This window comes from Loxodonta africana, chromosome 4, assembly GCF_030014295.1.
Source record: "Loxodonta africana isolate mLoxAfr1 chromosome 4, mLoxAfr1.hap2, whole genome shotgun sequence".
NCBI classification, from domain to species: domain Eukaryota; kingdom Metazoa; phylum Chordata; class Mammalia; order Proboscidea; family Elephantidae; genus Loxodonta; species Loxodonta africana.
In genome coordinates this window covers 153285711-153357799 of record NC_087345.1, presented here as the reverse complement: position 1 = coordinate 153357799, position 72089 = coordinate 153285711, and the positions used below count along the sequence as shown (strand labels likewise).

Sequence of the window (72089 nt, the reverse complement as noted above, 5' to 3'; positions counted from 1 at the left end):
CACAACGTGCAAATCACATAACGTCCTCTTTCACAGAACATATCATGGACATTAAATGATACATGACTGTTATTTTTCTTATGGCTAAGAACAGGATAAGAGAAATTCTGGCTTCAGGAAGTGCTTACTTGCCAAAAAAAAATTATCTAGAGCATGTGGTTCTAACTCAATTGCCTGGATCCACACACAAGTCTCGAGACGATGGGCCATAAGCTGTGCGTGTTTACATAAAACAGGTTCCTCCAAGCCTGGCAGATGTCTGCTTCCTTGCAAGAGAAGCAATCGGATCACTGGTGTAGTTACGTTGCACGCCCACTTGAGAAGGTAACTCAGGAAATTAGTACTTACAGGCATCCTCAGGAGATGTACAGGCTCATATCAGGTGTCTTTGAACCTGGCTGGAATAATTACACACTTTCATTTTATGACACAGAGAGATACCCATTCCGTAACCTTAGAGGGGGGTTGGACTGTTAAATTGTTAACAGACTTTGGTGCAAGAGAAATACTTGACAGGGAAAAGCAAACACCCTTTCGATGAGTTTTGTGGTTGGCTGGAAATTCTCCTAAAAGAAACCATAGCCTCTGATTAAAGTTATACGGTCTTCCCACTTACCTAACTATAACTATATGGAGCGATAATTAGCATCGTTTAGAGAACGGACTTCTGAATTGTGATCATAGTTCATGGTATAATTATGTAGCACTATCCAGTGTGGATAAAGAACCACATTGATACATATGAGGGATCGTAAAACGTGTTTACAGAGGCATATGAGAGGAAATACGTCAGAGCAGGTTGGAAGGGAAACAAATATTTCAAGTTTGTTTAATAGGAGCTGCAAGTATAGCCCTCCACCCGTTTTGTCAGTTTGTCATAACTTGTGTGTTGCTGTGATGCTGGAATCTATGTCACTGATATTTCAAATACCATCAGGGTCACTCATGATAAAGAGATTTAGTAGAACTTCCAGACTAAGACAGACTAGGAAGAAAGGCCTGTCGATCTACTTCCAAAATTAGCCAGTGAAAACCCTGTGAATCACAACAAACCAATATAGTGCTGGAGAATGAGCCCCCTAGTTTGGAAAACACTCAAAATTCACAGTGAGGGCAACGATGGACTTGAGCATACCAACGATAACAAAGATGATGCAGGGCCAGGCAACGTTTCATTCTGTTATACTTGGGATCATCTTGAGTCGGAGCCAACTCCGTGGTACCGTGGTAACTAACAACAACAGCAAGCATGGCGTCTTTGCTTCTGTCTGGGAAAAGAAAGCTAGCCCAAAGATGAGGTAACGCTGGGGGAGTCAGGACAGGACAGGAAGTAAAGAGAAGGTCAGCATGCAGACATTATAGGAAGTTTGGAAACCAGAGAAATGGGACATGAAAAAAAATATGAGGTGGAGTTAAAATTGTCCACTGCTGAAGAGTTTGAGAAGTAGTTGCTGTTATTACATATCATGGGCAGATTTTTAAAAAAATTGTCCAATACGCCATAGCTCATAGCTCACGGTTCACAACTACATATGAACACCCAGAAGCAATAACAAAACTAGAGTTCAAAGCAACAAATAAACACAAGACTGTTCTACCTCCTGGCCTAGATCACAAGGGCCTTTCCTGGTCCCTGCCTGGGATATTAAGAGAAATGCTGATAGTGGTCCTTCACTTTTAGTGACACCTTGTTTTTGCTCAACAGAGTCCATCTTAATTCTAATTTAGCCTTATTGTCACTTATGCCTTTTCCTGGACAGGACTTCCTTTAACATCCTGGCCTATAATTTAACCTAACTGTACAATCTATTTTTTTCCCATTATTTTTCCTGTAACTTCTTGGTGACTTTTCAGATTCTACTTGGGGTTCCCTCTACTGCACAGCACGAATTCTCTGAACCTGCGCTGTCCAATATGGTAGCCACAGGCCACATGTAGCTACTGTGCACTTGAGATGTGGCCAGTCCAACTGAGATGTGCTCTAGGTGTAAAACATGCACTGGATTTCAAAGACTTAGTCAGATATTTTGAACATTTTTTAATATTAATTACATGTTGAAATGATACAATTTGAGGTACCAGTTGCCATCAAGTTGATTCTAACTCACGGCAACCTATGTGTGTCAGAGTAGAACTGTGCTCCATAAGGGTTTCAGTGGTTGTGATCTCGTGGATCACCAGACCTTTCTTCCAAGGTGCCTCTGGGTGGATTCGAACCTCCAGATTTTCAGTGAGTAGCCAATTGCTTAATCATTTGTACCACTCAGGGATTCTACCAGTCGGGGTATATTAGGTTAAATAAAGTGTATTATTAAAAATTAGTTTCACCTTTTCCTTTTTACTTTTTTAAATGCGGTACTAGAAATTTTTTAAATTGTATCTGTGGCCCGCATTATACAGTCATGTGCCACATAACATTCATTTGGGCAACACCTGACTGCATGTAACTCTATGGTCCCATAAGGTTCGTAACTACAAGTTATTCATAAGCCAGATGTTCATAACCCAGGGGCTACCTATATATAATATGGTGTCTGCACAGTGTTCAAATTACATAACGTCCTATTTCACAGAACCTGTCGTGAATGTTAAGCGACGCATAACTGTATTTCTACTGGACAGCATTGCTCTGAGCTTTCAATACACTAATGTATATTATGAATCCCAGGAGGAGACTGTGGTGCACAGAGTTTCCAAACACAAATGGCCAGGGAACTATTTTTCACAAAACATCATGTTCTAATCTATTTTCTTTCATGGGATCCAAAAGCATAGTCAAGGCCACTGTTTCCCTTAAGCTGCTTGGAGTCCTGTTCAGTGAATTGCAGTAACTTGCCCAGAGAAGTGTCCTAAAGAATCTAATTTATTGAAACAATGCAGTTGATGTCCTGAGAGGGTGTGGCTCATCATCCTGACAACTGTGATGTGGTCACCGTTAGCAGGAGCATCTTTTATGTAGGTGTTCAATGTGCAAGTGTTTTTAGCACATTGATAAAATGAAAGTGCATTTTATCATTTCACCAGGACTCATAGAATCACAGAATTTGAGATTTGGAAGGTAGCTAATCCAAGACTGTAGGGTCACTGTAAATTAGAATCAACTCAACAGCAATGGGTTTGGTTTCGAATCCAAGACCCTGGGTCATATAGATTAAGGACCAAACATCTAACAGATAATAATGTGCCAATTATTTATTCACTGTCCACTATGTGCTGGGCACTGATTTCATATTCACCAATGAGATTACAAAGTTGGTATTATTATCAGTCCAATCTCAGAGATACTGGGAGGATCAGAGAGCTCGGATCACCTCTCTGAGGTTGCACAGCCGGAGGGAAGGGCTGGCATTCAAGCCCAAGTCTTCTCTGACTCCAGGGCTGAGGGCTTCTCCACTATGCTTTGCTGCCTCTGGGAAGTGAAGAGCCTTGCAAATATACCAGACAGAATATTCTAGCAATATAGAGTGTTTGCACTAGACAAATGACTGCTGTAACATATTCAAAAGAGTAATATCATATAATCATTTTACACTGTCTTAGAGCATTAAAGTCAAAATACAGAAACAGAGCTTCCAGAAAAACCCTTGCTTTTCCATTTACTCACACCTACAGGCGGAAGTTTGTTGTGATGTTTATTTTCGTTTACTTACATTACATACTGGAGATCTACACAGTGTCTTTCCCTAACTTTACATTTTATTTCTTTTGCAAATTTAGGTACCAGGCTTTTTGGCCAGGTCAGAGTGCACCAGGGAGAAAACGGTGTTATATTCAGGGCTGATTTCTGCACTGATGCCTAGCACCCCCACAACACTGAAGGTTTTGAAAACGTGTGGCTATTAGTCCATTTCCACCCTTTGCAGGATGTAGGGAAGGAACAAGCACAGAACTGATGAGCAACTTGCTGTCCCTGGGCCAGTTCTGACTCCAGCAAGGAGACGTATGAGTCAGAACGTTAGGTTATGCTGCCTCCCACTGGCCAGCGTGAGATTCAGCACAAAACTCAGGGATAAAAAAAAAAATGGTTATTCAGTACTTCTAGACTTGATTAATATACCCAAAAAAACAAAAACAAACACCTTGCCATCCAGTTGATTCCAACTCGTAGTGACCCTATAGGACAGAGTAGAACTGCCCTATAGGGTTTCCAAGACTGTAAATCTTTGTAGAAGCAGACTGCCACAGCTGGTGGGCTCGAATCACGGACTTTTCCGTTAGCCAAGGGCTTAACCACTAGCCCTCAGGGGTCCTTCATTAATATACAGACAGACACTTTTAAAGTTAAAAAAAAAAATCACTTTTAAATGAATCTGCAATCCTTACACTGAAAAACACCATTCTAAATCATAAAAGTTCAAATAGGAACCAAGCTTTAGATTCTAAGAGATGCTTTCTATGGAAGATACTACAAGGTATAGATGTTATCTTTGTTCTCAACATTATTTACCTTGTGAAGTTCCTGGGAGGTGCCAATGGTTAACACGCTCATCTGATAACCAAAATGGCGGAGGTCTGAGTCCACCCAGAGGCTTCGAAAGAAAGGCCTGAGATCTACTTCTGAAAAACCAGCCCTTGAAAACCCTGTGGAGCGCAGTTCTTCTCCAACACACCCACAGGTCGGAATTGACCCCACAGCAACTGGTGAGTCCCAGAAACAAACCTTGCAGGAGTGATGACTTTTTGCCAGGGCGCCTCTCTACTTAATTTTTGGTGCTATTGGAAACCCTGGTGGCGTAGTGGCTAAGTGCTACATCTGCTAACCAAAAGGTCCACAGTTCAAATCCACCAGGCGCTCCTCAGAAACTCTATGGGGCAGTTCTACCCTGTCCTATAGGGACAGTATGAGTCAGAATCCACTCAAAGGGCCGTGGGTTTGGGTTTTTTGTGTTGATAACCCCATTCTTACGGAAACACGCTCTTCCCTTAGCTTTTGTGAAACTGCACTTTTTTCTCTTCACTTTGCCCTATATACATTTCTCTATTTTTCCCCTAGAATAGAGAAGGACATCTTGGTCCTGTTCCCAGCATTCTGTTCTTTTACGTTTTCTTTTTCTGAGATCTCCTCGCCTCCGTGGCTTTGTGTTGCCTTCTCAACAAATTCTTCCCAGATCCATCCTCCAGGCAGCATCGGCAGACCCTCTCTCCTCTGGGTGACCACGTCCTTAGCTCTGTTATAGCCCTTATCATGTTGTTTCCAGATACCTGTCTCCCTCCCCGATCTCCAGCAACTTGAGGACACAAAACACATCTTATACACTTTTTAATAATATGCTTATTTCTATCACTTGAATTCGAAAATGTGCTCAGTGTTATTAAGGGAATCACCTTGAACAAGATGTTTAAATAAGAGGTTTACAGCTTAATAGACCACATACATGAACAACCGTAACACAAGGTAGAATGCGATAAATAAATGGCAGCTTACAGAAGCTGATAAAGTTCAGTACTGTGCGAACACAAAGGAAGAAGCAATTGCTTCTGGCTAGAGAAGGAGGAAATGATGTTTGAGACTGACCCCAAATGATAAGCTATATATGTGGAGTAGGCAAGGGTGGGTGTGGGGCAGGGGAGGGGGGAAGTAGGGTTGTCATATAGGGAAACTCCTCCAGGCAAAAGAAACAGAAAAAAAGTAAAATAGCATACAAACTTCTACGATACAGTATGTGGAGTATCTTCTATGAGTGAAGAGAAGCCCTGTTTTTTTTTTTTTTAAGGTACTTTCAGAGTTCCTGGGTGGTGCAAACGGGTAATGCACTCAGCTGCTAACCGAAAGGTTGGAGGTTGGAGTCCCCCCAGAGGCACCTTTGAACAAAGGCCTGGCGATCTACTTCTGAAAAATCAGTCATTGAAAACCCTAAGGGACATAATTCTACTCCTATACATAGGGAGTCACCATGAATTGGAATCGACTCAAAGGCAACTGGTTTTTTAAGATAATTTTTTAGGGGAGAGAGAGATTGAGGCTAGAGAGAAGGATGGGGCCATTTTACCAAAGGCCTTAAAAGTCATAGAAGGAGGGTAGGTAGCAGAATATGTTGAAGAGGCAGAAGCCAGGTATAGTCTGTGTGGGTCAGCTGAGCATAGAGACGCCCCTCCACCCAGCTATCTAGCCGTTTTCCACTTTTTCATGGGAGCTGTAGTCCCTCGGAGAAAAAGACTTGAACGTTATCCGCTGCTAAGGTTTGGACATGAGTGCACATATCTGATGACCTGGTGTGGGCAGCTTTGAGGGAGGGTCCGTGGAGCCACTGAGAGAGATAGCTGCTTGAAGGAAGAGTATGACTTGGCAAATCGGGCACAGCCCCAAGGCTGAGCATGAAAGGGAGTAGGGGTTCCAAGCACTTCGAGGAAACTGGTACCAGAACCTGGGCCCATCCTGGGGTAACATGTGCAACTGTGATGAAAGGCTGCACACAGGGGTCTAAAGAGCATTTTCTTTACTTCTGGAACACTCCAGGACCCAAGCAACCTTTTGGAGGGGCTCCCCTTAACTCTCTTACTCCAGATTGGGTATAGAAAGGAGGCAACAGTTTCTTCATTATATAAAAGCCAAAAAAAAAAAACCCAAACCTGCTGCCATCGAGTTGATTCCGACTCATAGCAACCCCATAGGACAGAGTAGAACTGCCCCATAGTGTTTCCAAAGAGTACCTGGTAGATTTGAACTGCCAACCTTTTGGTTAGCAGCGGTAGCTCTTAACTACTACGCCATCAGGGTTTCCATATAAGAGCAGTGCTTCCCAAATTTTAGGGTACACCAGAATCACCTGGGGGCTTGTTTAAAAAGCACAGATTACAGGGTTTCATCCCCATTGTCCGAGTGGTCTGAGCTAATAGGTCTGGGGTTATCGTTCTTACAGGCTGCTGTCGAGTCAGTTTCAATTCACGGAGACCTTATGTATAGCAGAACAAAATGTTACCTGGTTCTGTACCATCTTCATAATCATCAGTATGTTTGAGTCCATTGTTGCGCCTATTGTGTCAAGTAAAAAAAAAAAACCCATTGCCAAGACTGGAGAAACCCTGAGAGTATGACCCCTAGATACCCTTTCAGCTCAGTAATGAAATCACTCCTGAGGTCACCCTTCAGCCGAAGATTGGACAGGCCCATAAAACTAAATGAGACTAAAGGGGCACACCAGCTCTGGGAAAGGACTAGAAGGCAGGTAATAGGGAACCCAAGGTTGAGAAGGCAGAGTGTTGACCTGTGGTGGGGTTGTTAACCAACGTCATAAAACAATATGTATACCAACTGTTTAATGAGAAACTAGTTTGTTCTGTAAAGCTTCATCTAAAGTACAAAAAAAAACCCACTGCTGTCGAGTTGATTCCAACTCGTAGCTACCGTATAGGACAGACTAGGCCTACCCCATAGAGTTTCCAAGAAGTGGCTGGTGGATACGAACTGCCGACCTTTTGGTTAGCAGCTGAACACTTAACCACCGCACCACCAGGGCTCCATCGTGTCAAGCAAAACCCCCAAATTTGCATTTCAAACAAATTCCCAGGTGATACTGCTGATCCAGGGACCCACCTTTGAAAACCATTGTAGAACATCCCTGGGTGGAAAGTGCTACCTAAGAGCAGGGCTCATGCCAGCCCTGTTCATTCCTGAGTACCTAACACCTAATGGAGTACCTGAAGTAGAAAAGGCCCCCCAGAAAGATATAGGTAAGATCTGTTTCTAAACAACTGTAACAACAAACAGTATGTGACAGATAAAGGCCCATAATATATGCAACCATAGGAGGGAGAGACTGCTATCAACTTCAAACAGAAAAATACAGGCATGATAGGAAAAACACATTTTGTTTTCACATTTTGACATATTCTCTTAGATTTCTTAAAGAAATAAAATGCTTAGGTTGTTTATGTACAACCAAACACTTTATGGGATTTGGTTGCTTGGTTTGAAGGTTTAGAGTCATGGTTTCATGGGGCATCCCAGTTCACTGGCCTAATACATTTTTTAGTGCTTTTGTTCTACCTTCTAACTCACTACATAGTGCCTTGGATCTTAGAAGCATGCAAGCGCCGTCGAAGGTACAACAATTGGTCTCTATTCTCCTGGAGCAACAGAGGACGAGGGAGAGTCAGGAATAGGAGGAGGAAATGAAATGTGTGACTAATTGCCTCCATGAATGACTGCCTCCTTGGCCATGAAACCCAGAAGAATGGGAGGGTGCAGAACTACCATTACTGAAACATTTTGATCAAAGATTCTATAGAAGAATCCTGATCAAAAGAGAGGAAAATACAAAAGAGGATTTCAAATTCTCATGGAATCTAGTCTTTCTGGAACTATGGATGATGGATGAACCCCTGAAGATATTGCCTGGAGATAATCTTCAAATCTTAAACTAAAGATATCCCCCTTAAGTCTTCCTTAATCCAAAAAATGGTTTAGCTTAATTAGTAAAGAATCTCTGCCTTGAACATTGTGCCCTTTTAAAGAACTATCTATATGGGATTGAGCCCTGGTGGTACAGTGGTTGAGTGCTCAGCTACTAAGCAAAAGGTTAGAGAAAGATGTGGCCAATGCTTCCATAAAGATTTACAACCTTGGAAACCCTATGGGACAGTTCCACTCTGTTCTGTAGGGTTGCTATGAGTTGGAATCACCTGGATAGCAACTGCAACTGGTTTCTATATGGAATCAAATCGATGACAGCAACTTGAAAAGTTAAATAGGAAATTTAGGGAGAAATGAGTTTACATAATCAATGTCACCAAATTGTACATGTAGAAATTGTTGAATTGGTGTGTTTTACTGTGTACATTATCAACAACAACAAAAACAAAATAAATTATTTTTAAAAAAGACAAAGAAATAAAATGCCACAGATACAATTAAAACATAGTTCCAGCCCAGGCATTCTTTCTCTCCCTCCTCGGAGGTCAGCATGTCCTGCATTTTGTGTGACTTCTTCCAATCCTTGCCTTTATACATTTATGATACATGTACATAATCAGTAAGTATGTAATAGCAGTATTTAATGTTTTTAAATGTCACGAATGGCATCGTATAATGCATTTCCTGGTGTGTTCTGTTCACTAAATATAAGATTCCTTCATGTTGATATATTGAGAGTTCTTCTATCATGTTGACTGCTGTAGAGTATTCCATGATATGAACGTGCCAGTTTTATTTTTCCATTCCGTGTTTGATGGCAACTGAAACTATGTCCATTTTCTAGCTATTAAAAACAATACTGCGTTTTTCGGAGGCAGGGCCAAGATGGCTGACTAGGTAGAAGCTACCTTGGATCCCTCTTGCAAAAAAGACTCGGAAAAACAAGTGAATCGATCACATACATGACAGTCTACGAACCCTGACCATCAAACACAGATCTAAAGAGTTGACCTGACAGAGACTCAGCCAGCACAAGCAGGCTGCACACTGACGCAGCTAACTAGAGAACAAGCAACCACGGGGAAGCAGCGACTGTTTTCGGAGCCTGGAGCCAGCGTCCCAGTCAGAAAACCTTGGCACCGGGCTTTGGACTGGGCACAGGTGAGCTGAGCGCAGCATCCTGAGACGGCGCAAACACAGGATGCAGCCCTAGCCCCCAGAAGCGACCTCGGGGGAAGCCCAGCCAGTGCACGCAGGCAGCGCGGTGACGTGGCTGACAGGAGGAGAAGTCACTGGGAGGCAGTGACTGGTTTGGGAGCCTGGAGTGTGGATTCCCAGCTGGGGAAACTTGGCGCTGGGCTTTGGGCTGGGAGCGGAGGAACTGACCATGGCTTCTGAGACAGCACAAGCACAGGACACGGGCCTGACCCTCAGGGGCAGTCTCGACCCAGCCAACGCACACAGGCTACACACCCCTCGGGAATCTCAGATAGAACAGTCATCACCAAGCAAGAAAAGTAACTTTGTCTATATGCCTGGGTGCTACTCTCTCCTATCTATCTGATCCCTCCCCTCCCCTTCCCAGGTGGCTTCATTAACATTGGAATTTCCTGGGCCAGAGAGTGAAGAGCTCTGTGGATTTTGTTTGTATGTTTGTTTTTGTCTTTTCCTAGCCCATTCTCCTGGCCTGAGAGAAGCAGCTACAAAAAACCCAGGGACCAAAAATCCTTCCCTGACTTCCAAAAATTGGACTAAAAATACAGAACCAGCTCCAGCCAAGCATATGAGATCCAGAGTCTTGGGCTTTCATCCCTACAGGGAACAAGGTGGCTATTATAATGCAAAGGCAATTCTGATAGTGATCTGACTGTAATTGTTTTAGCACATTACTGGAAAGACAAGTTTCCCAGGTCTGATATCTCTACCTATTAAACAGAGCCCTCACTGACCCACAATGGGGAACTGAGGGCTGAAGCTCCACCCAAACCACCTAGCCTCCGGCCATAGGGGTCTGAGGATAGTGACACCCACCAATCTGTAGAGGTACATGCATTGGGTGCCTAAGGTACAGCTGCAGAGCCCACCCACCAAAGTGCTTTAGGAATAGAGACACACCTACCTCACTGGCACTTGGAGGAAGCCTGTCAGCATCCTGCCCCCTGTGGAGTGTGACCCCTTGCTGCTACTAGAATCTCGTGCACACAACTATCACCACTACTCCTCTAAGTGAATAGGTGACAGTCCACACCACACACTTGGTGACCCAAAATAGGATTCTACTCGAGAATAGTGAATGGACTCTTAGGCTTATATATCTGGTAACAGCCCAAACCAGCTGGTAATAGGACATAAGTGATTCAAAGGCTACAACAATCAAGACAGCACAATCTAGTAGCCCATCTACATATATTGAAAGAAAACAAAACAAGAGAAGACTCAGTGAGCAAATATAAAATAAATCATTACAATATCTTATAGATGGCTCAGAGACAGTAGTCGATACCCAACCACATAAAGAAGCAGACCATGATTGCTTCTACAACTCCCCAAATTAAAGAATCAAAATCTTTCCCAAACGAAGATACAATTCTGGACTTGCCAGATGCAGAATATAAAAAACTAATTTACAGAATGCTTCAAGACATCAGGGATGACCTCAGAAATGAAATAAGGCAATCTACAGAAAAAGCCAAGGAACACACTGATAAAGCAGTTGAAGAACTCAAAAAGATTATTCAAGATCATAGTGGAAAAATTAATAAGCTGCAAGAATCCATAGAGAGACAGCATTCAGAAATCCAGAAGATTAATAGTAAAATTACAGAATTATACAACTCAAAAGGAAGTCAGACGAGCAGAATCTAGCAATTGGAATGCAGAGTGGGGGAGATGGAGGATATAGCAATTAACACCAATATAAACGAAGAAAAATCTGATAAAAGAATTAAAAAAAAAAAATGAAGAAAAACTAAGAATCATGTGGGACTCTATCAAGAAGAATAACTTGCATGTGATTGGAGTCCCAGAACAGGGAGGGATATCAGAAAACACAGAGAGAATAGTTGAAGATCTTTTGTCAGAAAACTTCCCTGACATCATGAAAGGTGAAAGGATATCTATCCAAGATGCTCATCGAACCCCATTTAAGATTGATCCAAAAAGAAAATCACCAAGACATATTATCATCAAACCTGCCAAAAACAAAGATAAAGAGAAAATTTTAAAAGCAGCCAGGGATAAAAGAAAGGTCTCCTACAAAGAAGAATCAATAAGAATAAGTTCAGACTACTCAGCAGAAACCACGCAGGCAAGAAGGCAATGGGATGACGTATACAGAGCACTGAAGGAGAAAAACTGCCAGCCAAGGATCATATATCCAGCAAAACTCTCTCTGAAATATGAAGGTGAAATTAAAACATTTACAGATAAACACAAGCTTAGAGAATTTGCAAAAACCAAACCAAAGCTACAAGAAATACTAAAGGAAATTGTTTGGTGAGAAAACCAATAATATCAGATACCAGCACAACACAAGGTCACAGAACAGAACATCCTAATATCAACTCAAATAGGGAAATCACAAAAACAAATTAAGATTAATTTTAAAAAGAAAAAAATGCTCAAAACAGGGAATCATTGAAGTCATTATGTAAAAGATCACAAAAATCAAACAGAGGGACTAAATACAGGAGGCATAGAACTGCCATAGGGAGAGGAAAACAAGGTGATGTAGGTCGATACAAGTTACGTTTTTACTTAAAAAAATAGGGATAAATATTAAGGTAACGACAAAGAGGGCTAACAATTCCATAACTCAAAATAAAAACCAAGAAAAACATAACGACTCAGCAAACATAAATTCAACTACTATGAAAATGAGGAACACACAATTTACAAAGAAAAACGTCTCAGCACAAAAAAGTAAGTGGAAAAATGAAATTGCAACAACACACACAAAAAGGAATCGAAATGACAGAGTAAACACACACTTATCTATAATTATGCTGAATGTAAATGGACTAAACGCACCAATACAGAGACGGAGAGTCTCAGACTGGATAAAGAAATACGGTCCATCTATATGCTGCCTACAAGAGACACACCTTAGACTTAGAGACACAAACTAAAACTCAAAGGATGGAAAAAAATATATCAAGCAAACAAGCAAAAAAGAGCAGGAGTAGCAATATTAATTTCTGACAAAATAGACTTTAAAGTTAAATCCACCACAAAGGATAAAGAAGGACACTACGTAATGATAAAAGGGACAATTGACCAGGAAGATATAACCATATTAAATATTTATGCACACAATGACAGGGCTGCAAGACATATAAAACAAACTTTAACAGAACTGAAAAGTGAGATAGACACCTCCAGAATTATAGTAGACTTCCACACACCACTTTCGGAGAAGGATAGGACTTCCAGTAAGAAGCTCAATAGAGACACGGAAGCCCTAATTGCTACAATCAACCAACTTGACCTCATAGACTTATACAGAACACTCCACCCAACAGCTGCAAAGTATACTTTTTTTTCTAGTGCACATGGAACATTCTCTAGAATAGATCACATATTAGGTCATAAAACAAACCTTCACAGAATCCAAAACATCGAAATGTTACAAAGCATCTTCTCAGACCACAAGGTCATAAAAGTGGAAATCAATAACAGAAAAATCAGGGAAAAGAAATCAAATACTTGGAAACTGAACAATACCCTACTCAAAAAAGACTGGGTTATAGAAGACATCAAGGAGGGAATAAAGAAATTCATAGAATGCAACAGGAACGAAAACACTTCCTATCAAAACCTCTGGGACACAGTGAAAGCAGTGCTCAGAGGTCAATTTATATCAATAAATGCACACATCCAAAAATAAGAAAAGGCCAAAATCAGAGAACTGTCCCTACAACTTGAACAAATAGAAAGTAAGCAACAAAAGAATCCATCAGGCACCAGAAGAAAACAAATAATAAAAATTAGAGCTGAACTAAATGAATTAGAGAACAGAAAAACAATTGAAAGAATTAACAAAGCCAAAAGCTGGTTCTTTGAAAAAATTAACAAAATTGATAAACCATTGGCCAGACCGACTAAAGAAATACAGGAAAGGAAACAAACTACCCGAATAAGAAACGAGATGGGCCATGTCACAACAGACCCAACTGAAATTAAAAGAATCATGTCAGATTATTACGAAAGATTGTACTCTAACAAATTTGCAAACCTAGAAGAAATGGATGAATTCCTAGAAAAACACTACCTACCTAAACTAACACAATCAGAAGTAGAACAACTAAATAAACCCATAACAAAAAAAGAGATTGAAAAGGTAATCAAAAAATTCCCAACAAAAAAAAGCCCTGGCCCAGACGGCTTCACTGTGGAGTTCTACCAAACTTTCAGAGAAGAGTTAACACCACTACTACTAAAGGTATTTCAAAGCATAGAAAATGACGGAATACTGCCTAACTCATTCTATGAAGCCACCATATCCCTGATACCAAAAACAGGTAAAGACATAACAAAAAAAAGAAAATTACAGACCTATATCCCTCATGAACATAGATGCAAAAATCCTCAACAAAATTCTAGCCAATAGAATTCAACTACATATCAAAAAAATAATCTACCACGACCAAGTGGGATTAATACCAGGTATGCAAAAAAATTTTTAAAAAAGGTTGTTATAATATTAGAAAAACCATTAATGTAATCCACCATATAAATAAAACAAAAGACAAAAACCACATGATCTTATCAATTGATGCAGAAAAGGCATTTAACAAAGTCCAGCACCCATTCATGATAAAAACTCTCAGCAAAATAGGAATCGAAGGAAAAATCCTCAACATAACAAAGGGCATCTATACAAAGCCAACAGCCAACATCACTCTAAATGGAGAGAGCCTGAAAGCATTTCCCTTGAGAACAGGAACCAGACAAGGATGCCCTTTATCACCGCTCTTACTCAACATTGTGCTAGAAGTCCTAGCCAGAGCAATTAGGCTAGACAAAGAAATAAAGGGCATTCGGACTGGCAAGGAAGAAGCAAAATTATCTCTATTTGCAGATGACATGACCTTATACACAGAAAACCCTAAGGAATCCTCCAGAAAACTTCTGAAACTAATAGAAGGGTTCAGCAGAGTCTCGAGTTATAAGATAAACATACAAAAATCACTTGGACTTCTCTACATCAACAAAAAGAACATTGAAGAGGAAATCACCAAATCAATACCATTCATAGTAGCCCCCAAGAAGATAAAATACTTAGGAATAAATCTTACCAAAGATGTAAAAGACCTATACAAAGAAAACTACAAAGTACTAGTGCAAGAAACTAAAAGGGACCTACATAAGTAGAAAAACATATCTTGCTCATGGATAGGAAGACTTAACATAGTAAAAATGTCTATTCTACCAAAAGCCATGTATACATACAGTGCACTTCCGATCCAAATTCCAATGACATTTTTTAATGTGATGGAGAAACAAATCACCAACTTCATATGGAAGGGAAAGAAGCCCCAGATAAGTAAAGCATTACTGAAAAAGAAGAAGAAAGTGGGAGGCCTCACTCTACTTGATTTTAGAACCTATTATACAGCCACAATAGTCAAAACAGCCTGGTACTGGTACAACAACAGGCACATAGACCAATGGAACAGAATTGAGAACCCAGATATAAATCCATCTACATATAAGCAGCTGATATTTGACAAAGGCCCAGTGTCGGTTAATTGGGGGAAAGATAGTCTTTTTAACAAATGGTGCTGGCATAACTGGATTTCCATTTGCAAAAAAATGAAACAGGACCCATACCTCACACCATGCACAAAAACTAACTCCAAGTGGATCAAAGACCTAAACATAAAGACTAAAATGATAAAGATCATGGAAGAAAAAATAGGGACAACCTTAGGAGCCCTAATACAACGCATAAACAGAATACAAAACATTACTAAAAATGATGAAGAGAAACCAGATAACTGGGAGCTCCAAAAAAATCAAACACGTATGCTGTCTAAAGACTTCACCAAAAGAGTAAAAAGACCACCTACAGATTGGGAAAAAATTTTCAGCTATGACATCTCTGACCAGCTCCTGATCTCTAAAATCTATATGATTCTGTTAAAACTCAACCACAAAACGACAAACAACCCAATCAAAAAGTGGGCAAAGGATATGAACACACACTTCACTAAAGAAGATATTCAGGCAGCTAACAGATACGTGAGAAAATGCTCTCGATCATTAGCCATTAGAGAAATGCAAATTAAACCTATGATGAGATTCCATCTCACTCCAACAAGGCTGGCATTAATCCAAAAAACACAAAATAATAAATGTTGGAGAGGCTGCGGAGAGATTGGAACTCTTATACACTGCTGGTGGGAATGTAAAATGGTACAACCACTTTGGAAATTTATCTGGCATTATCTTAAACAGTTAGAAATAGAACTACCATACAACCCAGAAATCCCACTCCTCGGAATATACCCTAGAGAAATAAGAGCCTTCACACAAACAGATATATGCACACCCATGTTTATTGCAGCACTGTTTACAATAGCAAAAAGCTGGAAGCAACCAAGGTGTCCATTAATGGATGAATGGTTAAATAAATTATGGTATATTCACACAATGGAAAACTATGCATTGATAAAGAACAGTGATGAATCTGTGAAACATTTCATAACATGAAGGAACCTGGAAGGCATTATGCTGAGTGAAATCAATCAGATGCAAAAGCACAAATATTGTATAAGACCGCTATTATAAGATCTTGAGAAATGTATAAACTGAGAAGAATACATTCTTTTGTGGTTACGAGACGGGGGAGGGAGGGAGGGTGGGAGAGGGTTATTTACTGATTAGTTAGTAGATAAGAACTACTTTAGGTGAAGGGAAGGACAATACTCAATGCATGGAAGGTCAGGTCAATTGGACTGGACCAAAAGCGAAGAACTTTCCGGGATAAACTGAATGCTTCAAAGGTCAGCGCGCAAGGGCGGGGGTTTGGGGACTATGGCTTAAGGGGACATCTAAGTCAATTGGCAAAATAAATTCTATTGTGAAAACATTCTGCACCCCACTTTGAAGTGTGGTGTCTGGGGTCTTAAATGTTAACAAGCGGCCATCTAAGATGCATCAATTGGTCTCAACCCACCTGGATCAAAGGAGAATGAAGAACACCAAGGTCACAAGATAACTATGAGCCCAAGAGACAGAAAGGGCCACATGAACTAGAGACCTACATCATCCTGAGGCCAGAAGAACTAGCTGGTGCCCGGCCACAACCGATGACTGCCCTGACAGGAAGCACAACAGAGAACCCCTGATGGAGCAGGAGAACAGTGGGATGCAGACCCCAAATTCTCATAAAAAGACCAGACTTAATGGTCTGACTGAGAGTAGAAGAATCCTGGCAGTCATGGTCCCCAAACCTTCTATTGGCCCAGGACGGGAATCATTCCCGAAGACAACTCATCAGACATAGAAGGGACTGGACAATGGGTTGGAGAGAGATGCTGATGAAGAGTGAGCTACTTGTATCAGGTGGACACTTGAGACTGTGTTGGCATCTCCTGTCTAGAGGGGAGATGGGAGGGTAGAGAGGGTTAGAAATTGGCAAAACGGTCACAAAAGGAGAGACTGGAAGGAGGGAGCGTGCTGACTCATTAGGGGGAGAGTAAATGAGAGTATGTAGTAAGGTGTATATAAGCTTATATGTGACAGACTGACTTGATTTGTAAACTTTCACTTAAAGCACAATAAAAATTATTAAAAAAAAAAAACAATGCTGCAAGGAACAATCCCGTAAAAGTCTGTTTATGCAAACTCCCACCTAGAAACAGAATTAATGACTTAGAAGATGCATGTGTTTCAACTTTTCTAGATAGCACGCAATTGCTCAGTGTGAATGCACTAGTTTACATTTCCTTCATCAGAGTAAGGAGGCTCTAATTTCCCTGTATTCCTGACATTGGCTCTCACTGGACTTTTAATTTTTTCCAACCCAGTGGGTATAAAATTGTGTCTCATTTTAATTTGTGTTCTCCTGATTACCGGTGAGGCTGAGTATCTTTTCATGTATTTATTGGCATATCTGTGCCATTTTTCTATCAGATTTTTTTTTCTTATTGATTTGTGGGAGCTCTTTACATATTTTGGATTTTTTTTTCTTGATTTTATGAGTTACAAATGTCTATGCCCTGTCTCAATGGCACTGGGTTGGGGTCAGCAGTTTGTCTTTTAACTTGGTTTAAGTATCTTTTTATTATTCAGAAATTTAATATTTTAATAGAGACCAACTTATCAATATTTTCCTTTATGAATTGTGCTTTTTGTGTCTTGTTTAAGAAATCCTTCTTGTCCTGAGATCATATAGTCTCTTATACTTCCTTTCAGAAATGCAAAGATTTACTTTTATAATACCTCTTCTTATAGCTAGCAAAATTGTATTGCATTGATTTTTTTGGTGAATGTATATGAACAGCATTAATTTATTTAACATAAGTATTTTAAATATACCACCCTGTTTGTAATTTTTGGCATTTTAAATTTTTTAATGTACTAGGAAGCTCTAAAAATGGAAGAGGTTCTGGCTATTCTTGACTTCCATGGGTTTCTGGTGTTCGCCTTTCATATTTCAGGAGTTGGGACAAGACTATCTGGCATTTTAAATAGCCATTCAATGAGCCATCGTGTGAGCCATAACTGGGATTGATTTTCAGAACATGTAAGCACCTTGGGCAGTCCCAAGAATTTTGGAGAGAGGGCATGGAAAAGACTGGACTTCCTTTCCTCAGCCAGGTAGGATACTGGAGCCTTAACATTTGGGTGTTAATAACAGGGCTAATGGTTCGAGGTTCGATTCCACCCAGAGGCGTCTTCTGAAAAATCTGCTTCCAAAAAATCAGCCATTGGAAATCCTGTGGAGCACAGTTCTACTCTGGCACACATACTGCTGCCAAGAGTTGGAATTGATTGGACAGTAACTGGTAATGTGAACTTCACCACTGGTCAAAAGTGGTTACTTGACTTAAAAGATGTGGGACTTAACTTTGTAGGCTGGGGGTGGGGGATGGGGAGGAGGGTGTTGAGGGAGGGGGCAAGGACACAGGGAGCCATCCAGATTTTCAGGCGAGGTCATGGTATTCTCTGAACTGTACTTCAAGATATGTAATTTGGTGATGTGTAAGATGGTTGAGAAGGAGCCCTGGTGGCGCAATGGTTAAGTGCTCGGCTGCTAACAGAAAGGTCAGTGGTTTGAATCCATCAGCTGCTCTGCAGAAGAAAAGACCTGGTGAGCTTCTCCCATAAAGATTAAAAAAACTAACCAAACTCACTGCCATTGAGTTGATTTTGACTTAGAGCAACTCCTATAGGACAGAGTAGAACTGCCCCATAATGTTTCCAAGCCTTTAAATCTTTGCGAAAGCAGACTGCCAAATCTTTCTCCCACAGAGCAGCTGGTGGATTCCAACCACTGACCTTTTAGTTAGCAGCTGATTGCTTTAACCACTGTACTACCAGAGCTCCTCTCATAAAGATTACAGCCTAGGAATCCCCCTATGGGGCAGTTCTATTCTGTTATATTAGGTCATTTTGAGTCGGAATGGACTCGACAGCACACAATAGCAACAAGATGGTTGGGACATTGTATGAAAGTAGAGACATCAGGTAAGAGACTAATGCAAATAATCCAGGCAAATGAAATGTGAATTAAGGCAGAATCAGCAGAGAAGGAAAAAAATGGATGGATTGAATATTCAGAAAAGTAGAATCAATAGGAAGCCAGGACAGAACAAAGGAAACCACCACCAACAAATTGTTCAAGGCACACCTCCCCTACCCCAAAAGCATCCCAGAATCTCCAGGCTGATCTTAATGCTCATCCAGTACAACGCCCTTCTGCTGCTTGGATCCCTTAGGAAACAGCCCTGCCAAGCAGCAAAGAAGGAAACATTGCTCCTCATTCTCTGAAGAAAGCAGAGTAGCAAGAAAGACAGAGAAGGATTGGCTTTGCTCACAAAAAAGTGCACCAAGCCAGCCATACTAGAATGACATCTAAAACCAGAAATGGTCCCTATGATGGTTGAGGTAATGTTGCAACTTGGCTAGGCCATGATTCTCAGTGGTTTGGCAGATATTATCTAACCATCCTCCATTTTGTGATCTGATGTGAGCAGCCAATCAGCTGAAAGGAGAGTGTTCTTGGGGGTGTGTACTGCATCCAATATATATGGGTGTTCACGCAAAGCTCATCCTCTCTCGATCCTGCATCTGACTTATGATCCCTTGACCTCCAGTTCTTGGAATGTGAGCCAGTAGCCTTCTGCCTGACCTGCCAATTTTGGGTTCATCAGCTCCTGCAACCACCTGAGTCAGGAGAAGCCTCCAGCCTGATGCCTGGCCCACGGATTTGGGACTTTCCAGCCTCCACAACTATGTGAGCCATTTCTTTGAAATAAATCTCTCTCTATATATATTTTCTATATACTCTTCACTAATTTTGCTCCTCTAGAGAGCCCAGCCCAAGACATTTAGTACCAAGAGTGGTGGAAATCGTTTTAGAATTGGGTAATGCGTACAGACTGGAAGAGTTTTAAGGTGCCTAATAGTGAAAACCTAGATTGCCTCGAAGAGATCATTGGTAGAATTATGGGCATCAAAAGTAATTCTGGTGAGGGCTCAGAAGGAAGTGAGGAGAACCATAGAGAAAGTCTGTATCATCTTAGAGAACACATACGGCACCAGCAACAGAATGTTGCTAGAAATGTGAATGTTAGATGTGCTTCCAGTGAAGTTTTAAAAGAAAATAATGAACGTGTGATTGGACAATGGAGGAAGGGCAACGTGTCTTAAGCAATGGGAAAGAACTTGTCTGAATTACATTCTAATGTTTGGTGGAAGGGAGAACATGTAAGAGATGAACTTGGATATCTTGCTGATGAGATTTCTAAGGAAGATCTTAAAGGGGCTGCATTGTTTCTCCTTGCTGCTTATAGTAAAATGCAAGAGTAAAGAGATGAACTTAAAAACGAACTATGCAAAATGAAAACAGAACTTAAAGATTTGGAAAATTCTGTTGTACAATCTAAAGACATGTGTCCTAGAATGTTGACCAAGGACATGGCTACACAATCTTTTGTTTTTGTTAAAGAGATTAAGCCTGTGACTGATGGATCTAACCAACTACCACAGCAGAAAACTCATCAGCTTAGACTGATGGGGACAGAGAAAGAATGAAAGGAAAGGACACTGTCTGCCTCTTAGAATTCTACAGGCAGGAAACAGGCCAAATGAGGTACATCTGTGGTACATCCAAGAAAAGGAAAGAACCATCCCTGGAGCAGCTCAGAGATTAGCAGAACCGTTGGAAAGAGCACAGGAAGCAGGGCCTCCTTGGTTTCAAAGGGTGGGGCCAGGGTTTCCTGGATCTCAAAGTATGGGGCCACAGCCTCCTAGGCTTCAAAGAGTCAGATCTTCACCAATTCAGTTGCAGAACGTGGGCTGCAGTTAAGGTGTCCCAGGGGGTTGGGGCCACTGCTCAACACTGAGAGGACAGGGCTTCCATGCCTAAGGGGCAGAAGAACAGAATCTGCTGGGGCTGAGGGGGCGGAGTTGCCATTCAGATGAACTAGGAGAATGGGGCTGCCTCAATGACATCACTGGGGGGGGGGTGCATGGGGTGCAGACTGCACCAGATGACACTGTCAGAGGGGGTGATACCAAAATGACTCTTTATAAAATTTTTGTGCAGCATTTCAGCAAAAATTTATTATTTTTTATAAAACTATCCCTGTAGTTAGTAATGACAACAAAAATATTTTTTATAAGCCCAGTTTACATGTAACAATATATCCACAATACCAAAACTCTCTGCCAATTTACTTTTTGAATCTTCTAATGCACTCTGGTCAGAGCTGTCATTATTACCCAATTACAATGACGCTTTGAATCACATGGTTTTGTCTGTACACTCTGCAAGCACACACTGTTTTCATAGCTGCTGCTGTTTTTTATAGGCACTGATTTTGTCAAATTTTCTGGTATTTTGGCTACAATACTGTGGCAATTAGTACCTGTAACCTATATCAATAACTTTTTTGATAATGAAGTAGTAATAAATGGAAAAGGAGTGATATATGGGAATTACAATTTACAAGTAACATTACACACACAAAAAAAAAATTACTAAGGAAGATCTGGTATGGGAAGAGGTCTGTGGTGGGGGGTGACATGATGAGTTACCGCACTGGGTAACACCAACCCTAGTGATGCCATTGGGCCACCTAAAGCTGAGGGAGCAGAGTTGCCTTCCCAGAGGACCTGGAAGGCAAAGCTGAAGCCCAGGACTGAGGGGCCTCCTCCCAGAATCCAGGGGGCATGGCCAGCACCTAGAGTCTAGAGGGTGGGGCCATTGCCCAGATGGTCTCAAAGAACAGAGGATTTTTTTCAAACGTTGAGCGCTAATATAAGTTTTTCTGCTGGGTTTTGGACTCACTTGGTGCCCGTTATCCCTTCTTTCTCTCCAATTTCTCCTATCTGTAATGGAAATGTTTACCTTGTGCCTGCACTACCATTGTTCTTTGGAAAGAGATAACTTGTAGTATAGATTTCACAGGTTCACAGATGAAGAGGAATTTTGTACCAGGATGGAACATGCCTAAAGTCTCACCCATGTTTGATTTAGATTATTCAAAAGATGAGATTTTGAACTTGGAGTTAAGACTTTTTTGATAATGCGATGGGGTGAATGTGTTTTGCAAGTGGCAAGGACATGAATTTTGGGGGGCCGAAGGGTAGAATATTATGGATTGAATTATATGCCCTCAAAATATATGTTGTAAATCCTAATCTCTATGCCTGTGATTATAATTCTATTTGGTAATGAGTTGTCTTTGTTATGTTAATGAGGCAGGATTAGTGCAGGGTGTATCAAAGCAGAGATGGGAAGAGAGATGGTAAGCCACACGAAGATTGCTCAGGAGCAGAAACTCAGAAGAGACAAGGACCTTCCCCCAAAGTCGACAGAGAGAGAAAACCTTCCCCTAGAGCCAGCACCCACCCTGAATTTGGGCTTCTAGCTTCCTAAACTGTGAGAAAAAAATTTTCTGTTTGTTAAAGCCATCCACTTGTGATATTTGTGGTATAGCAGCACTAGATAACTAAGATGTAGGTGCTCTAAGGCAGTTAAAACAGATTTTTGCTTCCCCCATTACTTCCTCATGTTGTATCCTGTCTGTATAATATAAGTCTTGAGGCCCTGAGGCAGAGTCCTCTCCTGAGCCACTTTCAGCATAAGGCCTAGTACACTGCTGGTTCAGTGTAAGTGCCAAAGCAGGACTGTAACAATTGGGTAGGATCAACTCAATTTGCAATTATTTTTCCAGGTGGCTGCTGGCCAGAGGAGATGATTAAGGAAGATCTTGGGGCAAAGGCTAAAGTCTGCCATGGATTAAGTGTTGGCTATGTGAAGAGAAACAAAGAAAGTGAATAAATAGCTGCTCCTTTGCTTGGAGAACAGTGAACTCTTCTTAGCTTAGGAGTTAGTTCTGGGACCAATTGTTATTTTATAATTTCCTAGAGCAGGAAATAGACAGGAAGCCTGAAATACACAGCCCCACACATGTCTTCTCAATCTGTCTTTTCTGCATCTCTTCCTTCATCACTTTCCCCCTTCTCTTACCTCCTCCTTCAAAGTACCAGGCGGAGTTTGGTGTCTAACAGTGATCATCCATTAGGATATGGCTGCATGCAGATAGATGATCGTAAACACTTGAGGACAGCAGGAGTCATGATATTTTATCCAGAAAAATGTAAAGGCAACTGATCCAAGGTAATCAAGATCCTGCATTTATTATATTGCAGAATCTCTGAAGGACAGGAAGCTGGAAGTAATGGTGGTTGGTTTGGGATAGGATTAGGATACCCGGCTTGAGTGCAAGAACAGCTTTTCTTAAAAGAAGAGGGAACAGGGTATTTGAGTGGAGGGCTGAATAGTGATCCAGAGTGGATGCATATAAAGCACTAACTCAAGGTCCCAGGTTTGGAGTAGGTAGTTATTTATGACTTTTTTGAAATTATGTGCAAATCCCCATTCATTTTAATCAGTGGAGCTAGCAGAAAGAGGGATGTGAAAATGCGATGAAAGAAATGAGTTTTTTTTGTGTATGTGTCATCTTTCGTGTATCAAAAGTACAAAGGGATACTTAATTTTATAGCCTTTGATATTTTCTGGGTGTAAGCAAGGAAATCACTTTACAGCACCAAAGTTATCATGTCTGTGCTTAAGAAAAGCAGAATTCACTGGGCAAAACAGCATAGTGCAGTGGGATTTGTGGGATTTTGGGAGGCACAGAGTCAATATTTCAGAAAGGGCCTTATTGGTGATTATTAATTGCATTTCAATGGAGAGCACCCCCTCAACTCTCCCACACAGGGATGTGGTTATGCCCTGTGGAGACCCAAGGGAAGGGAGGAGGGATCTTCTTCGTTTTGTTGTGCATAGGGTCGCTATGAGTCGGAACCGACTCGATGGCACCTAAGAACAATGACAACGACAATATGTATACAATTTATGTTGTTTTTGTTGTTGTTTTTGAGCATGTAACTCAAAACATAACACCAACAGTTTCTACACATACAATTCACTGACATTGATTACATTCTTTGAGTTGTACAACCATTCTCACCCTCCTTTTCTGAGTTGTTCCTCCTCCTAATGGAACCTCACTGCCCCTTAAAGTTATTATTGAAAAAATGATAACTTTTGTCAATTTGACCCCAGATAGATAGATTTTAAAAGAGCATAATGCTCAAGGTAGACATTCTTTACTAGTTAAGCTAAACTATTGTTTGGTTTTAAGAAGACTTCAGGGGATATTTTTAGTTTAAGGTTTCAAGATTATCTCAGGGCAATTGTTTCAGGGGTTCATCCAGCCTCTGTGGCTCCAGAAAATCTGGATTTCATGAGAATTTGACCCCTCGTTCTGCATTTTCCCTCTTTTGATCAGGATTCTCCTATAGAATCTGTGATCAAAATGTTCGGTAATGGTGGAGGGGACTTCTTAACTACGGTCTACTGAATATAGTGACCTTCATTTTGAAATAATTAATTAAATCTCTCCTCCAGAAGAAACCAAACACAGAAATGCCAATTTCATGACTGAATTCCTTATTTCCTGCCCAAGAAAGCTATGGTCTTACCAAAGTTTAAAAAAGGTGATTAATTAAAGTGAATGATAATTATTAAAATTACTACTATAACACTAATGAGTTAATATAATAATTTACTACCTACATTTCAAGTTTCTCCTTATAGTTCAAATTCTGCCATCTCACAGCACTTGCCACCATATTGCTCAGTTTCGGGGTCATGGGCCCCTGTGAGGAGATGGTGAAAGTTAGGAATCCTCTTTCCAGAAATGCCTAGGTAGGCACAATTATGCACTTATTTCCAGAAGGTCCATAGATTGTCGTCTGCCTTAGTTTTCTGGAGCTTTAGTAACAGAATATGGCAAGTGGGTGGCTTTAAAGAACAGAAATTTGACTAAAAGTCGAAGCCAGGGTCTTGATTGTATGAATTCCTTTCTTTTAGGTAGTCTCAGGCATTCCTTGGCTTATAGACATCTTCACAAGGCATCTGTCTTCCTGTGTGTGTGTGTATGTGTGCACATGCATGTGTGCACATGAGCACACATGCCCATGCAAGCTCTCTCAGGCCTCTGAGTCTAATCTGCTCTTTTTATAACTCAGAAATTTTAAGATTTAGAACTCATCCTACTGGGATATGGTCTAATTAACAAAACAAAGAAAACCCTCTTTCCAAACAGTATAGGGGTTGGAGGGACTAGGATTCCAGCATGTATTTTGCAGGGGACATACTTTAATCCATAACACCGTCCCAAAAATAGAAAAAGCCCTGGGATCTCAACTTAGCACTTCATATTACAGTAATTCCTGTTAATTGATTAAGACTCTGGCTTGCTCACAGTGTCCCAGCACCAAGTACAGTCCCTGAAAACTAGTAGTTGCTCAATGACAATACTTATGGTCAAGCTGGCTTTTTAGGCAAGAGTGGTAGAATGACAGCAACAACATTAACAAGTAGGGAGAAAGCATATTTATGTTAGGTAAGAAAAAATTAATAAAATAATAAAATTTTTTATTTTATTAAGAAAATTTTTTTTTCTGGCATTTCAGCCATTTCCATTTTTACTGGGATTTGGGTCACTTGGAAATCTCGGAACATGAAAAAAAAAACAAAACAGTCAGTTTCTCTTATACAGGTGGGGATCTGAAACCTTTGTTCTTGGAAGAGTTAAATTGATCTGCAAAGATGTGTAATTATAAGAATAAACCTAGACAGGGCCCTGAGGGAAATCAGAGAGGGTCCCCTAAAGACCAAGATGCAGGCCTAAAATTGACCTTAACATCCCTGCTCCCTTACAGAACCAGCCCACCTGCAAACCGCTGGCTGCAAGGGCACAGAGAACAAGTGGTTCCAGGTACAGGTCCTACCTTGAGATATAGTCCAGACCATTTTGCTTCCCCCACCCCCCAACCCGGATCTGCCAAGGCCTGCTTGTGCCTTCCCAGGTTCTCTGGCCTCCCTAGGCTTTGAACCTATTACCTCATGCTCTCCTGGTCCTGATTGAGGTTTTCTGCCTTCCTCCTTGGAACTCTCCCTTTCAGTCAAGTTCTTGCCCTGTGGCCGAAAGGCCTGCGGTCAGACAATTCTAGGTCTGCAAGGCCTGAGTAGGGGAGAAGGAGTGGCACTAGTTACCATTCCTGTAACCTGCTGGGAATCAAGGAATCACCTAGTGATTCCACTGGTTCTGGCCTGGACTGAGAGTGAAGAGGAGGGAAGAGAGAGATTCTGGGAAGGTGCTGTCGCCCTAATAGAACTGAGAGTTCAGTTTCTTGCCTCTACATACAGGTTTAGGGGAAACAACCCAGGAAGCTTTGTGGCTTCAACCTTGGTCTAGCAGACACTACCATTTCATCCAAGCCTCATTTTTGTGGGAGGATAATGCTAATGGTGCCATTTTAGAACAGGGGAGAAATAGAGACCCAGGCAGGGAAATCCATCCTGCCACTTATTGGGGAGCATAATGAGAAGCTATTACTCACTTAACAACTACTTACTGAGTACTTTCATCTTTGGGCATGGATTTGGGAGACAGACTGTATAGTCCTCTATACCTCTATGACTTTGAACAAGTAACGTACCCTCTGTTAGAGACTGAATCTTGTTCCCCAAAAAGATACATTGAAATCTAATCACTGGAACCTCTGAATGTGACCGGATGTTTGAAGGTGCTATCAGCTAAGTTAGCATGAGGTAATCCTGAGGTAGGGTGGGTCCTAATCCAATATGAGTACTAAAAAAACCCAAATCCATTGCTGTCAAGTCAATTCCAGCTCATGGCTACCCTATGTGTCACAGAGTAGAACGGGGCTGCATAGTGTTTTCTTGGCTGTAATTTTTACAGGAGCAGATTGCCAGATCTTTCTTCCATGGCACTGCTAGGTGGTTTCAAGCTGTCAACCTTTCAATTAGTAGTAGAGCACAAACTGTTTACACCACTCAGTGACCTCCAGTATAAGTAGTTTCCTTATTAAGAAGGGAGAGACAGCCATGTGTTGATAGAGGCAGAAATTACAGCTTCAAACCAGGGAGACAAGAATCTTCCCCAAGAGTCTTCAGAGAGAGCATGGTCCTGCCAACACTCTCAATTCAAACTTCTAGCCTCAAAAACTCTGAGACAATAAATTTCTGAGGTTTTAAGCCACTCAGTGTGTGGTACTTTGTTACGGCAGTCTTAGGAAACAAATATGCCCTCTCTGTGCCTCAATTTCCTCATCTATAAAATGGGGGTAATAATGATACCTACTTCATAGGGTTGTTATGAAGATTAAATGAATTAGTATACGCAAAGCTCTTAGAACAATGCCTGGCACATGTCAATCATTTTGAATACCAACTGTTATTACTGTGTTGAAAATACGACCATGGTCCCTGCCTTCATGGAGCTCGCAGTCTAGTGAGGAAGACAGACACAAAACGAACATTATAGAATCTGCCAACTAAAGACTTAGCTACCAGAGATCATTCATCCTTGCTTCCTTTCCTGACTCCACACATACTCCAGATTCCCTGTCCTCCTTTGTCCCTTTAGGATCTTATTCCATATGTCATCCCCTCCTCTTTCTCACCTTTAGTCTCTTCCTCTGCTCTGAATTGGTGCTTTTGAATCACAGTGTTGGTGAAGAATATTAAGTATACCATGGTCTGCCAAAAGAATGAACAAATCTGTCTTGGAAGAAGTACAGCCAGAATGCTCCGCAGAAGCGAGGATGGTGAGACTTCATCTCACCTACTTTGGACATGATATCAGGAGGGACCAGTCCCTGGAGAAGGACATCATGCTTGGTAAAGTAGAGAGTCAGTGAAAAAGAGGAAGACCCTCAACGAGATGGATCAACACAGTGGCTACAACAATGGGTTCAAACATAGCAAAGATTGTGATGACGGTGCAGGACAGGATGGTGTTTTGTTCTGTTGCACATAGGGTTGCTATGAGTCAGAACCAACTCAAGGCCACCTAACAACAATAACCTCATTCTCATCTTTAGTCTCTTCCTCTGCCTTGACTCCTCCCTTCAGCTTACATACCTACTCAAAGCTTTCCATGTTGTATAAAAACAAAACAAAACCCTTCTCTTCCTGGTCAAGTAAATGTCCTCTCTTCTTCCTTCCCTTCTACAACACGCTTCAGTCATTTTCAGCTCCCACTGGCTCTCTGTCAGCCCACTATATACTGTCTTCTCCCCCAGTCCCTGCACATAAACCCTCCCCAAAGCCTCCAGGTATCTCAATGATCCTATCTCAATGATCATATCCAAAGATCTATTTTCAATCCTTTTCTTACTTTGCCTTTCTGTAGCATTTAATAATGTGGGCTCCCACTTTCTTAAAGGTCTCTTTATCCCTGAATGTCACGCTCCTGGATTCCTACTAGACAATGTGCTGGGCATTGGGGAGGCAAAGATAATCAAGGCGTAGTCTCTACAAGGAGCTCATGATTTGGTGTGGGGTGTGGGAGAGAAATTAGGTCTGTGAAATAATAATGGCAAATTGGCAGGGTAGATTCTATAATGTGGACTGTATGAAGTACAGAGGGGTACCCAAAGGATGATGTATTGGTTTCTTATTGTTGCTGTAACAAGTTACCACAGATTTAGTGGCTTAGAACAACACAAATTTAGGATCTTACAGTTCTCAAGATTAGTAGTCCAAAATGAGTAGGCAGGGCTGTGTTCCTTCTGGAGGCCCCAGGTGAGCATCTGTTTCCTTGCTTTATCCAGATTCTAGAGGCTTCCTGAATTTCTCGGTTCATGGCTCCAACTTACCCTGACCTCTGCTTCTGTCATCACGTCTCCTTCTCTGACGCTCTGGCCTCCTTCTTATAATAACCCTTATGATTCCATTGGGACCACCCAGATAATCCAGGATAATCTCCCCACCTCAAGATCCTTAATCACATCTGCAAAGTCCCTTTTGCCATGTAAGGTAACGAATTCATAGATTCTAGGGGTTAGAATGTGAACATCTTTGGGTGGCCACTACTTTTCCTACCACAGATAGGGTGGCCATTCTCCCCAGAGTAGCCAGAGAATTACTCAGAGGGAAGCCTTTTGAAGCTGAATCTTACTGGTTTAATTATCATTTGCCAGAGGGGGGCAGAGTGGATGAAGGAGTACAGGCAAAGGAATAGCACTCGCCAAGACGCTAGCAAAGAAAGAGAAGGGTGAGCCAGGAGATCTTTAAGGCTCAGAATGGCTATATGGCTGAAGGATACAGACAATAACTTCTGGAGACTAGATCGTTGTTGTTGTTCGGTGCCATCAAGTCGGCTCCTACTCATAGCGACTCTATGTACAACAGAACAAAACACTGCCCGTCCCACAATCATTGTTATGCTTGAGCCCACTGTTGCAGCCACTATCTCAATCCACCTCGTTGAAGGTCTTCTTTTTCATCGACCCTGTACTTTACCAAGCATGATGTCCTTCATGTCTCCTGACAACACATCCAAAGTATGTAAGACGTAGTCTTGCCATTCTTGCTTCTAGGGAGCGTTCTGGTTGTACTTCTTCCAAGACAGATTTGTTCCTGCAATCCATCCTATATTTAATATTCTCCTCCAGCACCACAATTCAAAGGTGTTAATTCTTCTTCTGTCTTTCTTATTCATTGTCCAGTTTTCACATACATATAATGTGACTTAAAACACCATGGCTTGGGTCAGGCGCACCTTAGTCCTCAAGGTGACATCTTTGCTTTTCAACACTTTAAAGAGGTCTTTTGCAGCAGGTTTACCCAACGCAATGCCTCTTTTGATTTCTTTACTGCTGCTTCCGTGGGTGTTGATTGTGGATCCATGTAAAATGAAATCTTTGGCAACTTCAATCTTTTCTTCATTTATCATGGTGTTGCTTATTGGTCCAGTTGTGAGGATTTATGTTTTCTTTATGTTGAGGTATAATCCTTACTATAGGCAGTAGTCTTTGATCTTCATTAGTAAGTACTTCAAGTTCTCTTCACTTTCAGCAAGCAAGGTTGTGTCATCTGCATAACGCAGGTTATTACTGAGTCTTCCACCAATCCTGATGCCTTGTTCTTCTTCATATAGTCTAGCTTCTCGGGTTATTGGCTCAGCATACAGATTAAATAGGTATGGTGAAAGGATACAGCCCTGATGCGCATCTTTCCTGACTAGATTAGAGAGAAAAAGTCGAAGCTGGATCATTGTGATGGTTAATGTTATGTGTCAACTTGGCTAGGCTACGACTCTCAGTGATTTGGCAGACACTATGAAATCACCTTCCATTTTGTGATCTAATGTGAGCAGAGAATTAGTAGAAAGGGGGGTTTCCTTGGGGGTGTGGCCTGCCTCAGTATATACATGGATGTTCTACAAAGCTTGTTCTCTCTGGACCCTGTACTCTTCTTGTAGCCTGACCTCCAGCTCTTGCAACGTAAGCCTGCGGAAGTCTTCAGCCTGCGGCCTGACCCACAGATTTGGGACTTGCTACTCCCCCACAGTTGCATGAGCCATTTCCTTGAAGTAAATCTCTCTATATGTATTTATATATACACTTAATTGGTTTTGCTTCTGTAGAGAGCCCAGACTACAACCATGGAGGATTTTTTTTTTTAAACTACATCATTGTTGTTAGTTGCCATTGAGTTGATTCTTACTTCCAGAAGCATATTAGGGAGTTTGAAATTTATCTATTATTATTGGAAACCCTGGTGGTAGAGTGGTTAAGTATGATGGCTGCTAACCAGAAGTTCAGCAGTTCTAATCCACCAGGCGCTCCTTGGAAACTCTGTGGGGCAGTTCTCTGTCCTATAGGGTCGCTGAGTTGGAATGGACTCAAAGGCAGTGGCTTTATAGCTATTATTAACCTGTTGCCATTGAGTCGATTCGGACTCATAGCGACCCTATAGGACTGAGTATGACTGCCCCACAGGGTTTTCAAGGAGTGGCTGGTATATTCAAACTGCCAACCTTTTGGCTAGCAGTCGGTCCAAAGTGACTAAGGCTGTCAGAGGATATTTATAAAATGCAGATCTGATCATGCTCTTTCCCTGCTTGAAACCTTTTAGTGGCTCCCATTGCCTATGGCTGCATTTCTCAAAGTGTGATACTCATTCATGGATATAAAAAAACCAAACCCACTGCTGTCGAGTCGATTCCGACTCATAGCGACCCTATAGGACAAAGCAGAACTGCCCCACAGAGTTTCCAAGGAGCATCTGGCGGATTCGATCTGCCAACCTTTTGGCTAGCAGCCGTAGCACTTAACCACTACGCCACCAGGGTTTCCCATTCATGGATATGCAGGGTATATAAAGAATGAATTTAGGTGATGCATGGAAGAACATTATATTTTTATAGATGTATATTTATTTTAATTGCGCATTGGACAGCTATAACTAATACTTAAAACTTACGATTTATCAGACATTATTGTTTAGGACAAAAAGTGAGTCAATTTAAAGAAAACCTTAAAGAAATAATTTTTTAAAAAACCTGTTAAGTCAGTTCCTACTCATAGCAACTGTATTGGACAGAGCAGAATTTTCCCACAGGGCTTTCAAGGCTGTATAATATTGACAGAAGCAGACTGCCACATCTTTCTCCCTTCAAGCGGCTGGTGGGTTCCAGTCGCCAACCTTTTTGTTAGCAGCTGAGCACTTAACCACTGCGCCACCAGGGGTCCTTAAAGACACAATAGCACAGGTTAAAGTAATAGCACTGGCCGAATAAATAATAACTATAACCAAAAACCAAACTAAACCCACTGCCGTGGAGTCACCTGTAACTCATAGTGACCCTACAGAACAGGGTAGAACTGCCCCATAGGGTTTCCAAGGAGCAGCTGGTGGATTTAAACAAGTGAAACAGCAAAAAGACCATAAATTAGGTACTTTCACAATAGTTTGGGTGAGGGATGAGGAAATGGGCAGTGATAGTCACCGTGGCAGTGGGGAGATCTGAATATGAAAAATATCAAAGAGGGAGGATTGACTGATAACAGTGATAGACTGGAAAGAGAGGGAGGAGTCTGGAATAGCTGCAGAGTTCTAGCATGTGTGATGCAGTAAACAATTGCCCCTTAGCCAAGATTGTAAGTAGAGGGAGAGTAGGTTTGGAGGTGGACAATGAAAAAGGAAGACCGAAGCAGAATTGATGCATTCAAACTGTGGTGCTGACAAAGAATACTGACTATACCATGGACTTCTAGAAGAACGAACAAATCTTTTTTTGGAGGAAATACACCCAGAGTACTTCTTAGAAGCCAGGATGGCAAGACTTCATCTTGGTTACTTTGGACATGTTATCAGGAGGGACCAATCACTGGCGAAAGACACTGTGCTTGGTAAAAAGAGGGAGACCCTCGCTGAGATGGATTGACAAAGTGGCTGCAACAATGGGCTCAAACACAGCAATGATTGTGAGGATGGTGCAGTACCGGGCACGTTTTGCTCTGTGGGAGCCAACTGTATGGCACCTAACAACAACAGGTTAGGTGGGGGGCAGGCTGGAAGGAAAATGACTATTTTGGTCTGGAACATGTTGAATTTAAAGTGGTTGTGAAACACTCATGTAAAGATGTCAGTAAGGTCGATGGTAGAAAGCACTTAAGGCTAAACATGTGAGGGTGGATAAAGGCGCCCTGGTGGCTCAGTGGTTAAAGTGATCAACTGTTAACTGAAAGGTCGGTGCTTCTAACCCCCCAGTGGCTTCGAGGGAGAAGGATGTGGCAGTCTGCTTCTGCAGAGATTTACAGCCTCAGAAACCCTATGGGCTGGAATTGACTTGCAGCAGTGGTTTTTTTTTTTTTTTTTTGGATTGTCAGAGGGGAAAGGATATGGGAGATGAAGCTGCTGTGGTGACCACAGATCCAGGCTGGATAGAAGGAAAAGGGGGGCTTCTTTGAGAGACTGGCGGTCCCTATGAGGTTGAAGTGCAGGTGTCAAGGCGTAAAGAAACAAAACGAGAGGAGTATAGGAGAGGAAATAGGATATTCGTCTCTGAGTTCCCGCGAAGGTTCACAGTATGGCCATGAGTGTGGGTGGCTGAAGTGGAGTGAAAGTAAAAATCACTAGATTTGAGGTGTCCATCACCTACCTGATTTTATTCGTGATCACGGAAATCCCCTGGGATGATGACAGATCAGGGAACACTTTTAAATCAGTATGACTCAAAAGATATGAGGGAGTGACTTCCCTGGCAGAGTCACTGGGTGGTGCAAACGGTTGACATGCTCAGCTGCTAACTGAAAGGCTGGAGGTTCGATTCATCACGGAGGCACCTGGGGAGAAAGGCCTGGTGGATCTACTTTTGAAAAATCAGTCATTGAAAACCCTATGGAGCCCTGTTCTACTTTGACACATATGAAGTCACCGTGTTGGAACTGATTCACAGCAACTGGCTGACTGACTAGCTGGACAGCGACGATAAAGCTGGGTAGCAAGTGCCCTGCACGAGAAAGGCAAGGCAGGAGAAAAGTGATGTCGCTGAAGCTGCTTTGGAGCCAGCAGAATGTAGGATGCTGTACAGGCAGCTTCATGTTCCACTGGGTTTCTGAGAAACAGGATTCTTCAGGGCAGTGCTTCCCAAAAGCATCAAAATCACCTGGAAAGCCTACTAAAAACGTAGATTCTTGACCTCCCCTCCCCAAGACATACACCTCAAAAAACCAAACCAAACCCATTGCCATCTAGTCAATTCCAACTCATAGCGACCCTATAGGACAGAGTGGAACTGCCCCATAGAGTTTCCAAGGAGCACCTGGTGGATTTGAACTGCTGATCTTTTTTTTGATTAGCAGCCGTAGCACTTAACCACTACACCACCAGGGTTTCCACATACACCTCAGACCTAAATGGTATCTTTGGAGTAGGCTGGTGAATTTGTATTTTTTAAACAAGCCTCCACCACGTAATGCAGCCCAGGGGAACCATCTTTCAGATGGAGCCAGTAGGACCTGAGAATCCAGGGGAGATGGCTCCCAACAGAATGGAGCTCTGGGTCTCACTGGGGAGGACTCAAAGAAAGGTTAGAGGGAGGAAGAAGGGGGCCTGGAGAAGCACAAAGCACACACACCAGAGAAATTGGCATTTCGGGCAAAGGGAGGAAGGGACACGAAATCTGGTGGGATTATCTGGCCCCACGGGTCTAGTCTGGCTCCAGATGAGTCATGGCATCTGTGACTCCGTAAAGAGTCTACAGCTTCTTAAGCCCAAGACAGGAACCATTCCCAAAGCCAACTCTTCAGACAGGGATCAGACTGGACTATGGGATAGACAATGATACTGGTGAAGAATGAGCTTCTTGGATCAAGTAGACATGTGAGACTATGTTGGCATCTCCTGTCTGAAGGGGAGACAAGAGGGTAGAGGGGGTCAGAAGCTGGCGGAATGGACACAAAAAGACAGAGCGGAGGGAAGGAGTGTGCTGTCTCACTAGGGGGAGAGCAATTAGGAATAAATATATAGCAAGGTGTTTATAAATTTTTGTATGAGAGTCCAACTTGATTTGTAAATTTTCACTTAAAGCACACACACACACACACACACACACACACACACACACACAACGAGTCTAGAGCTTCTGTTCAAGTGAATTTGACTGAACTGGTTTTGGAGCCCTGAAATAGCCCCAACCTCAATGGCAGGGGGAGAAATTAGCTGGTTCTGAGGAGGCTGGCCTCCCACAGACTAAGCGGGGATTGGTCTTTCTCGCCCAGCCCTTCAATTCTGAAGTTCCGCAGAGCTCTGTCCAAGGTCTCCACTTTTTTCTGAACTCTCTCTCTCCGGGTTAATCTCACCTCCTTACAAAACTCTCAACACTATTTACATGCTGATGGCGCCCACATTTACATCTCTAACCCAGAGTCCTCCCCCCACCCCAAACTCCAGACCTGCTTTACTAACTGCCTGCTGCCTGCCATCTCCGGCTGGCACCTGATATTTAGCATTTCCAAAGCTGAACTCACCCCCAAATTGTTTCTCTTCCAGTATTTCCTGTTTCAGTTAGTAGCATCACCACCTACTCAATCCACCAAAACTAGAAATCTGGGGGTCATTTTATGCTTCTTCCTTTCCTTCACCTCTTTGACCACACACTTGTTGTTGTTAGTTGCCCACACACTTTGTTGCTGATGTGTTGTTAGGTGCCATTGAGACCCAACGTATAACAAGCAAACGTTGTCTGGTCCTGTGCCATCCTCGCAATCATTGCTTTGTTTGAGCCCATTGTTGCAGCCACTGCGTCAGCTCATCTCTTTGAGGGTCTTTCTCTTTTTCACTGACGCTCTACTTTACGAAGCATGATGTCCTTCTCCTGGGATTGGTTCCTCCTGAGAACATGTCCAGAATCTCATGGATATGAGGCAATTGAAAATACCATGGCTTGGGTCAAGCGCACCTTAGTCCTCAAAGGACTTTTTCTACTACACACTAAATCACATCACATCAGAGTCCCTTCATTCTTTCTATTCGTACTGCTTCAAGTACCCTCAGCTCCTCCCTCAACTAGTGCAGTAACCTCCTAACTAGAAACAGGCCTCTGTTTTTAGTGGCTTCTAGGAGAGGGTATCCTCCAACATTCTCACCAGAGCCAAACTTCTAAAAATCAAATCTGACAAACTCTGTTGACTATGGCATAAACACCAAAGTCCTCAGCACCACACACAGAGCTTCAAATAGGGCCCTACTCACTTCTGTTGTGTCATCTTTCACCTACCTCCCCCAATTTTTTTCTAGTTGTGAAATTTTTGCTTAAAAATAATCTCATGGTGGTCCAGAACGAACAATCAAATTAAAAACGGGAGGCTGCGAGGGAGATGATGGTATGAGTACTCCCTTTCTCCCAGATCCTGAATCGGGAGGTTTGGAATGTTGCCTGGGGTGTGTGTGTGTCTTCCCAGGTGATTCAGAAGCAGATTCAGGTTTGCCATCCACTGGGTTATGCCCAGCACCATTCTTACATGTCTGACATATCACATTAAAGAACCCAGGCTACTATGTTCTTTCCTAACTTATTGTAGGGGAATGGAGAAAGGGCACAAAGAGAAAAAGATCCTGCATCCAGCCATTCTTCTAGGATGCGTTACCTCTGCATCCACGTAGGGATTAAAACACTGGGTAATTGCCAAGCAGAAATTTAAAAAATGAGAGGGCATATGCATAGCCTACAAAACCGACGCCACACAAAGCAGTTTGGTTACTAAAAACATTTCTGATAGAAAAAACATTTCTGATAGAAAAAACATTTGGAAAATGCTGAGCCCTTTGAAGTTTGGTCGGCATTGCTCCACACTCCTCAGTTGTAAGGAATGCCCTAGAGACGTAGTAACAAAGCATTTTGCTTTATTTTAATCAGCAGTTCATTAAAAAGTTGAAAACCTGAAAAAACTTATTTCCTAAGCTGAAGCTCTGCTGTCGATATACAGTATTAGTCTGCCATGTTTTACCTGGACTGGAGAACAATGTAACCTTAATCTTTGACTTCCCACTAAGCATATTAAATGTTCAAGAAACTTGACAGGACATTTGCATATTTCATTAAGGCTAATATTAACTCCTAAGCCAAGCTAAACAATAGGAGATATGATCGAAGTCACCATTAATCAAACACACTGTGTTTTAAAAACTTTAATTGTAGCAGAGGCAACTTTTCCTCTGCTCCTGCACTCTTTTTAAAATTGTTTCCATATTCATTGTCTCATAGTACAATACGACGGAAGCGCTCCGGGAGCAGGTACAGTATCGCGCAGAGTGTAAAGCGGCCGAGTCCAGCAATGTTTTGGAAACCATTCCCGGCCCTTCCAGTGGGTCGCGGCGAAGTAGGTGGCCTGGGCCCGAAAGGCTTGTCCTGGCGCTCCGGCTGCTGCCAATACAACTCGCAACTTTTGAAATCAATCCTTTTTGCATCATGCAACGGATGCCACCTCTCCTCGAGTTTGCAACCCCCCACCCCTCCCCCGAGACCAATCATTGCCGCGCTCGGGCCTGCACATCGCCCCCGCCCCCTTCCCGGGCCGCACGCAGGCACCGAGCCGCTCCGGCCGCGGCCCGCCGCCTCTTAAAGGGAGGTAGCCTGCCCTTAAAGGACCCTCGCGTGCCGTGCAAGGCGTCAGTGGGGCGGCCCGGGTTCCCGCAGGGGTCCGCGGGGTGAGGCCGAGAACCGCGGCGCCCAGGCGCGGGCCCGGGGCTCTCCCGCCCTCCGCGCCGCCGCCGCCGCCGCGAGCAGCATTTTTATTCAGGCGACGCTTAAGGGAGCCCTGGCCGCGCCCGGTGCATTGTGGGAACGGCCGGGAGTCCCGTTTTCGGGAGGAGGAGGAGGGCGAAAAGCGAACCGGTAAGCGCCTGGCTTGGGGGGGGGGGGGCGAGACACCAGGCTTAAAGGGGAATATGCGTCCACAAGCCCATTGCGGCCGTTGCAAATCCCCCTCCGTCCCACCCGGGACCGGCGGGGAGACGTGCACGGCCGGCCCTTTCCAGCCCTGCTTGGAGAGGGGGCAGAGCCAGGGGTTGGTGGGGCCGCTTTAAAAAAGAAGCACCGCCCGCGCCGCCGCTGCCGCCGCCCGCAGCCGCTGCGAGCCGGAGAAGGAGGGAGGGAGCAGAGAGAGGGGGAGGAGTGGAGGGGGAGGGCGGCGGCGGCGGCGGCGCAGGGGTTAATTTTTTCACCCGCCGACATTTTTGTTTGGCGGCGGCGGCGGCCCGCGCGCGCGCGGCGGGAGAATCCTGCCCGGTCCCCCGGGTGCGGCGCGCGGCGCCTCCGGGCCCTCCCCACCCCCACCGCGCGCCCTGGGCGGCCGCCGGGCCACCTGGGCTCTGGCTGACTTTGGGCGCCCCGGCTGACCGTGCCGCGGGCCGGCGTCCCACCGCGCTCGCGGCCGCCGAGGCCAGTTGGCCGTGCGCGCCTCGTGCCCTCCCCGTGGAGTGGGCCGCGGTTCCCGCCGCCGGTGGCGGGCTGGTGGGCCGGCATGGCCCTGCCGGCGGCGCCGCGCCGCGTGCGCCCGGTCGCGGCCAACCCGCGGCGCCGCGCTGCACAAAGAGCGCTGCCCAGGCCTGATTTGCCTTTAAAGGCGGTAGCCTGAGATTTAAGGTGTCCCCGAGTTCCGTCCTCCGCGCTTTGGCTGCCTCTTGACTTGTGCTTCATGGAGAGCGCCGGGCCCCTGCGCCCACGTCCTGGGGTCCACTCCATTGTTTACTTACTGGGCTTAGGGGTAGGTAGGTATCGGACTGCGGGGTACGCGCTTTCCTACCCCCAACTGGACTGCTCCGCTGCTCTCCTGCTGCGCGCTCGCCTTGCTCACTCATTTAAAGAGATTTAAACGTGCCCGAGAAGGAAAGGGTTAAACTTTACTTTAAATATTCATGTCATTGTTTTAAAGTTGTAAACATGTGGCTTCTAGGTTGGAGTTGCTGTCTCTTATTAAGCAAATTTACTCCCCCCTTCCCCCATTAATTACATACTCCTTCCCAAGCACACCCTTCCCATCCGCTCCAAAATTGTAAGGTTTTTTTTTTTTAGGTCTGGTGGTGAGTTTCTGTATTTATATTCTCGTTCCACAAGGGGTTTTAAAACTCCAGAGTGCCGCTTTGACTTAAGGTGTTTTAAACTTTTTTCCTCTTAAGAATCTGTGAAAACATAGTGTTTAAAAGGAAGTTCCCCAAATTCCCCTCCCCGCTTTTTTTTTTTTTTTTGGATAGGGATTGGAGGTAGGAAAATAACTGGACGCCTCGCGAATTGGATTCCCCCGCTCTTTCCCGTGGCGGTGAGGCGGTGTTAAATGCAAAGCATTTTGTGAGGAAAAGATTTGTTGGTTTTGCTCCAGACCTTTCTAAGTCAAAGTACTATTCAGATTTTGTCCTGACTCTAAAATGGCTTCGAAATTCCCTTTTTAGTAACTATCTTTCCTTGCCGCTGCCCTTTTTTGGGACAGGTTGGTTTCTTGGAATTTCGTTTGAAGGCTTACTCCTGTGCCGTTGTAGGTTTCACACTGAAATTATTGCTCATCCCAAACATGTTTTTGTACCAACCATTTGGATAACTGCCCAATTTCCAGCTTTGTAAGATTTAAGTGAGCAATGTGCTTCACAGGGGCTCCGAAAACTCTATAAATGGGAATTATGTTCTTAATCATAAATTTTATAGGGGAAACTGACCCTAAAACTTGGGGTGTCTGTAATTCTCTGCTAATAAAGTACCAATATGGAGATTTGTAAACCCTGGGAGCACATGTAAGTTTTGCTCTAGCCCCAAAGACTTCAAACCAGAAATTTAGAGTGGTACCAAGTGCCGTAAATGCTAGTGATTTAGAACGGTTTAATTTATTGTTTTAGTTCTGCAGTGAGATGGTAATGAGCACTAGCATATTTTGTCAATGATGTGTGTGTACTAGTTTGTCGGGCGGGATGTTTGCTTTCTAGGAAATAGCACTGCATTAAAACATCAGAGGAAGTTTCCAAGCACTCATTTGAGGAAAATGAAGTGTGCTGTGTTTAACAGCCATTCTGGTGCTCAAGTTGGGCTCGTTAGTGAGGCCTCCTATTAGTTTTGGATTGTGTTGTATACTTGTGTCTCGTAGTAAAAACATTTTTTTTGTTTTGTTTTGGAAATTGGATTTAGCACTATGAGGAATTTTATCAAATGCTTTTGCATCAGTGTCTTTTTCCGCGAAGTCTGTATTAGGCATTTTGTTTTTCTGTGTTGAGGTAGCAGAAGGTTTTCCAGAAAAAGTTGCCCCAGCTAGGAACTCTTAATTTAGAAGCCACAGTGCATCCAAGTTAACAGATGAAGTGACTAGAAGTGCTGTTCTCATAATGCTGGAAGAACCTTTGGGACTTATTGTTCGAGATGGCACTGTGTCAAGTAAGCCTGCTGGCCCGCAGTTCTTTCTGCGGAGGCCGTTTTCTTGCTTCCCCACATAGCTGTAATTATGACAACACTCTAGACATCAGACCTTCCTCCAGAGGACGGCTGTGATGGTATAGCCACTTTTTAAAATGATTTTTTCTGGATTATGCATCACTGTGGTGAACAAAGCATTGTGGCCCCAAATCACTATTTCACTGCGGTCTTGGTGATTTCCACCCTTGTCATATCTGTTGTCTTTGTTTAATTTTGGGCAGGTACCAGAATTCTATCTCATCATGTCTTTCTGTTTTGGTGATGCCTAGGTGGATCTATAAAGAAACCAGCAGACTAGGAGACGGAGGGAAAGAAGCTAACCTGTGAGGTGTGTGCACCCAAGAACCATGTCTGTGCGGGAGTCTTTTAACCCAGAGAGTTATGAATTGGACAAGAGTTTCCGGCTAACCAAATTCACTGAACTGAAGGGAACAGGCTGCAAAGTGCCCCAAGATGTTTTACAGAAATTGCTGGAATCCTTACAAGAGAACCACTTCCAAGAAGATGAGCAGTTTCTGGGAGCAGTTATGCCAAGGCTGGGTATGTAAACTGTTGTCTACAGTCCAGTTAATGAATTAATAACCAGAATTCGCTTCTCCCATGTGACTTGTTTTTTGTTTTTTAATTTTGGTGAGAAGGATTCGCACAGCAAAGCAATGATAACTGTTATGATGTCTCCAGAGGAAGAACTTGAAAGGCATCAAGAATGTACTCTGACGGTTTTTAAACTATTAGGTGTGTGATTATATTACTGTAAAAACGTTTTTATTTGATGAAATTTTCTGGTTATTTCAGGATCACGCAGAAACTCTTCTATGCCTTTATCCTAACCAAAAAAAAAAAAAAAAGAGCCCCGTTGCCGTCGATTCAGTTTTGACTCATAGTGACCTGTATAGAACAAAGTTAGAACTGCCCCATAGGGTTTCGAAGAAGCGGCTGGTGGATTTGAACTGCCAGTTTTTAGTTAGCTGCTGAGTTTTCAGCCACTGCGTTACCAGGGCTTCTTTATCCTGATGTTATCCCTAAAATGTTTCCATTTTGTGTATTGCTTTTGATGCTTAAGGCATGATTTTGCAGTTCTTTGGAGAGCTGCGATTGGGTCAGAGAGGGAGCTTGAGGGGTGCTTTGCAATATGTGTCATTTGAAAAGCTCCTCAAGGAAAAAAAAGGAAAGAAACTTTTCCAGACACAGAAGGGGAGTAGAAGACTGGACTGAATCTGTACTTGACCTCAGGACATCATCTGGAATTAAGAGCAATGTTTTTTTCTTTGCTTTACTAAATTCCAGATGTCATCAGCAGTTTGCCTTTTCCCAAATATAGAGCTCAGAAAGAAATTTTAGGCTATTGGGATGGATATTTGTTTATTCTCTTTTACTCTACGGCTTATTAGATACCTGATGCAAGACAGTGATCACTTTTTGAGAGTTTGATGTATATTCTGGGAGTTTGGATATTACGTAATTATGGTGTGACTTGATGAGCTCTTACAAAAGGTTTTTTATTTCATTTATTTTTGCTCATTTTGTTGTAAAGCCTTGTCTTACAACATTGGTGTTGAACCCAGAGTACTCCTTTCTCCCCTAATACATAAGGCAGATAAAAGCAGAGTTACTTTGATAGGGAAGGAGGAAAACATACTGTGTACTCTGGAGGCCCGCAGGACCTCCAGAAGCTCAGTTTGAACGTCGGTCTTCTTTAGCCGATGTCTAAGCTGTGGCACAATATCACAGGAATGAGCTGAATTTTAGACATCAGCCTGCTTGTTAAGAAATAAGAATATACTGAGAAAGTGCTTAAGGCAGCTTCGTCAAGAGAAATAGTGGGCCAAAATAAAAACCTTACGGATGACGTAACAGTTTCTGTTTATAACTTCCACCCGTTGGTCCTGTTGAGCACCTGGGACATGCCTTGCACCCTAAGTGCTTTGGTAGGGTTGGATCATTTGCTCCTTCCAGCAGGCCCAGGAAGCTCAGGAAGGTTAGGTCACCCATGCCCTGTCACATGGTCCGAGATCAGGACTCACGTTGGACCTGGAATGTACATCTTCCGATTCTTTTACCCACCACACTGCTTGTCATTTGGATTCTAAGAAGTGAAGAAAGGCGCTGCTTTAGCCATAACTCCCAACAGTGGCAGAAGAAGACAGCTGTCTGACAGCTGTGGAGCCTTTCCCAGAAAAAACACACATCCACACAATTCTGCATCCCTGGCATTCCCTTGAGGTAGACAGACCCCAGGTTACCGGCACATGGACACTGAAGGAAAAGAAAAAACTGAAGGAAGCATAGTATTAAACGTAGTACAGAAGTGGTGTATCTCAGTGACCAAAACCTTGCTCTGGAAACGGATCTGTATTTAGATCCTGATACAGTCACTAGCTTTTTGACTTTGGGCATGTTATGTAACACTTCCGAGCTTCAGTTTCCTAATCTATGAAATGAGAGTAATAATACTTAACTGTTTGAGATTATTGTAAGTACCAGAAATTATCTGTTTATCTATGTATGTGTACCATGTGTGACTGTGCCCATGTAAAGTATATGGATGTGTGCATAGAGAGAGACCCCAGGATGGTCCAAGTGTTTTGCGATTGGCTGCTAACCTAAAGGTTGGTGGTTTGAACCCAACCAGTGGTGCTGCGGAAGAAAGGCCCCGTGGTCTGCTTCCTTAAAGATTACAGCTAAGAAAACCCTATGGAACGGTTCTACTCTAATATTTAGAGTTGTTTGGAGTTGGAATTGACAGCAGTTGGTTTTTTGGTGATATACGAATATATGTTATCTGTATTCTTGTGTATATTTATCTGTTTTTAAATTTTTTTCTAAGATAGTGTTAACTGAAAGGTAAAGCGTAACTGCTTTTAAATGTACACACAATCATTAGTTAAATCTTCACTAAAGAAATATTCAAATAGGTTTGTCTTAGAACGTGGTACATGTGTTACTGGTACTTGAGACCTGTGAAGCATTGATTGCTATTGGCAGTATGATGATGTGGGTTGCTTCTTGATGGATGGTTTCAGTCACGCCTGAACCTAGGATTCCCCATCGTCTACTGATAATTAAACCTGAACTGCTCAGTCTGATATTTGAGGCTTCCCTCTCATTACAGCATCATCCTTTCCTCTCACTTGCCCGTTTCCTGGACTGCCGGTCCCTCTTTTAATTTGATAACCTAGTTTTTCAGGGCCCCTGGCCCTTCTCTGGTGCTCACCTCCTCTCTCTTCCTTATAACTCACTAGGTGATTTGTAAATCAATCACTGTAGACCAGTACTGTCCAAACAAAATATGTAAGCCACATATGTAATTTTAAATTTTCTAGTAGCTACGTGTTTTTTTTTTTAAAAGCAGTAAGGAATCAGGTGAAATTAATTTTAATATACCTTATTTAACCAACATGTAAAAATATTCCAGTGTATGATTAATATAAAACATTATTAATGACTTTTTTTTGTACTAAACGTTCAAACTCTGATGTGTACTACAGCACATCTCAGAGTTCTCCAGTGCTGCACGTGGTTGTGACGGCCGTATTGGAGAGTGCAGCTGTAGAGCATCGTGCTAATAGATAGTTGTGCCGTGGTTGTGAAAGAGAAATGTGAATCATGTGAGCTGCCTGCCCTAGGAACATGCTCAAGAATCATCATTAAAGTGCTCTGATGAAAGAACTTGGCTAGGTATAACCAGAAATAAAGTGCTTTACAAATCAAATCTGTTCCATCCAAATTTAAGATTACCCAGATTAGAAACATTTAAAGCTAACATTCCGCAACTATTTTTTCATGTTGCTTTCGACATTCCTGTAGTTTTAAATGAACAGCCAGAAGAAAATGCTATTTCATGACTTTCCAAAAGTGATCAGTACAATCGGCCTCCTCTATCCATGGGTTCTACATCCACAGATTCAATCAACCTCGGGTTGAAAATATTTGGGGGAAAAAAGATTTGCAAAAAGGCAAAACTTGAATTTGCTGTGCACCTAGCGCTGCACTGAATCCGCATGATGCAGTGATGTGATGTGTAAGCACACCGTGCTGTAGCCTCCCACCGTCTTACGGCCCCTCAGTCTCTCTCCAGCACTCGTTGTTTGAGCATCGGTCACCTCGCGTTTTGTTAGTTAGCTACTTGTGTTGGTGTGTACCTTGTGTTCTGTGAAATGGTTCCAACATAGCAGTGAAGTGGCCAGAGCAGTCCCTCAAAGGCTGTGTGTGAGGGGGTTGAGGAGAATGAAAGGAAGGAGTGTCAGGCTAGAAAGGGACGGCTGGCTAGCTCTATGGTCCCAAGAACTTCAGGATCACAGATGAATTGGCCTCAGCTGATACCCAGGCAACATCACCGTTCCCAAGAGAAGAGAAAGGCTGCCTTCCAGAGCAAGTCTTCAGTTGTGATGAAACAACTGTTTACATAGTATTTACACTGTATTAGGTATTATAAGTAATCCAGAGATGATTTAAAGTGTTCAGGAGGATGTGCATAGGTTATATGCAAATACTATGCCATTTTATATAGGGGACTTGAGCATCTATGGATTTTGGTATCAGTGGGGGTCCTGGAACCAGTCTGCCTCAGATACTGAGGGACAACCGTAATATGCTCAGAACAACCAACTGTTGAAGTTATCAACGTAGGGAGAATCCATATGTGTCAAAGTGTGGGTCTTGCTCTAAACCAAAAAAAAAAAAACCAAACCCAGTGCCGTCGAGTCGATTCCAACTCATAGTGACCCTATAGGAGAGAGTAGAACTGCCCCATAGAGTTTCCAGGGAGCACCTGGCAGATTTGAACTGCCGACCTTTTGGTTAGCAGCTGTTGCACTTAACCACTATGCCACCAGGGTTTCGGTCTTGCCTTACTTACAGTTAAATACTAGAGAACATCGTGAGGTGAAATTTCTGAGAGGCTGTGAACATACACTCTGTTGAGATCAATTATTGCAGGCATTCTTGTCTAATACACGTGAAAACTGATTGTTAATAAAGTACGTTTCATTGTCTCAAATTTTTGAGACTTGCCATTCTAAGACGAAATTCTCAATTCCCTGACTGGATCTTTTACCAAGAGTTTTTGTTTTGCCATCTAGTTTAGTAAAAAATCAGCCTGTATTCACAGTGTCTGTGGCTTTTTATTAAACCTGATTTTATGTTTGCGTTATTGGTAATGGACCAAGACCAGGACAAATCAGGTGCCTCCGTGACCCAGTCTGTACTGGGTATGTTGCCATTGTGGTACTGAAGAAGTTGTACACCGAGTAGTACTGCTTATGCAGATTGCGAAGGGGACACATGTACTCCTCTTAGTGTGAGTCACACGTTCGTTCTCCCTTCATTTGGAATTTGGAGAGTAGAGTTCCCTTGCTTCCTTTTGTACTTCATCTTAATTTGTTTCTGTCTTTGGGTTGTCTGACTGCAAAGTTGAAATACTCCTTGAGAGCGCAGAAAGGCATCGTTTTTTTACTCGGTGGGGAGGCCAGTCTCAATTTGTAAAATCTCTACTTTGCAGGCTATTTTTTAAAGAAACGTAGCATACAGTAGCTAGTCTGGACTACAAAACTGATTTCATGAAAAAGGAATTACTTCTAGTTAGCCCATCTTTCTAAATGTTTAGAAGTGATTTTTCATAAATTGACATTTTTTTCACAGACTTGTTTAGAAAAAAAAATTAGTGACAGAAGGTAAGCTTTTGGCCAGTTTTCGTTCATATTATAAGTTAGTAAAGATGGCATTTATAAGTTTTTTCACTAGGGGAATAGTATCAAATATTAAGAGCTCTTTTTTAAAAATGCTTTTGGGAACCTGTATAACAAATAGATCGCATGGATGCCAGAGCTTTTATGTGCACGTACATTTTATGTAGCACTGGAAATTATGGATCCTGTTCTGGCTTTATCATTTTCATTTTTCATAGAATATAGAAGTAATAATAGCATTTTGTGTGTGTAAAATATTTTACAGATTCTTGGTTGGGAAAAGAGAATAATGCCTGAAGATTTACTCAAAGTAACTTACAGATAAAATAACCCTGGTTTCACTTACCCTTACCTGTAAAGAAATTCTGTATGGACATGGTAATACAAAGGAAAACTTTTATTCAGGGCATCATTAACGTTTAAAAATTGTGCCTCACTGAAGTTGAGTCTTGATGACTGACAAGTTTTTATTCTTAATTTCTACCTTAAGCTAGTTATGTTTCACATTTATTTCAGTTACGCTTCTTGATAGGAAACACATTGCCACGTTGGCAGGGTGCAGTGTTCTATTAAGTATGTTTATGCAAAACTCTTCCTATTGAGAGCACTGATTGTAAAAAATGAAATGGCCTTTCCTTTACATTTTTGGATGATGATGATGATTTCTGTCATTACAGGCATTGGAATGGATACCTGTGTCATTCCTTTGAGGCATGGCGGTCTTTCCTTGGTTCAGACCACGGATTACATTTACCCTATCGTAGATGACCCTTACATGATGGTAAGTTTGACCAAATGTGTTCTCATCTGAAACTGCTTATTCGTTTTTTGTTTGTAGTTGGGGTTTTGTATATGTATGGGTTTTTTTGTTTTGTTTTTGTTTTTGCCATATCCAGATTATACTCACTGGGGTATAATGATGGCTTGATCCCCACATTTACAACAGATTGATACATGTCCTGCTGACACTTGGCACTATACAAGTAGAAGCAAAGAAGTGCCTCTGCTGCTTTCGTACCTGAGTATACATCTGTGCATAAGGACACCTAATGTTTTAGTGGAATGTCTGTTGACAAGCATTTTTATAGTTTTCTTCCTTCTTTCTTTGTGCCTTTCTTTGACGTTTGTAAACTCCACCATGCCTGTGTTTCAGGCTGGAGATGTTAACATGCTCTGTCATAGAATGGATCCTGGATGTTCCTTCCAGAAATAAAGGAGCTTAGCTTCTCATCATAAAGCATGATTAGGCTATCTGGTCACTTCCTCTGCTTCCCCCGCCTCCGCCGCCACATCATCCCATTGTGTTATGTACCACTGTGTATAATATGTATCTGAACCATTGAATTAAAATTGCTAGCTCCTGATCATGTACTGCTTTTATATATGTATATGTATATGTTCCTATATTTTTTCAAATGGTCAAAACATGTTGCAGCCAGCAACCCGTTAATGTATTAACCCTAACCCTACCACCTGCCAGCTAAGAGGAGCCAATGAAGAGATTGGGAAGACCGCTTTTGTTATAAAATACCAGATGCCCTGTGTGGCAAGGACACAGGGATCAGGCTGCACACAAGGACTGGTTTGGAGTGTGCGTAGGCTATGCGGTAGTTAAATGGGGGGAAGGGGATGTTGGTCACTCTGGTGCTGGAGAGAAATAAACAGGCTATTAGAAACCTGTTACCTCTCCACACATCCATCTGTTCTCTCCTCTGGAGCAGTACTCTGGAGGATGGGCAGGTGTGCCACACCCCAGAGTCCCACCTGACCAGGTGGCAAAGAAGGCTGGAACCAGAATTCATCCTGTTTTTTTCCCAGCATCTCTTAAGAGAGTCTGAGAGAGCCCAGAACAGAAAGGGCAGTAAGTTGCTGCACCCTAACCAGCAGCTGGCGTTTCCAAGTTCCAAGTCACCTGCTGGCCTTGTTGATTAGGCTTTGGTACTGTTAAAAATTGGTCTGCGCTGAGAAGAACACATACTTTTGTGGTTACGAGGCGGGGAGGGAGGGAGAGGGTTTTTTATTGATTAATCAGTGGATAAGAACTGCTTTAGGTGAAGGGAAGGACAACACTCAATACATGGAAGGTCAGCTCAATTGGACTGGACCAAAAGCAAAGAAGTTTCCGGGATAAAATGAATGCTTCAAAGGTCAGTGGAGCAAGGGCGGGGGTCTGGGGACCATGGTTTGAGGGGACTTCTAAGTCAATTGGCAAAATAATTCTATTATGAAAACATTCTGCATCCCACTTTGAAATGTGGCATCTGGGGTCTTAAATGCTAACAAGCGGCCATCTAAGATGCATCAATTGGTCTCAGCCCACCTGGAGCAAAGGAAAATGAAGAACACCAAGGTCACAGGACAACTAAGAGCCCAAGAGACAGAAAGGGCCACATGAACCAGAGACCTGCATCATCCTGAGACCAGAAGAACTAGTTGGTTCCCGGCCACAATCGATGACTGCCCTGACAGGGAGCACAACAGAGAACTCCTGAGGGAGCAGGAGATCAGTGGGATACAGACCCCAAATTCTCATAAAAAGACCATACTTAATGGTCTGACTGAGACTAGAGGAATCCTGGCGGCCATGGTCCCCAGACCTTCTGTTGGCACAGGACAGGAACCATCCCCGAAGACAACTTATCAGACATGAAAGGGACTGGTCAGTGGGTGGGAGAGAGATGCTGATGAAGAGTGAGCTAATTATATCAGGTGGACACTTGAGATTGTGTTGGCATCTCTTGTCTGGAGGGGGGATGGGAGGATAGAGAGGGAAGCTGGCAAAATTGTCACAAAAGGAGAGACTGAAAGGGCTGACTCAAGAGGGGGAGAGCAAGTGGGAGTACGGAGTAAGATGTATGTAAACTTACATGTGACAGACTGATTGGATTTGTAAACGTTCACTTGAAGCTTAATAAAAGTTAATAAAAAAAAAAATTGGTCTGCGGAAGGCTGTTGAGTTGCACTGCTGATCTACCATGAATTCATAGGAAAATATAAGTAAACAATTGAGTAACGGTTGAAAATGATAATACTTTGAAGTTTGGTTATCCTCATGTCAGAAGAAAAATTTATTTTCTCCTTTACTGCCTAAGAAAAACAATAGTCTAAACAAGGCAACTTTTAAAAAAATCTCAAAGAGCAAATGCAAAAATCTGTTACCACATTTCTATTGAATATTATGTTAAAGTTCCTAGTAAAATGATATATTTTACTAGGAAATGCTTCTGTTTTTCTTGAGAAAACAATTTGACTTCAGGCCTAAAAAAAAAAGGCCTAGGTGGGTTTTATTTCTTCCGTTTTTTGTTTCTCAAACAAAACGATTATTCTGTTTGTCTCCTACAGCCTTGGAAGGAAGCTAAAAAATTTCTCAAACCAAATTATAAAAATTGTCATCTCTATAACCAATACAATAAATTTAAGTCAACATTTTCTTGGATTTCTTTAGGATAAGTGGCTATTTCCTGGTTTGCTTTAGGATAGTTATTTTTAGACATTCTCACTCCATAGCTGTTCCTCTTGAACCTTCGTGTCCAACCTTGCTTCTCCCCAGCCTCTGGTCCCGATCTAAATAAGTTGCAGACTTCTAGTATTTACAGTGGGAAAGAGCGTATACATTCTTGGTTCTGTGCAAGAAAGGAGAGGTGGTAACAGGAACATCTGAGACATAATGAACGGTGTAGTGGTTCTCTGATTAAAGAAAGGTTACTAGTCTTCAGATCACAGCAGGTCAGGACCAAGTCCAGTAGCTGCCATTACCGGAAAGCCCCTGAGCTCTTGAAGGCCTCTCCATAGGCCTGCTTTTAGGAAGTCCCCGGTGTCCTTTCTCACATCTCCCCTCTCTTCCCAGGGCAGGATCGCATGTGCCAATGTCCTCAGTGACCTCTATGCAATGGGAGTCACAGAATGTGACAACATGCTGATGCTCCTTGGAATTAGCAATAAAATGACTGACAGGGTAAGTAAGAGACGCTTCCACTGCAGACTAATCTGTGCTGCCGTCTTGGTTGTGCCACTTGACTGGTGAGACCTTTGTTTCCCGTCTATGAAGTAAGGACCCCAGGCTAGCTGGTTTCCAGTAGCCTTTCTGGCTTTCCACGTTTTAGCAGTTATCAGTAAATTAACCTAAGAGCTTGGCCTGTTGTTCACCTTTTCATTTCTACCACCTGCTTATCTTTCTCTCTTCTGGGTAGACTGAGCCAAGACATTGTTTTTTATTTGTTCTAAATAAGGTGTAGGTCATAGTAATAGTACATTAGCCCTAGGTCAGTGGACTGGGGATAGCCTTATAGATCCAGGAGCACATGCAACTAGAGGGCTGGCACCTTCCTTTTTGGCTGATTCACTGGTGTAGACAGTGATGGGGCTATCACTTGGCAACATGTCCACATCCTTCCTACCTACACCTCTTCTTTGATCCGGAGTTGAAATACCATTTAGGTTATTTTAGACGGGTACTTGTTTTTGTCTCTCCTGAAAAGTTTGTCCTTCCTCATAGAAAACAGAGTTTTCAGGAGGCCCTTTTCCACCTTGACAATGTGTGCTTTGGCCATCTGCTGTGCATAGTGATATCAGTGGGGGCTTTCCTGGTGTGAGTTACTCCCACAGCCCTCAGCCAGTGTTTGCACCCCTTGGTTGGCTGTAAAGCCCTTTTGGGGAGGAGGTATGTGCACACATTTAGCTGGCCTTGTGATTCTTAATAACCATTTAATAGCTGGTTCATGTTTAGAGGCAGTCCTGTGGTCCCAGTCACTTTACAGTTTTGATTTCTCTGTTGTCTGGGCTTCTTTCACATTGTTATCTAGAACATCTACCAGCGTTTGATAAATGATCACACTGTAACAAAATTCCCAGTGTCGTTGCTCCCTGCCCTTTCTGTAAACTTTCAGGACTTGTTTAGGATTTTATGATCCTGTTTATAGCTACAAGTGTAAACTCTTCCCTGGGTTGTGAACGGAATTATATGACTTTTAATTTGTGTCCTTTTAAACCTTAGGAAAGGGATAAAGTGATGCCCCTAATTATACAGGGTTTTAAAGATGCAGCAGAGGAAGCTGGGACATCTGTAACAGGTGGCCAAACAGTATTAAACCCCTGGATTGTTTTGGGAGGAGTCGCTACAACTGTCTGCCAGCCCAACGAATTCATCATGTAAGTTGGTTTTTCTTTCATGTCACCTGGCTGGTTGGTTTCTCTCTCTAAATAGCTTTATTGTTGTTGGCTGCTGTTGAGTTGATTTTGATTCATAGAGATCCCATGTGACACCTGCCCCAAAGGGTTTTCTAGGATGTAATCTTTACGGGAGCAGGTCACCAGGTCTTTATCCCATGGAATTGCTGGATGGGTTTGAACCACCAACCTTGGGGTTAACAGCTGAGCATTTAACCATTGCACCACAAGGCTCCTTTCAGAAGTTGTATTGTGATACCTTATTCACATAACCACATAATTCACCTGCTAAATCTGAACCAGTTTTCTTATACCCTAACCGACAAAGTGTTTTAACAAAATTCTTAGTCTTTGCCAGTCTGTTTGGTAATTTTACTTTGCATTTCTCGTACGAGTACGGTTGAGCGTATTTTCATACGTTCATATCTTTTGCCCATTTTTCAATCGGTGGAACTTCCTTTTAGAGCCATCATCTGGCAGCTTTCCTTTCAGAATCTTGCATTTTTACTTACATCAAGGTTTTAGTTTCCTGTTTTACGTTGATAGTTCCCAAACTTTCAACTTATGTGGGTCAAAGATCCTAAAGTCCATCTGTCTCGCCATTCCAGCTTTCCAGTAGAAAAAGAACTTAGTGATAGTCAAAAATTGGAGAGAAAAAAACAGTAAAACAAACTTAAATGAATTTTTTGGCTGTTTACTTTGTAAAAAATGATTGAACCTGTATATGTGATTATATTTAAAAAAAAAATACCCAGAAGCTTAAAAATAATCCAATAATTTTATCACACTTGGCTTGCCGATATGTTGTATAAATTCATAGGTTACACATAACCAGTGAAGTACAAGAACAGGTCAGCTTTAAGGTCTGGATAATTCAGAGTTGAATAGAAAGACATTTCTGTTTTTGGAAAATGAGTTTCCTGTATGTCAGTTTTCTTCTAATGTTTTGTTCCAGCAATAGCCTCAGTAACAAGATGCTAGCACAGGGTGGCAGTTGCCTTAGATTTAAGTAAGTGTTTGTACACATGTCTTTTTAACAGAATTTTCCTTCTAGATATTTCTTTCTTTGGTTAGTTTGACTAGAAAATGCCCTTTTCCTTTTCTTCAGGCCAGATAATGCAGTGCCTGGAGATGTGCTCGTATTGACGAAACCCCTGGGTACGCAGGTAGCAGTAGCTGTGCACCAGTGGCTGGATATCGTACGTAAACCACTTTTCGTTATTTTGGAAGTGGGGAGGGACGGTTAAGCAGTAATTTTTCGGGGTCATGGATAGTTTTTGTTAGAGGGTTTGGAGAAAAGAGTCATTCACTTCGTATGTTAGTTCAAAGATAGTATCTCTTTAGTCTGTTTGTGCTGTATCTGCTCCTCAAGTGTCACTTCTCTTCCATAAAGCAGCTCCTCCTTGGACTTATTTTACCATGTTTAAGATTTAGAATGTCTGAATGTCACCAGTTTGTCTTTTAAAAATGAGGTCCTTTAGTTTTACTACCACAGAGTTTCATATCGGTCCAGCCCTTTCAGAAATCAAAGGAATCGTCTGTGTTCTTTTATTGAATGGAAGTTTCAGGTATTGAATGCGTGAAATAGGTATGTCCCAGCCTGGGGTTTCAAAGATTTTATATAAAGAGAATTTGAGAGGTGGGGGATTAGGTTTGTCTGTTTCTTTGGTGCTGAGAAAGCTTTATTTTTCACATCTGAAACAGCGCCAAGAAATAATATGGAGGAGAATTTGTGAAAAATGTGGTGTTTGGGGTATAAATGAAGCCAAGGTTATTGAAAATTTAAATTATTTTAGTCATGGGGTTTCTGGGTTTTTTTTTTTTTTTTTGGTAGTTTTGTCCTTTTTTTTTTTTAAGCTGATGAGTAACTCAGAACGTGTTGATGTAGAATTCCCATGTGAAGAATGTGTCTAGAATACGAAGACGTTTCTCCTGAGCCACTTTTCCACTGAGCCATAATCATACTTTGTTTTTTTTTCCTTGCTGTATAACAACTCAAATTATTAAGATTGTGGTGTACTCTCGCATACCTTGGCACTATTAATTTCTACAGCTGTCATCTAAAACTATCAGTCCCGAGAAATAGTTGAAAAGGAAGAGCACATAATTTTATGCAGTTTGTCGTCCAGGTTTATCTCAGCTTGAGATAGTAGAATAATTCTCTAAGGCTGCCACGTTCTTATTTTCCTCCCTCATCCAGTGCTGATGGAGTGATTTCTCGCATGCAGTGTTAACATCTGGGAATTGGATTGGACAGCTGTTACAGGGGAATAATACACAGTTGCTTTCTGACACAACTACCCAGGTCCGAGAATTTAGCAAGGAAGCTAGAGGCAGGTTAGGCAAAGGGTATCAAAGATGAGGTGGTTTGGAATTCTTCTGTGCTCCCCATTTCCAGCTTGACACTGCCTATTTCTTATCAGTTTTTTTTTTTTTTTTTTTGAATGCTCAGAATTGGAAAAAATCAAGTTCCAAAGATTGTGCAATAGCACAATACCCTTTTTATAAAGGTCAGAAACAGCCAAAAAGTATATTGTTTAGGCATCAGTGTGTGTGAGAGTACTATTTTTTAAAAGGCAGAGGAGTGATTAGTACAAAATTCAGAATAGTTATCTCTGGGAGGGAGACAGGGTCCTGCTATAAGGGAGAGCACATAGGTAGTTATTGCTAATGTCTAGTTACTGCAGAGGAGCCTTGGTGGTGCAATGGCTAAGCACTCAGCTGCTAAGTGAAAGGTCAGTGGTTCTAGCCCACCAGCCGCTCCGCAGGAGCAAAGACCTGGTGATCTGCCTTAAAGAATACAGCCTAAGAAACCCTGTGGGGTAGTTCTACAGTGTCCTCTAGGGTCACTATGAGTCGGAATCGAGTTGACGGCACACAACAACAGCAACAGTTACTGCGTTATGTGGTAGGTTAATTTTTATAATATTAAAAAAGGAATGAATAAATGAAGGCCATTAATGGACTAGTGATGACGGTGTGTCACGAACCAAGCATCATGATAGCCTCAGCTCTTTAACTCTCAGATAGATCTCACTGTCTTCAGAGTTGTGTTCCACGTTGCCCTATGAGCGTAGATAGGAAGGCACCTTTGCTAGCCTGTTCAAAAATCAGACTGGGGGAAAAAGGGAAAGACTTTTCTTCTCCTTACGTGGCTGATAACCTTTGTGGTCACCCAGGACTCCTTGGTGTGCCTGCAGTTGAGATTGTTTTTATATTCATTTGGCCATCACGGTGACTTGATCACAGAACTCAACTCAAGTCAGTAAAAGTGTAACTATAATACGAAAAGTAAAAGCCATCAGCTTTATAGAAGATATGGGAGGAAAACCAAAGGGCATTCGAAACTATTAATAAATGACTTACACTTCACCAAAGAAAAGCAGGCTGCAACCCAGTGTTTGTTACACTGCTTACTGCCAACACACTTAGCCAGTGTGTCCTTCCGCCAGGTTTTACATTTCCAAAACTGCAATATTACAGAAGTGTGGGTTGACAGGAGAAAAGATACCGTGATGACATGTCTAATGGACACTTTAAGATAATAGAAAAAAAAATGTAGAAAACTTTGTGTACAAAACTAAAAATAAAACTCTCCAGAAAGAAAAAAAATGTACTCTTTGTCCATGGTTAGAAGAAAAAATCAATCACATTTTCCCTCTTTTCCCCTCACTTATATTCCTATTATTAGCCTGAAAAATGGAATAAAATTAAACTAGTGGTTACCCAGGAAGACGTAGAGTTGGCATACCAAGAAGCAATGATGAATATGGCAAGGCTCAACCGAACAGGTATGAGGGGCCGGGGAGGTCTGTTGCAGGGGTTGGAAAACTCTCTAAAAAGGACAAAGATAGTAAATACTTTAGGCTTTGGGGCCACATACAGACTCAGTTGCAACTCTTTAACATGTAAAAAAAATCATTTTTAGCTGAGGGTTGCCAAAAGGAGCCGTGGGCTGGATTTGGCCCATAACCTCAGTTTGCCGACCCTCTTCTCTTGGTACCTGGTTTGGGTTCCATAGATCGTTGGTGGGAATCCAAATACATTGTGTTTTCTTGACAGAAATGAGCATTAATTGTGACCTGTATTAGAGAAGATAAATGGCTAATGATTAGCTAAATGTGTGTTAGAATAGGTCAGTGTATTTTAACCAGCTCTCTCCCTCTGTGCATCTGGAGTTCTCCAGGACACTGAGGCTTTTATCAGCATCTTTCTTACCCATTTGGCCCAGAACCCCTCACAGTGAGGACAATGCCAAGCACAGACAAGAAGTAAATACGAATGAATCAATGAATTCACTTTCTGAATTTATGAAATGGAGAGTTTAGGTTATATTTTCTCTTGGTTTCTTCCAACTCAAAATTTCTATGATTATAGGCAGTGTTGAATTTCTCTGTGTCCCAGTAAAGATGGAAAACATGTCACATGTTTACAGAAGTATTTGACTCATTTATTAACTTAAGGTGTTAACATTACAAATTTTTATTTGTGGGTTTGGTATATAAATGAGTAATTTCATTCCTGTCACAAAGTTTTTCATTACATTTTCTTTTTAGTCCTAGCTTTGTAATAATGATAAAAAGTAAGATTAGTGATTGCTATTTATTTGTAGTTATTGTGTGTCAGAACTTGACATACTTTCTCACTTAATTCTTATGACAAGAAGCTACTATTATCATTTTACAGAAAGATTAGGCAACTTGACCTGATAAGTGATGGACCCAGGATTAGAAACCAGATCTGCCTCTACTTACGCTTTTAAGTATTATACTACTTCCTCTCTTAATGATTTAGTAAGAACTTGAGGCCATTTCACAGACTTTGTATGTAGTAATGTACAATGTAATTGAATAATAGTTTAACTCTGTGCTGGGAGTTTTTAAAAATTTACAATAATCAGGAAAGTTCAAGAGCCAGAACTCATCTTCTAGAAAGCAGCACAGCTTCCGAGGGAGTCACTTGAGATAGTTTAAGCATTTATACTCACTGCCTTGACTGGCTTTCATACATGTATAGAAAATACCACGTGTATTTTATAATTAAGAAAGAAGCACTTTTCGTGGGCCTTTCGGAGTCCGAAACTCCTACGTCCAGAGGATTGTTTCCAGAGAAGCGTTTCTGTGGGTTGCTCTGTGTAAATGATGTGGAAGCAAACCAGTGTTTAAAATAAGCTCCAGAGGGCAGGGATTTTTGTCTGTTTTGCTGACTGCAATATTCTCAGCACTTAGAAGACTGAAGGACACATTGTAGGTGCTCATTAAATGTGGATTGAGTGAGTTTTGTATACCATGTGCTGTTTGTTCGTTTAGGTACTTCCTGGACATTTTCTTTTCAATGTTCCTGTGAGTTGGGTCGTTATCCCCCCTTTGCAGAAAAGGAAATATATGTATATGAGATGCATGACAGATCCTGTGCTCGAACCCAAGTCTAACTCCAAAAACTGCCCTTTCTATGACACCAGAGATTCTGTCCTCATAAGCTAGTGATGAAAATTTATATACAGTTTTTATTCTGGAAATACCGATTTTGTTTCTCTTGTCATTAATCACATGCTGTATTGAAGGACTTGGATTGTGTGGCGTCCTGCATTGAAACCTCAAAGATATTTGATGATGTTCAAGAATCTTATTCTAAAAAAAAATTACTCTTCAGTTACATTCGTGAGATCCCCCTAACCAGAAATCAGAATTGGATTTGAATGTATTTTCTTCGTCTCTTCCCTTCTATTCTTCACCTTCCCCCAAATGACTTTGTACCAAGTGTATTTAGTGTTTCAGCCATGAATTCTTCAATTATTTATTCTTTGACCTAGAGGACCTTAAAAGATCTTGTCTGATACTCTAATCTTAAAGTTACTTAAAAATGTAAAGAGACTTTTCCAACGTCATCTTGTCTGTCGTTCTCTTATTTTTTTATTTTAAAAAAATTTTTTAGGTTAATAGATAAAAAAGAATGTTATCAAATACGTGCAGGGCTTAAAGAATAGTAGTGCAAGACCCAATAGGAAATAGAAACATAAGAAATTCCGTGTGAGAAGTAGAACGTGGCCTTTGATGCCCCAGAGGTGCCCTTCCCAGATCCCATCACCTTCATTCCGCTCTTAGGGGAACCACTGTTGTGAATTTTGTGTTTATTATTCTCTTGCATTTTAGAATATTTTTTTGTCATATAGGATTGCATTCCTAAACAAGTAAGTTTTAAACATTTTTAACTTCATAAAAGTAGACTCGTACCTGCATATCTTTTTCTTACTGTTTTCATTAAATATTGAATGTTTCCAAGATTCATCCCTTAGCCGTGGTGATGCAGTGGTTAAGAGCCACAGCTGCCAACCAAAGGTCAACAGTTTAAATCCACCAGCCGCTCCTTGGAAACCCTGTGGGGCAGTTCTGTTCTGTCCTATAGGGTCGCTGTGAGTTGGAATCAACTCAATGGCAACAGGTTTTTCCTTTTTTTTTTTTAATGTGTAACCTCGTTGTGCACGGCTTCTGATACACATATGTAAGAGATTGGTACTCCTTTAGCTTTTCAGATAGTGCCACGCTTTACAAAGGTGTACTGCATTTCATAAAACTTTTAAATGTGTCTTCTCTTCCTGTTTATTTATATAAATGTATGTATATATACACGTATATATATTTTCTTTTAGTGTAAGAGAAATATATGCTTATTTTAGAAAGTTTTTAGAAAATGGAGAAAAGTAGAAAGAAAATTGTCCATTGTCCCACCACCGGATGTTTGTTGTATTCTTCCAGGCTTTTTTCTATGCATAGTTGGTGGTCATGGAGTTGTGTTTTTTGTTGTTTTATACTACTGGTCATCAGAGATTTTTTTATGTATTTGGGGTCTGCTTTTATTCATTTCACATTAAGTTCTTTTTGCCATATTGTTACATAATTTTAATAAACATAATTTTTGACAGCTAGATAATGCTTTCGGACAAGACATTTTGAAAGAATTTTTCCATAATTGTCTTCATTTCTTAGTGGTGCTGTAACATAAATACCACAAGTGCATGACCTTAAAGAATAGAAATTTATTTTCTCACAGTTCTGGAGGCTAAAAGTCTAAATCAAGGTCTCAGCTGCATCGATTACTTCCTTGTAGGTGGTCCCATGTGTTCATGGTTCTTTGGCTTGTAGATGATCCTTACCTTGCATTTCTCCTGTGTGTGTGTGTGTGTGTGTGTGTGTGTGTGTGTAAGTAACTTGCTGTTTTTAAAAATTCAGAAGTGATTACATTTAGAACCCATCCCACTCAGGTATGATCTAATTAACATAACAAGCCCCTGTTTCCAAGTAAGATTACATTCACAGGTATAGAGGCTAAGATTCCAGCACATATTTTAGGGGGACACAATTCAATCCTAGCATAATTTTTTCTATATTCTATGACTGTTTCTTATAAAATATTATTCTAAAGTTGAATTGTAATCCATGTCCTCAGATATTCTCATTAATTATAACGTAGACTTTTTGTTACTGTTCCTGGTCCCCTGTCACTCATACTGTTTAAAGAAATCTTTTTGCTGTTTTAGTTCTTCAGATTAAGTAGTTAAACAGTAAGAACGTGATTTGTAATGGCTTTGTCCGTATGGATTATTGATTTCCTGATATTTGAGCATTTAAGATTTCCACATGCTTATTTTTTTTTTTTTTACATTGGTGGTAGGAATGCAGTGTGTCAGGACTCTTACGGAGGGGTGTTTGCCATATCTAACAAAATTACGTATGCGTGTTCCTTTTGATCTAGCAGGCCCACTTGTAGGAATCTCTCCCGAAGCTCCAATGGCCAGAATAGGAAATGACACATGTACAAGGCTAATCACTGCAGCACTGTTTGTAATTGCTAAAGAGAGGACACCCCCAAGTGTCTATCGATACGGAACTGGTTAAATTATTGACTTTACATGCATACGGTGGAGTACCGTGCAGCTATAACAGGAATGAGAAAGATCTGTATTGCTAGGGAGCTATCTCCTCCAGAATACTATCAGGTGAAAAAAGCATGGGACAGAACCATCAATATACTGTGGTGTGTTTTATGTATTCATACATGAATATAAAGCATAATACATATGAAGAGCAGCTACAGTGCAGGTGATAGTTTTATTAAATGTCATTGGAAGTCCTCCCTCCCCCAGAATGTACCACTGGGCTATGTATATAGATATGTTAATAGAACGGTAAGTTATGTCTGGTCCCGTAGCTACCCCGATGAACTAGAAATCTCAGCTCTCTTCTCTGCCTCTGGTCAGAATGCGCCTAAGTAAAGGAGATAATTGGTCTAAAAAGAAGAAACATACCAGAAAATGCATTTACCGTAGAGTACTTCTTTCATGAGAAGAGGTTTTAAATTTTTAAAAACCAACCTTTCAGGCAATTCACCTCTAGCTAGAGTTGCTGATTTTAGTTTAGACAATCTTAAAAAGTCCTGTTCCATGATTTTAGGCCATTTTCTACTGGTTTACCTTCTACTGAGATCATAATTTCTCATTATTCTTTTTTCCCAGTTTACTGGGAGGTTACTGTTAATTGTAGCTGCTGTTAGTTCTAAGTGGTTCAAATTGAAATAAATCCACTTTCAGAATTTAACTCTGGTTTTTGTTGATGTTTAAAAAATTGCGTTTTCATTGCCCCTATCTGCTGTCTCCCTGATGAATGAGGAGTAAGGTCAGCAGCCTGTGTAAGATTTGAACTGAACAAAGATTGCTTCCTCAGAGTCACTGTTGATTACACCACCTAATGAACACCTCCCCTGTCGCCTTAGCTGCAGGACTCATGCACACGTTCAATGCCCATGCAGCCACCGACATCACAGGCTTTGGAATTTTGGGCCATGCACAGAACCTGGCCAAGCAGCAGAGGAACGAAGTGTCATTTGTGATTCACAACCTCCCTGTACTGGCCAAGATGGCAGCTGTAAGCAAGGCCTGTGGGAACATGTTTGGCCTCATGCATGGGACCTGCCCGGAGACATCAGGTACAAGGATCCTGGGTTCAAATCTGAGGATTTAAACTAGTGAGGCTAACGGAAAGATTCCATGAGAAAGAAGAAGCCAAGTACATGAGCATAACCCCACTTTGTGTGAGGTCAGTGCTGATAACCTCGGTCTCCTTAGCAACTAATGCTTTTAGTCATCCCCCCTCCCCACCCGAGTGCTGTAGGTTAACAGCCTCCCACCGTTGGACGTATGGTCGAGCATCGTGGTTCTAAGACAAGTGTTTCTGTGTTTTCCTTTCGGATGTAGGAATACGGTGATGCCCTGAGAGGGAAAGAGAATGTGGGATGAAATAAGCCATCACTCAATTTTCATTGGAAGTGTAGCTTTTGAAATAAACTGTGATACGCATAGATGATTATACTGAGCAGGCTGTGTTTTTCTTTGAGAACTGTCTAAAATTGCTGTTCTAAGAACAAAATAGTATATTTTGTCTTCTAGGTGCTGTTCTCCCCCTTCGCCCTTTTCTCTCTCTCTCTTTTTTTTTTTTTTGACTCCTCTGTTTCCTCTTTCAGGAGTCCTTTTTTTTTCCCTGTTAGTTTCTCTGATATCTATTTTCTTTCCTCTAAAACTCAGTCATTTTCTACCCTGGCAAAAGAGTGAAATCACCTGGGGATTTTAAAAATACCCACATTTAGACCTGACTTCTTAAAAAACCTGATGTAATTAATTGGTCTGGGGTAGGCCTGTTGTCAATTGCCATCGAATCCTAGACATCAGTAATTACTAAAGCCTCTTAGAAGATTCTGGTGTCCACAGGAGTGAGGACCACACAGCCTGCCCACGTGTCAGCCACCTGTGGAATGGCTTTAGGTTTTTAGGACTCTGGTAGGGAGAAGCTGTGCCTCTCACAGCATTTATAGAGGGTACTTCAACCCTTCAGTTTTCTGATTTTTTTTTTTTCCCACCCTCTAGAAATAAGCTCTGAGAGGGCAGGGACTTCTATTCAGTTTTTCAGTGTTTGGCTAGAACAGTGCATGGCATCTAGTCTGCTGAATAAATGTTGAATGAATTAATGAATATTACCAACAAACTAAATTTGTTTCCTTGGTCTAGAAATGAGAATTTTTTACCTTTTATTTTTGAAAGCAGGGTATGTCTTTTTTCCTGGTTGTGTTATTTCCACTTGTGAATATATAAAAGCTTCTGTCCAAACTACTAGAAATAGCAAAGAAGGTTCTTTTAAAAAATGTATTTTATACTTTTTACTATTTTGGAGGTAATGACAGGGCCAGAATTAGAATCTAAATACTATGAGGCATATCCACTTTCATGAATCTTATTCTTAAAATTTTCCATACACACACACACAAAATGCAAAAAAGCATTTTTTGTAAGATGAAGGGCCAATATAGAGAATAAAATTGAATCTTCTCAAAGAGTAAGATAATTCAAATTGAAATTGAATCTTTTGTTTTTAAGTATGTCTTCAGTGTAACGTGGAAGGAATAGCCATCACTTACGTTATTGAGACCCCAAATACTTTAATCCCTCCAGGCTTTAAACGTTTCAGAAATAGGTCCTTTTCAGTTTAAAGTTTGCTTTTTTGGTAGTAAGAGTTTACCAAGAAATTCTTACTCTGCAGTTTAATCTGTGGAATAGGCGCAGGCGGAATGGAGCAGGCTTCTTAACTGAACAGAAAGAGCAGCTTGCACGTCGAAAGTTGTTGATTGGACTTGCTTCTGTGCAGACGTGTTTTAGAAGGTTAGAGGGCAGAGACACTGCTCACAAAGTGTCAGCACTGATGATGATTCTTTTTCCTTTGCCAGGAGGCCTTCTAATCTGTTTGCCACGGGAGCAAGCCGCTCGGTTCTGTGCAGAGATTAAGTCCCCCAAATACGGTGAAGGTCACCAAGCATGGATTATTGGGATTGTAGAGAAGGGCAACCGTACCGCCAGAATCATAGACAAACCCCGGATCATCGAAGTCGCACCGCAAGTGGCCACTCAAAATGTGAACCCCACACCTGGTGCCACCTCTTAATCTAGACAGAAATCACTTTTTGGTTTTGTTTTTAAATAGATCTATTCCTTTATCATCACTTCAATTAAAGACTGTAAACAAAAATCTCATTGTGTCTACACATCTGGTGACCTTAGGTCAATTTGTGAGTGGATGCAATTAATAAAATAAAATCCATTGCCTTTTTTTCCTGTTACATTAACTGAAGATGCACCTGATCTTGAGGCAGCTTCTGAGTTGAGAATTATATTGTTATCCAATACTGTTGATTCATTTTGAATCTTTAGACACTTATCTCTTGCCGCATAGGCTCTTTTTAAAGGTGCTTTCACACAGCACAGACATTACCAATAGTAGTGTCAACTAGCAATTTGTGTCTTTTCATTGTATGTATATTTATCCTTATAAGTCTGACCTTTTTTTTTTAATGTCCTGAATAGTATTCTGGAAAGACAAAATTGGTAAGTGACACAGTGATATCCCAGTGGTAAAAGGGTTGCATGATTGCTTTGAGTCTTTGATTTGTAAAGCCTAGACTTAATCATTCAAGAGCAAATCTTTGACCCAGGACATTACCCCATAGAGCATTCAGTTAAACAAGGCAAGTGCTTTACTCTGCATGGAAAGCACTTTGATGACAAAAAAAGATTTTATTTTCTTTCTCTTTTTGTAGCCTCCCTCATATTTACAGTAATATCAATAACTGTTTATTGATATCAAAAAAGGATACTTTTTGCAATGTAATTAGATGTTCTATAGTGCAACAAGGAATTGCCTTCCGAAAGGGGGCTCATGTATAATACTCATTTATGATTCAATATATAATTAAGCAAATAATTTTTAAATATAATCAATAATAAAGACTGTTCTGTGGATGGTAGTGTTCAATACATTTTATATTTTGTATAGAGATTTCAGGCCTTTTGTTTTCTTTAAATCAGCAGCTGTTTAGCCTAATTCTTAGCATTATTTTGTCCTTTGTGCCAGTCCTTTTTTGTGCACGCTTTTTGTGACTCTGTTAAAAATCTGCATTGCCAACATTGCAGCTCGAACTTGTTACTCAAATAAATATTTAATTTTTTTTATTGCCCTTGTATAATCAGATGCCCCTTTTAGAATTATTTTAGAAGCATTGGGAGGGTTTTGCCTAAAGTACAATTTATTGGGGAAAACTAGATTTTAGTTTTATAAAACTTTTAAGTCTTTCACGGGACCTATATTTTCTTGAATTAAATTTTGTAGTTCTAGAACAAATAGGCGATCGAAGAAGGTGTTTATCCGTGTTACTTAGAAACAGAGGCTTCCTTATATTTTCACCTACTAATCAGGAGGGATTCCTGTCATTAAGCACAAGCGCACTGAATCCTCAAGTGTCTGACTTCATAAGAGAAAAAGCACCACATTTCTCCAAGTTTCCGAATGCTTCCTGCTTACAGGCACCAAAGCCTTGTAAACTGATCAACCTCTTGCCAAAGGAAACCACCACTGGGAAGCTGAAGCTTCTGGAAGAGGCTTTAACTGGGACATGCTCTCCTTCAGGAACCAACCGGCAGCCTTTATGCATATGTAACTGGAACTCGAGCCATAAACATGGTGTACAGGGCAGTACATAAGAGGCTGCTACAGAACTGAAATTAATTGGACATTTTATAGGAATTTATACAGATGTTGGTCCTCAAAAGCTACAAACCAGTGGTCTGCAAAATAAAATATGTTGGAAACCTCTGAGTAAGATGAACATACTGTTGAGCTTTTTTTTTTTTCCTTAAATACATCCAAAAGGTTCTAGTGATGACTAAATCTGAACTTTCAAACAGAGGTCATGTCCTGAATGCTGGTGTTTCCCTTGGTGGCAGGCCTATTGAGAGGAAGGAATGCAGGAGGGTTATGCACTTGAATTCATCTACGTTTAAGATTTGTATTTGTAAAGAGGAAATGTTGGGTACTTAGTACTTGGTGTTAGTTGTCATCAAGTTGATTCTAGTTCATAACGACCCCATGAGTGTAGAATAGAACTCCATAGGGTTTTTAAGGCTGTGATTTTCCGAGTAGCTCTCCAGGTCTGTCTTCTAGGGATCCTTTGGGTGAGTTCGAATCACCAACTGTTTGCTAGTAGTCTGGTGCTTAACCACTGATGCCACCCAAGGCCCCAGAGGTCCGTGTAGTTCATGATCCCAGGAGGAAGAACCTGTCTTTAAAGCCATGTTTCTCAGAATGCTCCATATTCACTTGCACTAGAATCACAAAAGGCAACTTCTGGGGCCCACCCTCAACCTGCAGAATCAATTTGCAGAGTATGGGACCAGGGGATCTGTCTTTAAGCACTCATGTGGTTATGCCCACTGAAGCTTGAGAAGCACTGGTCCAAAGGAACATTATAGAGGGCTGGGAGGCGAAAGGGGAGGAAAGAGAAAGTGGACTTGATTTGTAATATACTTTCACAGGTACTTAAAATTTTTGCCATTCTTAGTCTCTTCACATCTGGGCTATTGCCCAGCAAGGGGGTGGGGGTGGGAGGTGGCGTGAAATGACGAGTATCTTTGAAAGTCATTTCAAGATTGTAATTATTCGAATTCTTGGCCAAATACATAGAACATTTTAAAGTTCAGTGAACAATTAATAAATAGGCAGTTGTTTGATGTTCTGGTAGCATTATAAAACCACATTTAGGTGTGTTCATCTTGGTATACTGATTTATTTTTGAACCCCATCATGCAGTTGTATCCAAAATACAGTGATAAAATGCATTAAAATAAATACAGCCTGAAGAGGCTGGACCCTGGTGGGGTGGAGATTTTTTTATCTGGTGATAGAATTTATTTGCCAAGGAAAGTCAAAGTCTTTGCTTGTGATTTGCACATGCTGTGTTGAAGCATTTATTGTGTGTCAGTCCAGCAAAAGAAATGTTGCATAAGCACTATGTACTTCTTTTTGGCTCAGAATTTTAAAATAATTTAGTATGTTGTAGTTTCCAAGTTCTACACGCCTTATGATGTATAAATGTAAATGTTTATAAAATTTCTGATTATAGATGTATGAGCCAGCAGTTTTCAGTCTAAATTAAAAGTGTTATGTCTGACTTCTAAATTTTACAGTTTTCTGTAAAGAGAGACCAGGATATCAACACTATACTATTCCTTATTTGTAGAATCCAAACCCAGACCCATCGAGTTGATTTCAACTCATAGCGACCCTATAGGACAAAGTAGAACTGCCCCATAGAGTTTCCAAGGCATGCCTGGTGGATTTGAACTGCCAGCCTTTTGGTTAGCAGCTGTAGCACTTAACCACTACGCCACCAGGGTTTTCGTTTGTAGAATAGAACATAATGATACTTAACTGTCCCATATGCATTTGTGGTCCTCAAGTTTCTCATCATTTTCAGACCCAGCCCACCCTTTTTCTCTAGTCCATGATTCCATAGACAACATAGTTTACCTTCAACAGTCATTAGTACCTCCTGATTAGGAGTCCATACATGAACCATGCAGTCATTAAACATGCCAGGCTCCACAATGAAAATCAACAGATACAAAGCCCTGTTCTTAAAGTTGGGCCCTGGTGGCACGGTGGTTAAGTATTTGGGTGCTAACCAAAAGGTTGGCAGTTTGAATCCACCAGCCACTCCTTGGAAACCCTATGGGGCAGTGCTACTCTGTCCTACAGGGTCACTATGGGTCAGAATTGACGGCAACAGCTTTTTTTTTTTTTTTCTTAAAGCGAAGCATGAGAAGAATATCATTTTGCCTATACTTAAAACTCCACCTTGAATGAGAATGGGGGGTGAGTGGACTGGTCAGGCCCTCATCAAGGAAACAATTGATAAGACAAGATGCTCACAGACATCTAGACATGCTTGAGAATTGTAGATGCCAAGAAGTTTAGTGAGTGAACTCTAGGTAAATAGGTCTTGAGTCGACTCTGACTGCTACTGACCTTATGTATATTTCTATATTCCTATATTTCACAGTGCTTAAATATGATATTCAACTCTGCAACCACACGGTTGATGTCTTCATTTGTCCTACTGTCCTCCCTAAATCCTGTTTCCTTTAGAGGAAGTGTTAATGCTTAGGGGGACTGCGTGTAATGAAGGTCACCAAAGTTTCATGGAAAGAAATAGAAAATTCACTTACTAGAGACCTGATTGCAGAAAAGCCAATGTATTTTCTACTCCACATATTTTAAAAACATAAGCATATGCACATAGAAATTTATGGGAATCTATAAAATGTTGATATTATCAACTATCAGGTACTCTATCGTTCCCTAGTCCTTAAGCAGAGTTGTATAAAATTGGTGTCTAGAGCTGCTTTGGTCTACTTTGAAAAATAAAATTACAACAGTTGAACCTTTTTTTTTCATTTTTTAAATAAACTAGATTTTATTTCTAGCAGATTAAGAAATAATAGAGTTTATGCTAATGGTAATGGAATGATTTGGAAAAGAATAGTCAATGCTTGCACAATGTAAAAAATGTAATCAGTGTTGCTGAATTATACATATAAAAGTTGTTGGTGAATGTTCTGTTGTGTATATTTTCACAATAAAAGAGCAAATGAAGAATGTAAGAAATGCTTAAAGAATACAGAGGAGGGTCAGAAACATATACCTATATTAATTCCCAAATGTTAGAAAAGTCAGTTAACTGAACAATTTAAAAACTTGTAAAATTAAGTAGTCATCATCCACTTTATGCAAGCCAAATCAGTCTAATAAATCCACTGGCATAAGAAGTTTTAGGTTGCTTAAAGCCCAGGTGACATTTATTTTCCCCAAATTTTTTTATTTTGAAAAGTCTTAAACATACAGAAAACTTGAAAAAATAGAATACTGCTAGAAATGTTAAATTGTTGATATTTTGCCACGTTTACTTTCTCCACATATATATACACAGACACACATAAACAAAACCCATTGCTGTGGAGTCAATATTGACTGGTGGCGACCCTATAGGACAGAATAGAACTGTCCCACGGAGTTTCCAAGGCTGTAATCTTTACAGAAGCAGACTGCTGCATCTTTCTCGTGAGAAGAGACTAGTGGGTTTGAACCACCGACATTTCTGTTAGCAGCCGGGCCCTTTAACCATTGTGTCACCAGAGCTTCTGAACACGTTAGCATATAGAAAGTGGCTTTTATTACTTACAAGAATCAGCATACAACTGGAATAGTTCCATAATGACCAGCTTCCCTCCCCAATTCGAATGCTGCCTGATGACTCTTCCTTGCAAACTCCACTCTGTGCCATGGGTGAGGGGCTTACATGGAACTATACCTAGGCTGGTCTCCCACTGGCCAGGTAGGTCCACTTATGTAGACTTTAATTTATGCTATGTGTGCCCCACCTGCACTATAGCTGAGGAGACTCAGAAAACTTTCTCTCCCAGCTATTTTATACCCCCAGCCTAAGTGGCTAATTGTATCCTTTTAACCTTGCTAACAAAACAGCTGGAAAATCTAGTGGTGTAGTGGTTAAGAGCTACAGCTGGTAACCAAAAGGTCGGCAGTTCAAATCCACCAGGCGCTTCTTGGAAACTGTATGGGGCAGTTCTACTCTGTCCTCTAGGGTCACTATGAGTCAGAATTAACTTAATGGCAAAGGGTTTTTAAAAATTTTTTTTAAACAAAACATCCTACTGCATCATGTCCCCCTGACTTCCTGAAGAGAAGGTAGTTAGCCCATAATTGTATCTTTTTAACCCTGCTAACATCAGGCCTCAGTGGAGTGGAGGTGGGGGCTTGTTCTGAGGCCTAAAGATGCCAGCGGGGAGAGAAACAGAAAACCATGGCTGTCTGGCTTGTCTGAAGGGCTTATTCCTCACAATGATGTAGGGAAACATTCACAATATAATATTGAGTTTAAAAAAGTGTTTTAAGTAATATGATCCCAGTTTTATAATTTAATGAATGTGATTTTTTTTTTTTTTTTATGTGATATACATGGAAAAAGACTAGAAAGAATTACCCAGAAATGTTACCAGTTATCCTTAGGTGGTGAGATTATGAGTGATGTCATAGTGAAAGAACTACAAGTCTGTTAAGAATTAAAAACCAAGAGTTTTACTACACTCAAAAGTTTTGCAAAACTAAAGACACAGTGCTGAAACCCAACAAAGTGCTCTGAGGAGCTACAGAGTTACAGCGGTTTTTGTCTTTTACACAGGGCAAAAACCCCAAATAAGGGGGGTATAGCTGGAGTATTTCTGATTCGTTGACATTTACAAAGTTGCAGGTGGCAGGGTCCTGGTTGACCACCTTTGCAGGAATTGACCTCCTTTGCAAAAACAGCTCCAGGTGACAGGATTTTGGTTGACAATAAGTTTCCTGAAACAAAGTAAAAATATAAATACGGGGTACTGTAAAGAGGGGTGTAGGTGCATCTTCTGAGAATTGGCTGACCACTAAAGTCACATGTTTTCTGGCACATTAGATCATGTAGACACCTGCAGCCCAGTTTCTGAGGTAAGGAAGGCTGAATGGGTTTCTAAGAAATGGTCAAGAGAGCAATAATAGAGTTAGATCTGCATTATACTGGCAAAAACTCATTGCCATCAAGTCGATTATGACTCATAGGGACCCTATAGGACAGGGTGAAACTGCCCCCTAGTGTTTCCAAGGAGCAGCTGGTAGATTTGAAGTGCTGACTTTTGGTTAGCAGCTCTGGTAGACTCTATTAAAATATGGAAGCAGAGTTTGTTGAAAGAATAAAATGATTACAAGTGGAAATTCTAAGTATTCTTATGCTCAAGGAGAGAAAAAGTGTTTTGATACAGAGAAACTAGAAGCATGTCTCTATTTAATGTCAGTTTATTCTAACCATAAGCACATCTCTTTAAAGCTTAACCACAATTTGTCCTCTTTAACACCTGTGTAAGCAAGGTAAGCAAAACCACATTCTTCTGTAGAATTGCTCATATCTAGGTCAAAGGTGCAGTGGAAATTTTTACAGAAGTGACAGATCTACATGGGGTCTCTTAAAGCAAAATGGAGTGGGTTTTGTTCACAATTTAATTAGAGGCCATAGTTCTGTCAAATGCCTTAAATTTTTCATACTCCTTATCACTCCCCCCTTTTGATCAAGAATTCCTTTAGGGATTTGATAATCACATATGAGAGTACTTTCTTCTGCACAGACTTTGTTAAACTTTTATTTTCACCTGCTTTTTTTTTTTTTAAGGTAGGAGTCTTATCTTCAGGGTGAGTCGGTTTTCAGATCCATTTTATTGGATTCTGATCACCTACAAAGGAGTAACACTCCTTCCACAAGGGCATGGTTGTGTAGGATTATAGATGGCAGCTTGTCAACTACAGGCTTTTAAAATCCTAGATACTATGTCTGGACACCATCTAATTATGTCTCTTCACCATGCCATAGCTTAAATACTCTGCTTCAGCGATCTTTTATTAGGGGAATGTGAACAAGAGTGAGGCTGAACAAGAAGGAACATCTTGACAGAAGGCTGTCAACTACAGTGTAAGTTTAAACTCCTTTGAGTGAGTAAAGTATAAACATTCTATGATAAAAATTGGCAATGGAGCTAATTTCTAGTATGAAATATAGAGCATAGTCAGAGGTTAATACCTTTGGAAAAGTTATTTAAGTATATTAGAAGAATACCTGGCTTGTTTTGGGATGTAGAGCCAGCTTGTTATTTGGCAAACCTAACTCTGGTTTTAACTCTAGTTAGGCAATGGGTGAATCTGTAATACTTTCAGTCTTTTCTTCAAAGTACATGATATGTTGTACTGCTAAAAGGTTTTTGACTGAGTACAGAGATTGGAGAAACATTTCATAAAACATTTGGTTATGCAATTAGTATAATAGTAATTAATAATATTAAATCTGCTCATAGTATGGAGCAGAACCAGGATTTCATTCCATTGGATATCCACCCAAAAATATTGAGAAAATCAAATCATGCAGAGTTAGGTTTGGGATTGATATGCAACCAAGTAGCTTTTTGTCAATTTTTTAAAAATATCTACTTCTACTTTTTCAGAGGTATTCACCCCGGTGCAGCAGGAAGTGTTAGTATGGCACACATTCCTTGTTGTGCTAAAAGTAAGTCAAGAGCTATTTGATCGTCTAAAACTACTTTAACCAAAGAGTATAAGAATTCTTAATGAGTTGCAAAATTACCAGCAATGTCATTTATTAATCCTTCCATAGTGACTGACAAGTCTGTGAGGGCTAACTATAAAGAGGAGATTCTGTGAGCACAGAAAAACGATTGAAGGAATCTATAACCAAAACCAGGTGTTTCTTTCATAGGATTATAGCCAAGTATGGAGTTATATTCAGCTATATATATTCACTATCTCTTTTGTGTCTATTTAAAATGTACAAACTGTTGCCCCAATGTTGACTACTGTTATAATTATGAGTGTCTATGGGCACTACTAGTTGTCTTAAAGTGCATTGATCCCATCATGTTTCCATCTGTTTAAACAGGGTAATGCCCAAGTGTAAGGTTCCTTGTTTGGTTTTGGTGCCTGTTTTTTAGGATAATCTGATTCTCCATATAAAAATATATATCTAGAGGGAGTGCAAATTATGTCATCTTCACTGTACTTGCTTGGGATGGGAATCCTTTGGTTAGTTTGTTCAAGACAAGGTTCTGTTAGAGTCATTACAAATGGACAATTGTCCCAGTTTTAAAGAGTTTATGATTTTGTTACAAATGGGGTATGCTGAGTTTTTTTTTTTTTTAAACAGACAGTAAAGAATATGGAAAGTGTCTAGGGAAATCCTCATGATGAGGATGGCCCTTTTGACAAGAAATTTGTCTGTGGAACCTCCGTGGCATGATGGAGTTAGGCAGTACCTTAGTTATCTAATGCTGCTATAACAGATAACCACAAATGAATGGCTTTAACGAACAGATAATTATTTTCTCACAATCCAGGAGGCTAGAAGTCCAAATTCAGGGCACCAGCTCCAGGGAAAGGCTCTTTCTTTCTCTCTGTGTGTTGGTTCTGGGGGAAGGTCCTTGGCATCAGTCTTCCCCTGGGTATAGGAGTTTCTCAGTGCAGGGACCCTGGGTTTGAAGGACACACTATTCTGGCTCTTCTTTCTCGATGTTAGGAGGTCCCTCTCCTCTCTGCTTGATTCTCTCTTTTACAGCTCAAAAGAGATTGACTCAAGATAGAACCTAATCTTGTAGCTTGAGTCCTCCCTCATTAACATAACTGCATCTAATCTGGCCTCATTAACATCATAGAGGTTAGGATTTATAAAACATAGGATAATCACATCAGACCACAAAATGGAGGGCAACAGCCACACAATACTGGGAATCATGGCCTAGCCAAGTTTACATACATTTTTGGGGGACACAATTCAATCCATAACAGTCAGGAGGTAATGGGAGGCAAAGGCAGTTTGCAGGTTATTCTTTTGCCATTGTTTGAGAGACATTTTTATGCATTTCAAACCCGGACTGGGTGTTATAGGCTGAGTAAGGTTAAAGCAGGGTACCTGAAATTGGGTTGACAATTCAGGAAGATGCATAATCTGACAAGTATGGCCCATTTGAAAGTTACTTTGAAGTTAATGGGGATAGCCAATGGGTCTGAATTTCTGTGAGCAGACATTGGAGAAAGACGACAGATCCAACAGTTAGCTAGGTTACTACCAAAGGCTACCAATTGGGCTAATCTTACAAAAGCATTGTCTTCCCATGTGATTAAAGGTGTGATTATTGAAACTATATGAATAGCATCAATATTGGTTTTATGGACTGAATTTTGTCCCCCCAAAATATGTGTCAATTTGGCTAGGCCACGATTCGCAGTATTATATAGTTGTCCTCCATTTTGTGATCTGATGTAATTATCCTATGTGTTGTAAATCCTAACCTCTGTGATGTTAATGAGGCAAGATTAGAGGTAGTTATGTTAATGAGGTAGAACATAATCTACAGGATTAGGTTGTATCTTGAGTCAATCTCTTTTGAGATATAAAAGAGAGAAGAAAGCGGAGAGGAGAGGGACCACCTACAACTGAGAAAGAAGACTGCAAACAAAGAGCATCCTTTGGACCTAGGGTCCCTGCACTGAGAAACTCCTAGATCCTGGAGGAAGATTGATGACAAGGACCTTCTCCCAGAGCCGACAGAGAGAGAAAACCTTCCCCTAAGAGCTAGCACCCTGAATTTGGACTTCCAGCCTCCTAGAGTGTGAGACAATAAATTTGTTTGTTAAAGCCATTCACTTCTGGTATTTCTGTTGTAACAGAACTAGATAGCTAAGACATTGGCTTTCATGTTTACGTGAGTTGGTAAACAAATATGATGAATAAACAAAATGATTATATCCTATTAGTAAAATTCTTGTGTAATTGCTATTAAGTGTATATATATATCAAAGCTATTTAAAACAGAAAAACGGTAAA

General features: G+C 41.2%; 1 protein-coding gene across 5 annotated transcripts; it reads left to right on the top strand.

Moving 5' to 3' along the window:
* The first annotated feature begins 37183 nt into the window (after positions 1–37183).
* Positions 37184–63414, top strand: SEPHS1 (selenophosphate synthetase 1). 5 transcript variants are annotated; one of them, XM_010590722.3, is made up of 9 exons: positions 37184–37317; positions 40146–40416; positions 46241–46344; positions 49411–49518; positions 50590–50711; positions 51838–51928; positions 54421–54520; positions 59499–59711; positions 61500–63414. In XM_010590722.3, the coding sequence occupies exons 2-9, from the start codon at positions 40224–40226 to the stop codon at positions 61712–61714; spliced, it is 1146 nt and encodes a 381-aa protein (XP_010589024.1). In that variant the 5' UTR covers positions 37184–37317; positions 40146–40223; the 3' UTR covers positions 61715–63414. The 5 variants fall into 5 exon arrangements, with proteins under 5 accessions (XP_010589024.1, XP_003410626.1, XP_010589022.1 ...); XM_003410578.3 differs by having other exon boundaries at positions 37187–37317; positions 50557–50711; XM_010590720.3 differs by lacking the exon at positions 37184–37317 and adding an exon at positions 38006–38192 and having other exon boundaries at positions 50557–50711.
* The last annotated feature ends 8675 nt before the right edge of the window (positions 63415–72089 follow it).

Bases quoted from the DNA above. Each gene is read 5' to 3' on its own strand.
- SEPHS1 (XM_003410578.3), top strand. From the start codon at position 40,224: ATGTCTGTGCGGGAGTCTTTTAACCCAGAGAGTTATGAATTGGACAAG. The intron at 49,519-50,556 runs GTAAGTAAGAGA...TTTAAACCTTAG, and splicing joins GCAATAAAATGACTGACAGG to GAAAGGGATAAAGTGATGCC. The intron at 50,712-51,837 runs GTAAGTTGGTTT...CCTTTTCTTCAG, and splicing joins CAGCCCAACGAATTCATCAT to GCCAGATAATGCAGTGCCTG.